Here is a 71,397-nt window from a genome sequence, read left to right as displayed (position 1 = left end):
TTAATGATTTTAAGAATTAACCAAAGTAAGAGCCCTTGGCTGGCTCAGTTGGTAGAGCATGCAACTCTTGATCTTGGGGTTATGAGTTTAAGCCTCATGTTGGGCATGGAGCTTACTTAAAAAATAAAAATTAAAAAAAAGTATTAACTGAAATAAAAACTGACAGAAACCACTGTTGCACAAGATGCACTGCATAATTTGATAGTTTGGTGTCTATTTTTACGGCAAGGCAAATACATAGATATAAATTTAGGTACTTATTCTTCAGAAGCCCTTTAATGCCATTTTACGTCTGTAGGTTGAATGATTTGACAATAAGTTGCTTGGAACTAGCAACTCAGAAACCAAGGGTCTGCATCTTCAGCCAAAATTGCTGCTGAAATAACCTACAGATCTCTGGAGAGCACTAAGGTCCCTGCTGAGGAGGTGACTAGTTCCAGGATGGGTGTCTTCATTGGTGAAAGAGCAATGAACAAAAACAAAGAAACAAAAACAACAACAAAAAATTTCTCAGGCTTATCCAGCTTAGCTAGACAAAATCATTTTGGTGTGTGTGAATGGTTTCAACTATGATCAACAAGCAATTGTCTCCTACAGGTTCCAGCTAGGAAATTATCTTTTGTCTCTTACTTGTCTCCTCAGAATTCCCCAGGGTGACTTATGAGACCAGTAAAGGTTCTCTGTAGTGACATTTGAACATAAGACTCTGACATTTCCTAATGCAACCTGGAATGAGAGTCAAAGACATTAGCAGGCTATAAGGAGATAGGAACCCCACACCAGGACTCCAGGTAAGTTGTAGAATTTGGTTGACTCTAGTGTTTTTCTATAGATCAAATTACTCAAAGAGTATATGGTAGGTCAATTCTGAGCTTCTGTGTTCCTTGGTCAGATGCTATGTGGGTCCCCCAGAGTTTCTCACAATCAACTGAAACCTAAGATTTCTGATTCCCAGACTTCTGCGGAAACTAATTTCAGATCTAGAACACACATCCTCTAGAAAGTTCTTGATTAGAACTCCCATCCCCATCTAAAGCTCAAATATGCCCCGGTTCAGTTTTGCCGCATACTCATTTCAGTTATACTAATGGAATTAATAATGTGTTAGAGTAATATTTGTTTTATGATGAAAAACAACTGAGATATGAATGCTTTAACAAATCCCTTAGCTCAGGTTTTCCAATTCCAGTTCAGGGCTGTCACAAATGTTTTCTCCTTTTAAGAGTTACCAAGAAATTCATCAAACACTTTTCCATAACTGGTTCATTCATTTTTTTGGACCTGTCTCCATTTGCATTTCACTGGATCTACTGAGGAAAACTAAAACTATATTGTAATTAAACCATGATTTTTTAAAAAAAAGAATATGAGGGCTCAAGTGTGTTGAGGATGATCTGCCAGTGTCTACTGGAGATCCCTGACCTGGGAGAACCATATCAAGGAGACCATAAAGTTAAAACAGAAACATGTACTGAAAACTTTCTTTATTCTGGCATTGAGAGTCAGTGAGAAAATAACAAACATGACATTCCAGTGTTCACGGAGTGAGGCGAGTTTTATATTTAGTGCCACACTTAGGGTGAGCACTAAAGGGCCTATGGAATCATGTAAAGGTGAGCATAGTGAGTCAGGGAATGATGCACAGGAAGAAGCAATATCAAAGCTAAAACTTAAAGAATGATTAGGGGTTAGCCATTGAGAGGGGGAGAAGCATATTCCAGAAAGAAGGGATAATGTATCAGTGAGGGTCCAATCAGGAGAGAAACCATTTAGTAATTTGAACAGGGAAAGTTTAATATAAAAAATTATTGGGATGCCTGGGGGCTCAGTTGTTTAAGCGTCTGCCTTGGGCTCAAGTCATGATCCCAGGGTCCTGGGATCGAGTCACTCGTCAGGCTCCTTGCTCAGTGGGGAGCCCGCATCTCCCTCTGCCCACCTCTCTGCCTCTCTCTCTGACAAATAAATAAATCAATCTTTTAAAAATTTTCTTAACTATAACAGTAGATCAAATATAAATGTGAAAATGATAAGGAAAATCTGTGTCCTAAGATGGCTGACTGAGCCAGCAAGAGAGTCCCAGTCCTTGCCCTGGGGCTCTTCCAGGTTCCTCTCTCTGCTCTGCTTCCCACTCGCACCAATCCAGGTTCTTCTCCCTGCCCCGCTTCACACATGCACCAAAAGTGCCAAGTATGCGGAAGCAGAAGTGTATATATTGCCCCCTTTGTTTTGCTCGGGGCTCAGACCATTGGAGATCACTCTCCTCTGAGCCTTCCAGCGTTAAATAAACTTACCCTCCAAGATCTCTGAGTGCCGCTTGGTTCTTCCGTCGGGCGATCCAGTCCAGGTTTCGTAACATTTGGTTCCCTGACTGGGAACCCAATGGCACTGGCCCATTATTGCCACCGGTTTGGGGGCAACGGCGGGGCAGTGATGGAATGAGGGATCATAATGGAGAAGGTGCACCCTGCCTAATTTTTGGCAGTCTCCCGCCCCGGTCACCTCGGGCTGGCCCTGCTCCGCTGTTCCCGCTGGACTCGAGGAGACTTGGCAGGTGAGGACCTGGTCCCAACATCAGATTCTGGTAAGGCCTGGGGCCCCAGGACCCAGACAGGCCAACCCCCATTGGGGTGGAAGGGGAGCCTGATCACCTCCCAGAGACCTCTTAGAGGTCTCACAGGTAGGGATTCCCAGGGAGGGAATGTAATAACTTCTGGACTGTGAATGTGTGAGTGAATGTGCAGTCCAATCTGGCTTGCTCAAGTGGACTGATTCTTTGACTCCCCAGGCAGGCACCCTTAAAGTCCCCAGAAGCCTATGGAGTCTGAGTGGGCCTATCTGCAATTCCGTGGTGAATGGCATATGGTCTATGGCGGCATCAGAATAGTTTCAGATCATAAGTCACAATGCTGAGACTGCTACGGCTAAGCCTCACCTAAGCTCCTTTGGGACACGGCCAGATGGGCATCTGATTGGTCGCCTCATCTCAGGAGGCACCCCCCCCCTTGTCTGTCTCTGTGCCACCGCACATAGGGACATCACCAGGGGGTCAAGGCAGAGTAAACCTACAGTTCTAAAGACCATGATCAAAAATTTCAGGAAGGGGTTTTTGGGAGACTATGGAGTCAGGATGAACCCCAGCAAGTTGAGAACCCTTTGTGAATTGGAATGGCCCACCTTTGATGTCGGGTGTCCTTCAGAAGGGACATTGGATGTCCCAACGATTCTTCGAGTATGACGACTCATAACAGGAGAACCAGGACATCCTGACCAGTTTCCGTACATTGACTCCTGGCTGGGAATTGCTCAGACCCTTCCCCCCAGATGTGATTTGCTTGCGATAGGCAGGGACAGGCTAGGGTCTTACCTGCCTCATCCAAATGACCTAAAGAAAATCAGCAAAAGCCCCAGTCTCCACAAATCCTAGCTGGAGATCCCGAGGACGAACTGACCCTGCCCCCACTGTACGTACCCTCAAGACCGCCTACACCTGGCCCTTCAGCTCCAGACACTCTTCCGCCATCGGTTTCACTGGCGCCCCCAGGCCCAGAGGATCCACTGGCACCCCCAGGCCCAAAAGATCCACTTTCTCCAGGACCAGCAGCCAGGCTCTGCCCCAGGCCTGGTGCAAGCTTCCTCCAAATGCCGGTATGAGAGACGTGGGAACCCGGGAGGCATGATGAAGACAGGAAGGTCCAACTTGGCCATTCCATGGTGTATTATCAGCCTTTCTCCACCACCGACCTCCTCAACTGGAAACATAACACCCCATCCTACTCTGAGAAACCACAGGCTATGGTAGACCTCATAGAATCCCTCTTCCAGACTCATTGGCCAACCTGGGAAGACTTCCAACAGTTACTCCACACCCTGTTTAACACAGAGGAAAGGAGGAGAATAATGAAAGGAGCGTGGCAGTACCTGGAAGAGCACGCACCAGTGGGAGTCGTCAACCCTGCTGCCTGGGCTAATATGGCTGCACCCAAAGAGCTCCCAGCATGGGACTTCACCACAACCGGGGGACAGGTCCACATCTGCTGGTACCAGGAGGCCCTCCTCTGGGGAATCTGGGCAGGAGCTAAGAAACCCATGAACATGACTAAGGTATCCTCAGTCACTCAACAACCAGGGGAGTCCCCCAGGGATTACTATGAAAGACTATGTGAAGCCTACAGGATATACACTCCATTTGACCCCAAAGAACGGAAAGCCAACAGATGGTAAACACCTCCTTCATGGCTCAGACCACCCCAGCCATCAGAAAAAAACTTCAGAAACTAGAGGGTTTTTCTGGGACAAACATCACCCAACTAGTAGAGATTGCCAGTAAGGTCTACATGAACAGGGAGGTCCCTCATGAATGCACGGGGACACCGCTTCCTTTCCAGCTCTCGGGTAGCACAATACCAAGGGCTCCTCTGCAAAACCCGTGGGTCACCCTTAACACAGTAAGGACATTAAATCCATCAACCTTTCTTCCCAGGGGGAATCAGACCATGACTGCTCTGAGGAGACCGATGAAGTCTATGTGAACCATCCAGATCTGCAGGATCAAGCCATAAAGAATCCAGAGCTCACGCTGTTCAGCGATGGTAGCAGTTACCTACAAGAGGGTGCCTGGAAACTGGGTTATGCAGTAACCACAACCACTGAAGTCCTAGAAGCTAAGGCATTACCAGCTGGATGGTCAGCTCAACGGGCTGAATTATATGCTTTAGTCTGAGCCCTTACCCTTGGTGACGGCAAGCGAGTCAACATCTATTACTGACTCTCGGTACACCTTTGCTACTGTACATATACATGGAGGCATCTACAAGGAAAGGGGCCTCCTAAATGCAGCAGGAAAAGCTATCAAGAACAAAGAAGAGGGGCACCTGGGTGGCTCAGTCATTAAGCATCTGCCTTGGGCTCAGGTCATGGTCCCAGGGTCCTGGGATCGAGCCCCACATCAGGCTCCCTGCTCAGCAGGAAGCCTGCTTCTCCCTCTCCCACTCCCCCTGCTTGTGTTTCCTCTCTCGCTGTGTCTCTCTCTGTCAAATAAATAAAATCTTAAAAAAGAAGAAGAAGAAGAACAAAGAAGAGATACTGAGAGTCCTCGAACCTGTCTGGCTTCCAAAGGAAGTAGCAATCCTGCACTGTAAGGGGCACCAGAAAGGAGACAACCCCACAGTGCGGGGAAATCATCTGGCAGATGAGGCAGCCAAGACCGCAGCCGGTGAGGACATGGACAGAACCCCTTCCCTCACCATGGCCCTAACACACCCAGAAGAGGTCCCTCTACCCAGTTACACTAAAAAGGAAAAGGAATGGGCCATGGCTGAGGGAGCCACCCTGACTGAAAAGGAATGGTGGATGATGCCAGAAGGGCGCATCTTTGTTCCAACAGCAACTGGAGGGCATCTAGTCAAGGAATACCACCAACTCACTCATCTGGGAAAAACTGCATTAGAGGCCCTTCTCTCTCTCTCTCTTTTTTTTAATATTTTATTTATTTATTTGTCAGAGAGAGAGAGACAGAGAGAGAGACAGAGAGCACAAGCAGTGGGAGCAGCAGAGGGAGAAGCAAGACTCCCCGCCGAGCAGGGAGCCCGATGTGGGACTCAATCCCAGGCCCCTGGGATCATGACCTGAGCTGAAGGCAGACGCTCGACCGACTGAGCCACCCAGGCATCCCCTAGAGGCCCTTCTCAAGAAGCAGTACTACATCAGTCAGCTGCCAGCACTATGCTGAGGACCGAGTGAACGATGCATAACATGTGCTAAAAATAATGTTCGATCGGCACCACGGCCCCCACCAGGTGTCCAGAGGATGGGAGCAACCCGCTTCGAAGATGTAGAGGTAGACTTCATAGATGTGCAGCCGAGCAGTGGGTTCAGATATCTCCTAGTGATAGTATGCACATACTCTGGGTGGGTCGAAGCCTTCCCAACCAGGACGGAGCAAGGCCGGGAAGTAGCTAAACTCCTCTTGTGGGAGATCGTGCCCCAGTTCGGCCTGCCATTAACAATCCATAGTGACAATGGACCCACATTTGTGGCAGACATTGTATAGGTCTTGACCAAATCTCTCAACATCACCTGGAGACTCCACACCACTTACTTGCCCCAAAGTTCAGGGAAAGTAGAGCAAATGAATAGCACCCTCAAGGGAACCTTAGCAAAGTTTTGTCAGGAGATTAACCTCCCATGGCCAGATCTGCTACCCCTAGCTCTCCTGCATGCTCGCTGCATGCTCAGGACATCAGGTTTCTCCCCATTCGAATTAATATATGGATGTCCTCCCCCATGCTTGAGAAGCCTTCCAGGAAACTTGCATCAGGTTGGAGATAAAGGGATACAGGAGCAGCTTCAGGCCCTGGGGGGACACCCTGAATAAATTACAATAGTACACCATTGAGAGGGCCCCAATCTCCTTAGGGTCTCAGGTACACTCCTTCCAGACAGGGGACTCAGTTTGGGTCAAAGATTGGAAGAAAGACCCCTTCAAACTGCAGTGGACAGGGCCCCACACTGTTGTTCCTAAGCGCCCCTACTGCTCTCAAGGTCTCAGGTGTCACTCCGTGGGTCCACCACTCCAGAGTGAAGAAAGCTCATCATTCAGACGAGGAGCTGCGCCAGTGGGGAGTCCAGCCCCCAGACTTCACGAACTGACTCCGGCTTCAGCTTCGACAAGACCCCACTGACTGATGGATACCTGCTCACCGTGGTCCCTGGCTCTCATCAGCATAATTTCCCTCATCTTGGGAGTCAGACTCTACACTGTTGCCCCTCCTGACTGGACTTTCCCCCAGAGGCTTACTATTGTCATTGCTTATTGGGTGTCCCTAGGGTGTATTACTGCACTTACTTGTCCACGGGTTTCAACTGCTGACGGGTTAGCCACAATGGCTCCCTCTACCTAAGGTCATAGATCCCAATTTTACTGGCCCTCTGCTGTCTGTCTACTCCTGAGTGCATTTCACCATTTTTTTCCTGGCCCCAGTCAGTCCTGGTCTTCCGCTACCTGGTGTGCTGTTCCTCCGCACTGCCTCTAGCTTGCCCAGCCCGGCAAGGGGGCAAACTCTCATATCACCGTTACTGGCAAATGGACTTTCCAGCTTATCCCCCTCAATCCCCCACCAGTGCCCCCACTGACTTCTTCCACCTGGGATGGGCACACACCAAAGGTTAACCTCCATTTTGATGGATGCCAGCTTTTTGACACCTTCTGGGAACCTCATAGGTGGCGTTCCTACCATGGCCCTCACTCAGGTTACCGGCTGGTAGATATCTACATCTGTGGGGGCCCTATGCCTCAACAGCCAAACCCTTGCCCTCAGTTCTGCTCACAAGCCTGGGGATGTGAGTCATGGGTGGCGACTTGGCTGGGAATGGAACGATGGTCCACCAGGTGGTGGCACCTCAAACAGCGCAGTGACATCCGGATTTCCTTGGCACGCAACGCCACCCCATCCTCTTGCTCTAACAATCACTGTATACTGCTCACCGTCTCAGTCTTAGAACCCAATGCCACATCATGGGTACAGGAATCATTCTCCTGTTGGGCCAATATCACCCTATGGGGACCGACCCCATGGCCAAATTTATGATTAAGTCCATGTTCACTCCAAGCCTTACAGTCAACCCCCAGAGTCAGACAGAAAATAACTCGCCCTGGCGCATCCCTGGGTCCCCCATCCACACGCAGCAAGCATCTATAGCACAACTGTTAGGTATGATTACGCCTCCCACCAAGCGCTTAACCACTCAAATCCACCCCTAGCGTCTGACTGCTGGATCTGTATAAAGCCCGGTCCTGTCCAATACCTAAGTGTCATCCTCAACCAATCTACAGTGTCACCTCCCACCTCAGTACCGGGGACCTCAGATTATCCCTTTCTGGCTCTGGTACCGCTGTATGGCAACTCTTCCTCTCCCATCACAGGCCACAGTCGGGTCTGTGCGCCTAACAACACTATTCTGGCTTGTGATCAAGGTGTATACATCTGCATCACCCCACACAATCAATCATGCACACTTGTCAGTCTCTTACCCGATCTTTCAGTCCTCCCCAGGAGTGATGCCCCACTCATATGGAGACCTCCTAGCCGCCCTCGATGCTCCCCCGCGGCCATCCGTCTTATTGTAAGCCTGCCGGCCGCATCAGGTGTTGCCCTCAGCGCCACTGGCATCCAATTACTCCTTCTCACTATCACCCCTTAGAAGATGAAGATGATGTCCTCTAAACTAGGTGTTTAAAGGGGCATCAAAGTGGGGAATGATAAGGAAAATCTGTGTCCTAAGACGGCCGACGGAGCCAGTGAGAGAGTCCCAGTCCGTGCCCCGGGGCTCTTCCGGGTTCTTCTCCCTGCTCTGCTTCCTGTGCACACTCATCCGGGTTCTTCTCCCTGCCCCACTTTGCACACGCACCAAAAGTGCGAAGTATGTGGAAGTAGAAGTGTATAAATTGCCCCCTTGGTGCTTGGGGCTCAGACCTTTAGAGATCACTCTCTTCTGAGCCCACCAATGTTAAATAAACCTCCTATCCTCCAAGATCTCCGAGTGCCACTTGGTTCTTCCATCGGGTGACCCAGTCCAGGTTCCATAACAAAAAGAGAAATCCAAATACCCTAGGGTGCAAGATTACCCAAAAAAGATCACCCAAAAGGGTGACTCCCAAGGCTGGGATTCAGACCCATTGAAAGAGGTGTGGTTGCAGTTCACTGAATTGCCCAGGCCAAAGCTGGTCCATGCTAGTCATCATGCAAGCAGGAAATGTCCTTTGGGAGTGCAGGGAGCCCCATCTGACAAATGGATGTATAGAGAGTGTCAGGGCACAACGAGCCCACCTACCAGCAGACCGGTGCTAGGCCTCCAGTGTATCATATCAATGTGCAGAAAGATGCAACAGGGCACCTGGGTGGCTCAGTCAGTTAAGCATCTGCCTTGGGCTCAGGTCATGGTCCCAGGGTCCTGGGATCAAGTTCCACGTTGGGCTTCCTGCTCCGTGGGGAGCCTGCTTCTCCCTCTCCCACTCCCCCTGCCTGTGTTCCCTCTCTCGCTGTGTCTCTCTCTGTCAAATAAATAAATAAAAATCTTTATGTATGTACAGCTTTTGACATGTCAAAAAAAAAAAATGTCTCCAGACATTGCCAAACGTACCCTGAGGAGCAGAATTGTTTTCTCACCCCCCAACTCATTGAGAATTAGTGGTGTAAAATATACTATATTTATGCCAAAGGGACCTACCAGTTTCTGTGTTTCCTTCTTTGTGAAAAGGTATTCAAAATGCAGCAATTTTTCTTTCACTCCCGAGCGAATATCCTGACATGCCCCTGACCATTAGATTCCCCCCCAAAACTTCACTGAAATGACAATTCATGTGGTCTTACCAAGCCCAAAGCATTATAGCCACTTACTGCTCATCGTGTCAGATTAGCATGGTGTCAATATGATAGGCCAATGAGATATTCTGGGGGTGTTCAAGTGATCTAGATAAATGAGTTATTATAACCCTGAGGCAAATGAAATGAATGAACACTATGTATGTATATACCATATAAATACGAACTACTTCTGATTCACTTTCAGTAGTGGAATAGAAAAGGATGCATTTGCTAAATCAGTGGTGACATACCATGTACCTGCGGTCTTGTTAATCTGTTCTGGAAGCAATATGAGGTCCACAGTAACAACTGTGACTGGAACTACTATTTGATTAAGTTTACAGTAGTCTTCAGATATTTGCCACAATCTCTCTAGTTTCTGAATGGGACAGGCTAATGAATCAAACAGAAATAAGATAGAGCTCACCATCCTTGGATCCTTTAGATCCTGAGTGCTAGCACTATATCTCTGCATCTCTCCTAGGATGTAATATTGGTTTTGGTTTACTCTCTTAAATGAGGGGTTGGAGACAGTTTCAGAGGTTTCTGCTTGGATTTTTATACTACGAAAGCTCTTACTCCACAGGCCAAGTACGTAATGTGGGGGTTACTCCTATTGCCACGTATGTTAATTCCAATCATACACTCAGAGACTTGGGAAATGACCACTGGTAAGTGTGCAGACCTTGTGAGCCAGATTTTATTTTATTTTATTTTTTTAATATTTTATTTATTTATTTGAGAGAGAGAATGAGCTAGAGCATGAGAGGGGGGAGGGTCAGAAGGAGAAGCAGACTCCCTGCTCAGCAGGGAGCCCGATGCGGGACTCGATCCCGGGACTCCAGGATCATGACCTGAGCCGAAGCCAGTCGCTTAACCAACTGAGCTACCCAGGCACCTGTGAGCCAGATTTTAAATGTATTACCTGATGCCCTAAACTCCTACTATAATGGTCTAGCTATGATAATGTTTTGGGGGCCCAGTTATCAATGTCAACTCAGACCCTATGTTTATTTTTTTTATTTTATATTTTTTAAGATTTTATTTATTCATCTGAGACTCAGAGATACAGAGAGAGAGAGAGAGAGCATGAGCAGGGAGAGAGGCAGAGGGAGAGGGAGAAGCAGGCTCCTCGCTGAGCCAGGAGCCCGATGTGGGGCTCAATCCCGGAACCCCGGGATCATGACCTGAGCCGAAGGCAGATGCTTAACCGACTGAGCCACCCTGGTGCCCCCAGACCCTATGTTTAATAGTCCTTGAATAACATACAGGAATTCCACTTTCCCCAGTGTAGAATCATCCAAGTAATGACATCAGGTCCATTGGAGAAATATGGGACAATATTGTAGTATATATTTCCATGGCATTGCAGGGCTCTTCCACCTCTTTAGTAATTGGCTCCGGATCTGAAAATTATCAAGGGATCATCAGTTTTTATTGGGGCAATTGCCATCATCCTCCTACTCCCTTATTCTTGCCTTTTTCTGGTTGTAGATATTAAGCAGCACCCCTGTTGTTCACCTGACAAATTTTCCTCAAGGGACACCATGCTCTTTTAACCATCTCCACTTCTAACAATTTAACCTTGTTATGCTTGTGTTGGTCTTAATGTAATCCTCCACTGGGTCTTCTGGCCCCACATAAAATACCCATTCCCGCATGCATACTTCCCTTGGTCTCCTTTTTCCTTCACCTGTCACCTGTCAGGGTATGGTATAAAAAATATATTTTGTATTCGTCCCCAGTTCCGGGCACAGAACTCCTAAAACCCTTAGAATTTCCTGAGTTAGGAATGTCTGTTTTCATGAACCCCGTTAACCGTAACTGAGTCTATGCTAATGAGGTGACTCATTGTGGGAAGAGGGCTTAGAAAGCTTCAGGAAGAGAACTAGTCACTGGAGGAACCAACCACATGATTAGAAGGTTGGAACTCCAGCCCTGCCTCCTTTGCCCTCAACAGCTACGCTGGAGGAGGGGATACTGGAGACTGATTTCAGTCACATGGTCAATGATTTAATCAACCACGCTCATATAATGAGACCCCATACAAAAACTCCAAAAGGAGGCTCAGGGAGCTTCCTGATTGGTGAATGTATCGATGGTGCTGAGAGGGTAGCATACTTGAAGAGGGCACGCAAACCTTGCCCTGACCTCGCCAGACCTTGCTGCACTATGTATCTCTTCATCTGGTTGTTCACTTGTATCCTTTATAATAAACCAGTAATCATCCATATAACACTTTCCTGAGTCATTCTAGTGAATTCTCAAACCTGAAAAAGGGTCATGGGAATCCTCAAATTTGTAACCAAGTCAGACTGAAGTATAGGTAGCCTGGGTACCCCAGGGGTTGTGGCTGGTATCTGAAGTGGGGGGCAGTATGTGGGACTGAGGCCCTTAACCGGTGGGGTCTACGCTAACTTTGGGAAGTTACTTACTATTAAATTGAATTGTAGAACAGTTGATATTGCAAGTGCATGCAGCTCAGACATTTCTGCTTCACTCAGCATTGGTTATTGCTTTCTCTGGAGTTCTAATATAGAATCTAACAGCAAATTTCCTCTATCCCCTGGGGCTCTTGCCTGTTAAATCCCATTTCCCTCCAAATGCCCCCACATCAGTTATTGCTTATCCAGTCTTACACTCAACGCACTTGATCAAGCCCCTTAAAATCCAGTCCCAGAGGTACTCACCCTCGCTTGTGCCTGTACATACTACTTTTTACAGCTGGTTTGATGTATAATCTCTTCATCCCTTATGAAGCCTAGCATATCATCATCCTGATTATATTGGGATTCAACCCAAATTAGCCTGGCAGCCAAGAGAGGAGGTGGGTGCTACTCCTGAGGGGACACCTGTTGCCTTGTCTGGGAGAAGCCTCTGCAGTCTTTCAGCATGTGGTAAGTGCTAGCACTTATGAGGGAATGCTGGGCTTAGAGAGCTAAATCCATGAGGATCTAGTGGGGTCTGCAGAACTGACATCCTTATGGGCAGACATCCTGATGTCACTATCTTATCTTAGAGTCTAGATATTCTCAGTGGCCCTGAACTTGGTATAGTGTGCTTGTCCTTGCCTTGCCCTGAACTTGGTATAGTGTCCTTGCCTTGGCCCATCCCTGGACCTCTGCAACTCTATCAGATCTTCAGTTTGTTCTTTCAGTTTCTGCTCTTCCACTGCAGATTAGGGCCGTTATATGAACTTCCAAAGAGGTCCTGTAGCTCTGTGTCAGTTTCTCATTATCCCAATCCAGGATGAAGATACAACTTTGCAATACTCAGATATCTTTTTAAAACAGTTTTATTGAGATATAATTCATTATACAAGTCACCCGTTTAAAGTGTTCAGTTCAATGGTTTTAGAATATTCAGAGAATTGTGCAACTATCACAATTTTAAGACATTTCATCACCTCAAAAAGGAACCCCCACACACACATTAGCAGTCAATTTCCACTTCTTTCCAACCCTTTGGCCCTAGGCAACCACAAACCTGTTTTGTCTGGATAGACTTGCCTAGACATTTCACATAAATGGAATATTAAATATAATCATATAAGGTCTTTTGTGACTGGCTTCTTTCACTTGGCATAATGTGTTCAGTTTTATCCATTACATCAGTTTCCTAGGGCTGCTGCAACTAATTACCATAAATAACACAAAATTGGTGGCTTCAAAGAACAGAAATTGATTCTTGCAGTTCTGGAGGCCAGTATTCCAAAATCATGGTGTCTGCAAGGCCATACTTCCTCCAAAGCATCTAGTATGGAATCCTTCCTTGCCTCTTCCAGCTTCTGGTGGCTCCAGGCATGCACTGGCTTGTGGGGCATCAGTCCAACCTCTGCCTGTCTTCCCATCGTTTCCTCTTTTCCCTGCCTTTCCTCTGTGTCTCTTGTAAGGACACATCATTGCATTTAGAGCCAGCCAGATAATGTAGGGTGATCTCATCTCAAGATCCTCAAGTAATCTGCAAACACCCTTTTTCCAAAGAAAGTCACATTCACAGTTTCCGGGAGTGAGGATATGGACTTACTTTTGGCAGGGGGATGGGGTAGGTGGGGTGGGGGGCAACTTTCAACCCATTATATCCATGTTGCAGCACTTATCATTACTTCATTCCATTTTATGGCCAAATCATAGTCCATTTTATGAATAGGCCACATGTTGTTTATCCATTTTTCAGTTGAACATTTAGACTGTTTCCACTTTTTTTGCTATTATGAACAATGTTGCTATGAACATTTATGTGGATGTGTTTTCATTTCTCTCCGGCATATATACTTAGAGGAGTGGATCTACCATCTTTATAGACATGTTCCTTCCATATCTTTCAAAGTTCCTGCACCTGGAATTTTTTTTCAAGGTCACAACCACTTTATGCCAGGGAATACTCATGCCCTATCTGCCACTCACAATGGTGTTCTCTTTAGCTGTAAGACAGTCTCAAAACCTGTCTCCTCAGACCACTCTTGGCACCACTTGTGTTAGTTGACTCCTCAAATAAGCAGATGATTAGGTAGAGTGCAGGAGATTTACTAGGGAAATGCATATGAAGGAAAAAGTGGAGGGTGGTTATAAGTAGAGTAATAGTCCTCAAATATGCCCATATCCTAATCATTGGAGCCTATAAATGTTACCATGGCACACAAGGTATTAAGTTTGCAAATGGAATTAAGTTTGCTAATCAGAAGTTGCTAAAATGAACAGATAACCCTGGATTATCCATGTAGGTCCAGTGTAATCCCAAGGGCCCTTTAAATGAGGAAGAGGGAGGTAGCAGTATCAGAGTGGTGTGAGAAAGACTGGATAGACCATTGCTGGCTTTGAAGATGGAAGGGGCCATGAGCGAAGGATTCCTCTAGAAGTTGAAAAAGACAAGAAAATGGATTCTTCTCTAGAACCTCCAGAAAGGAATGCAGCCTTGCCAACACCCTGACTTTAGTGAGATTTTCAGACCTCTGACCTCTAGAACTCAAGTAGATTCCCCAATGTGCTCAGGACTGGGGGATTCTTGGGACACCAAACAGTTAGTGCTAAGACCAAGTCAGTGCCAGGGTATGCCCAACATATCCCTCATCTCTTTGACCCCCTCTTAGGGTAATTGCTGCTTATTATGGCAGTTCATAGCTGGATAATTTTTTTTTGAACATCTCTGCAGCCCCTCTTCCCATATTTCCCACCTATCCAGAGAAGACACCACCTGTGACTCTGAATTTCCTTAGTCAGAGTGAGACATTTGTAACTCTTCTTTGTAACTTTCAAACATTAAAACTCAGATTAGGAATGCAAGTTAAAATTTCAGCTTGGTCCTCCGTTTTACTTCCACACTTCTCTGCTACAGAATCTAAGCCAACTCCTGCGTGCCTGCCCCCTACATTGTGAGGGACAGAGTATTGTGCCTGCTCAAACCCTTCCCACTCGAGTTTTTTGTTTCCTATAATGGAAGAGGGCATACCGCTACTACAGTTATTTTCTCAAGACTATAGCCAGTCAGTCAATGAACTTCCTATTTCCAACAGAAAAATGAGTAGGCTTCTGTACTTCATTAAATTTTAAGGTCTTTTTTAAAATTTGTCCTAGAATCTGTGCCAAACATAGGACCTCTAAATTTCATAGGGAGTTGGTGCCCAGAGAGTTGTTATAGGCATCCTCTTTGTTGCCAGACTTTTTCAACATAAGCATATTAAGTAGCTCGGTCTCCAACCTGGGACTCAAGTGGGTTCTAAGAAGCCCTCAGATGGGAAGGAGGTAGGCAAAAACTTAGCATCACCCCTCAGATCCTTCATGTAGGGGACCCAGTGTTAGGAGAATGAGGCATACCTGCATCCATCTGACTGCCAGGGATTACTACTACTATATAATTATTTTCTTATTTATATTGTCTTAACTTTTCCACATTAAATTATATGTGTTGCTTTTGCATATAGTAATGTTTCCAGTTAAAATAATAAAATAGCCTTAAATGTGTTTAAAGATTGGGGCACCTGGATGGCTCAGCAGTTAAGCGTCTGCCTTCAGCTCAGGTCATGATCCCAGGGTCCTGGGATTGAGCCCCATGGCAGGCTCCCTGCTCAGTGGAGAGCCTGCTTCTCCCTCTCCCTCTGTCCCTCCCCCACCGGACCCCCCCACTCATACTCTCTCTCTCGCTCTCACTCTATCTCAAATAAAAATCTTAAAAAAATAATGTGTTTAAAGATTAACAAATGAAATATTCTGCATTAGATAATAAAGCATAAAATACATAATAAATATAAAAATATAATTATTAAATACTACGTTGTCTACAAAAGAATAATCAATGGAAAATAAAAAAGGTCTGGGAAAAAAAATCAGTTAGTGAGTAGAACTTACCTACACATCTCAACACATACACCAAAATAAACTCTATTAGTAAAAGTGTTTACTCTTAATGAAACCATTAAACCATTAAATATTTCAGAAGAAAACATATGAGTGGTATTACTGATGAGTGATAGATTTTTCAAACAGAAGTTATAAAAGTATAAATACATGTAGCCACATAAAATTTGTGACCAAATAAACTTAGTATAAATGCAAATATAGAAAAAAAGGATTAACATGAATAAAACATTTTTGTTTCTAATAAAGGAACTAAAAAATTTTTGTAAATGATCAAAGGATATGTATGTGCTGCCAAAGCGAGCACGATGATCAAAGGATATAATCAGTTCACAAATTAACCATGAGTACCAGCTTTCTACTCTTACCTGATCGGGACAGTAGGTTCAACTTTATCATCTTACCTCAAGACATTTGCTCTTCAGTTCTGTCATAATTTCATCCACTGGAATCTTGATGTACTCACCACCTTACAGATCATCATGCTTACTCATTATATGGATTACTTCATGCAAATATTATTAGGTACATAGGAAATAATCTTTAAAGTCTTTGTGAAAAAATTTTCCCCATTGTTACAATTTATGTAAATCTTTTTTTTTAAAAAGATTTTATTTATTCATTTGACAGAGACACAGCGAGAGAAGGAACACAAGCAGGGGGAGTGGGAGAGGGAGAAGGCTCCCCACTGAGCAGGGAGCCCGATGCGGGGCTCGATCCCAGGACCCCGGGATCCTTACCTGAGCTGAAGGCAGAGGCTTAACGACTGAGCCACCCAGGCGCCCCAATTTATGTAAATCTTTTTAAAAAACAAATCAGTGTTATCCATTCAGATTTAAAGAAATACTTCCCCCAAATTAAGCACAAATTCAAGATACCACTTTGGTATTATATGTAATTGATAAAACATAATGTTAATAATATAATCAGTTCTAACAGAGACCAAAAGCTTTGGTGGATAAAACTAAATTGGGGACTTGGGATAGTCACATAGTAATATCTCACTTTTAGAAATAGTGTATTTTTATAAAGCCTAACCAAGAGACATTCTTTTTACCTTCAATTTATTCCTCTAACAACTCTTGACATTTTATGTAAGAAGATCTGAAGATCTTTTATAACACCAAGAAGCACTAAACTTAAGGATCTTAAAATCTAACAAAAATTAAAAAGTATACAAAAGGCATCAGCTTATGTGGAGAGAGGGTACAGGCAAACACATGTCTGCCTAATATCCCAAACAGAAAAAAAAATCAGTTATATAATAATCAAAGTATATGATATCAGCTGCATAAATTCTGAAGTCTTTTTTTCTGCTATAACAGCATGAAACATGATTTATCATCAAAACTTAAAGTTTAAAAAAACTGAACCTGTGTCATAGCAGAACTAATATTGGCAACTTGCCATTCTAACTGGTAGGTGCTGTGTTCGCCCATCCATGAAAATTTTACACCAGACTTCACATTGCTTGAACCACAAATTTCTTATCATCGCTCAGTCATTTCATATTTTTTTACTACAACTGATTATGGCTTCTTTTCAGATAACTGTGATTATTTCAAAATAATACAAAAACAAGAGTCTCTCTTTTGTTCTTCCTGAAAATCCTTTGGCAACCAACTTCTGCAAATACCTTTATATTTTGTCTCATTTCCTTACGTCTTCTGACACCTCTGCCTTTGTCATCACCTAGTTCATAATTTCTAGGAGTTACATAGACATAACATGTCAGGTTTAAGAACAGCTGGTCTTTAACATACTTTAAGGGCTGTGAAGAGTGGCAAAATTTGAGGTGAGAGCCTAAAATCATTTCTGCAGAACAGAAAGGATGAAACATTAAAGATAAGCACACTTACGTGAAATGTATCCAATTCAACATAGTAAGATGGCAGCTACAGAGAGGCTCTCACTATACATCGATTTCCTTCAGAGTTCATGTGACACATACTTTTTTTTTTTAAGATTTTATTTATTCATTTGCCAGAGAGAGCGCGAGAGCACAAGCTGGGGGGAGCGGCAGGCAGGGAGGGAGCCCAATTTGGGACTTGATCCCAGGATCCCGGGATTGTGACCTGAGCCGAAGGCAGATGCTTAACTGACTGAGCCACCCAGGCACCCCACACATACTTTTTATTTTTTAATTGTAACCACATCTATTTATACCCAGGACCTATGGAAGAGATGCCCATCTATTCACAAAAACATCCTGATTTATCTGATCACTTGGTAAGTTCACAGGACAATGTAAGATAAACAAGGGATCTGGAAAACGGGAAAGAAGAGATTTTTCACTTCTTTGTAACATCAAAATAACCTATTTCATTATTTTTAAATCCAAAAAAGCCTGCATCTGATTACTAATGGTACAATTCAACTTAAAAACTCCATTAGAGGTGTGCAGTAAACAAAACTCAGCTTTAATACGTTCTTCCTAAGGGAAAGCAAGAACACAGTCACCCAGTTTACATGGTCCTAACACATAATTAATGGAACCTGTGGCTTTTACTTGTGCAAGCATGGTGAGTAAAGAATTTGGCATGGATGTGATTAATGACTAGAGGGAGTCTTTTTTTTTTAATAGGAAAAGATATTTAATTTCCTTCCATATTAATTAATGAAAATGCAAATTGAAGCTCCATTGTAATACAACTTTTAAAAATCTGACATAAAAAGATCAACGTTTTAAAGACTATGGTTTTGCGGTATGGAGGTTCTTCAAGATGTTAAAAATAGCTACCCTACAACTCAGCAATAGCACTACTAGGTATTTACCCCAAAGACACGGATGTAGTGAAAAGGGGCACATGCACCCCAATGTTCATAGCAGCAATGTCCACAATAACCAAACTGTGGAAGGAGCCAAAATGCCCTTCAATAGACGAACGGATAAAGAAGATGTGGTCCATATACACAACGGAATATTACTCAGCAATCAGAAAGGATGAATACCCACCATTTGCATCCACACAGATGGAACTGGAGGGGATTATGCTAAGTGAAGTAAGTCAAGCAGAGAAAGGCAATTATCATGATTTCACTCATATGTGGAACATAAGAACAGCACGGATGACCATAGAAGGAAGGTAAAAGTGAAGGGGGAGAACCATGAGAGACTATGGGCTCCGGGAAACAAACTGAGGGTTTCTGAGGGGAGGGGGGGTGAGGGATGGGGTAACCGGCTGATGGGTATTAAGGAGGGCACGAGTTGTGATGAGCACTGGGTGTTATATGCAACTAATGAATCACTGAACACTACATCAAAAACTAATGATGTACTATACAGTGGCTAACTGAACATAATAAAAAAATAAAAATAAAAATAAAGACTATGGTTTTGGTAGGCATATACACCGGTATATTCCCTATGAAGAGCAATTTGTAAATATTTATCTACATGAAATGGAATAGGCTCTAAAATAATGATTATTAATCCTTTTTGCTACATAATGATCTCAGGAAATGGCAGGTCACTCTAGATGTCACTCAAGGGATGAAGTGTAATCTCACATTGTAAAGAGGAAGTCCTTATTTATTTTTACTTTATTTTATTTATTTGAGAGAGAGAGATAACAAGCAGGGAGGAGGGGCAAAAGGAGAGGGAGAAGCAGGCTCCCTGCTGAGCAGGGAGTCCGATGTGGGACTTGACCCCAGGACCCCAGGATCATGACCTGAGCCAAAGTTAGACGGGTAACCCACTGAGCCACCCAGACGCCCCAAGAGGAAGTCTTTTTTTTAAAAATAATTTTTATTGTTATGTTAATCACCATACATCATTAGTTTTTAATAGTGTTCTATGATTCATTGTTCGTGCATAACACCCAGTGCTCCACGCAGAATGTGCCCTCTTTAATACTATTCACCAGGCTAACCCATCCCCCCACCCAGAGGAAGTCTTTAAATATGAGTTTGATTCGCCTGCTCCTCCCTCTGCCCTACTCATAAGTCCATCCCCTCTAGTTTTAAAATTAAGTCTGATATCTCCCAGCACTACAAACAGATATATGAAAGATACAGGAGACTGTCTCCTGGGGTTGAATTTTAAGAGACTTTCATTAATAATAAATTTATGTAAAACACTTAATTTAGAACATGAATGGCAGCAACTGGTTGATCAAAGATAAAGCATATCTTATATGAAATCAATCCAGAATACCTTAGAGAATTTCATATGCTAGACGTCTTAATCTCTTTGGCAGGTCCTTCTATGTGTCAGATACTTTATAAACCTGGCACACAATCCGACCTTGCATTTTTTATCTTCTAAAAAAGAAGTCATGTTCCTCTACAAGAAGACATTCCAGTCACATAAAGGGTATCTCCTGTTACTGTTCTACTCACTGGGATATTTTCAGGAATGAAAAGGTCATATAATAGTCTCTATAGCATTATTTAACTTTCTATGGAGAATCTGAACCATCTATTCCAGTGCTCTGCCTGAGGGTGAGCGAAATTAAAATAATTAACCTACTGAATGCCTATTATTGTTTCATTCACTGAAAATGTTATTAGCTGACTGCCTATAAAGCACTTCAATCAGTCCTAGAGGTACAAATATGTTGAAGATTGCTTCCTAGAACTCACCATCAGGTGGCAGGAAGTCGACTTAGAATAAATTAGAGAATAGCTTACTGTTGAAGTACACATGTTGTGCTCTGGAGAAACAGAACAGATGGACATACAGCCTTAACAGAAGGGCTGGAGAGAAAGACCAAGAAATCAAAAGCATACAGATGACAGAGGAAAAGGGAGAGAAGCTAAAAGAACCAATGAAATAACCTCAGAGTTTACCAGTATTGAAGAGCAAAGGACACCACAAGATAATTCCCGAATTTTAACATAATCATAAGAATGTTATCAACAGAATGAAGGGGGAGATAAGAGCTGTGACCAACTAAAAGCAGTCATCAGAAAGGGATTTCTCCTGCCTTATTAATTTAGCAATAATATAGATAATTCTACTAAATTCCTGGATTAGCTCTTTCAGTATTAACAGTATTAATTCTGATAACAATTATGGAAAAATAACCACGAAATCTCATAGCAATTTTATTTTTTTATTTTTTTTAAATATTTTATTTATTTATTTGACATAGAGAGAGAGAGAGAGAGACAGAGTGAGCACAAGCAGGGGGAATGGCAGGCAGAGGCAGAGGGAGAAGCAGGCTCCCCACAGAGAAGGGGGAGTCCGATGCGGGACTCGATCCCGGGACTCCGGGATCATGACCTGAGCCGAAGGCAGTGGCTTAACCAACTGAGCCACCCAGGCGCCCGTCTCATAGCAATTTTAAAAGGAAAGAATAGTAAGCTGTAATATAGTACAATAAAAAATCATATAGAAATACCAAGACAATAGTTTTGTTTAAAAAGTTAACAGTGACATATAGTCACATATATATTCCATACACAATTGCAACAGAACTAGTTCAGATTTTGAAAAATCATATGAATGGGATTATATCACCAAAACAAAACGCTCAAACATCTTTTTTTTAGTTTATTTTTTCTTAGTAATCTCCACACCCAATGTGGGGCTCGAACTCACCCCAAGATCAGGAGTCACACTCTTCCGACTGAGCCAGGCAGGCACCCCCAAAAATCTTAATATATGAAACCACTGTTTTTGACTCATGGGATATAATGACACAGCAAAATCATCTCCCACTAGTCTCTTAAGTATTCAGATATTTTTCTACCAACCCAGATTGAAAAACTTTAATAAATCCAGAGTTGTTTTAACTTGTAATACGACACTAAAACAGAATGTCCAGCCCCATATAATAATAAGACACCAAAAGTCAAGCGTTAATCAGCCAGGTCAGGCTACAGGTTAACCACCTGCAGTAGGGTTACAAGGCTGGCATGGTCCTTTTTTTCTTTCCTGCTTAATTCCATCCCTCCTCTCTCAGCTGGCTGGCTGTGTATGGTTTCACCTTGCCAGAGTCAAAACCGTAGGGGGTGGCTGAGTTCTTACCTGGCTGATACTACTGAAGATGGTTTTGAACAGGCTGCATTTGGCAATCAGTTTATTTATTATTTTAGGTTTTTGTTTTGTTTTAAAGCCCCAAAATGGGGCTTAAAGTCATGATCCCAAGATGAAGAGTCACATGCCCTACTGACAGAGCCAGCCAGGTGCCCAGCAGTTATTATTTTTTAATTAAAAATATTTTTATTTGAGAGAGACAGAATGAGAGAGAGAGAGCACATGAGAGGGGGGAGGGTCAGAGGGAAATGCAGACTCCCCGCTGAGCAGGGATCCTGATGCAGGACTCGATCATGGAACTCCAGGATCATGACTTGAGCCGAAGGCAGTCACTTAACCAACCGAGCCAGCCAGGCGCCCGCCGGCAGTTATTTTAAAGCTGACCTTCTCTCAGGGGCACTTCTGTACCCACGGCTGTTCTCACCTGCAACTCCCTTGACCTGAGTGAATGCAATCCATTCTGTTGGTCTTTCTTTCTTCTTAGCTCTTAAGGAATCCAGAGATCCACTTTGGATTGTCTTCTTGTGAGGCCTCTTTGCACCTCTAAGCAACCCTTTTGTACGGTATCTAAAATGGAGCCTCCCACAAGGGCTCACTCTCCATACTTGACAAACATCTGGTCCTTCATTAGCACTCAAGCAGTTTCTGTCAAACCAAATGCTGAGAGTACAGAACAGCTTCAACTAACATTAGACTCCTTCATTAGCCAAAGCACCTTACCAGTCCTCTCAGGTTCCAGGTTTCCTGAATATAAGCCAAACATTTATACTTCCAGAACTGCAAGTGATTCATACCAAGCTCTCCAAACTAGGTTTTATGAGAAATAAGTACCTTCTCACCCTCCCACTTTGGCAGCTTTGTAATTAGCTTTCTTCCCCATTAAATGCATTCTCAAATTCGTAACAGATTACCTACCTATTATATTACCCATATGATGCAAGACTGAAGACAACATACCATTTATATATGACTAAATTAAGTCCATGGTCTAAATGGGGTGGGGGATCCACATTCTTGCCTCAAAGAATGGGGATTCACCTCTGACACAATGGGGGTAGAAGAGGATTTGCATAGAAATAAAGTCCTCAGTTCAAATATATCAACTCTCCCAATTCTTATGTCCATGACTAGGTGTTATTTTTTTCAATCCAAAGATCAAATCTACATTCCAACATATTTTATTAAAATACTACCTACTTACATTAAGAAATATACTCATAACCAGCTGGATTGAAGTAACTCAGTATTTACTTTAAAATGAATACAAATAAACATAAAGAATATCTAAAAAAACATGTATCCATTACCAAAAGTAATCAACTTATAGATAAAGGTTACATGTCAAACCCTGGCGTTCTGGGAGCTTTGAATGGATAGCTCTGAAAGGTTTACCAGTCCTCTCTAGGTCTATTCTTATTAAACTGCTTTGGTTGGAGTAGGATTCAAAATAAGTGAGGGAGATTAGCTTTCAGTACGATGAGGTGAGGAGGCTGACAAATCATCCCCACTTTTAAAAAAGCAACTATAAAGTTGGATAAAATTATTTTAAAAACTCTGGAAATCAACTGAAGACCTACAACAAACTAATAAGTGTTTATTCATGAAAATCACTGAAGCAAATTTGGTAAGAGCTGTGTGAGTCTGTGGTGCTGTGCTCTCACTTCCCATGCCAGAACTTGTTGTCACTGCCAGAAGGGACTTGCCTGACCTGATGCAGAGGAAGTCAGAGTGGCTCTATGCTAAGCACAGAGTTCTCTAGCCTGAGGTCGCAATCCTGTTTGCTGCAAACAAGGTAAGAGTAGCAAGGCATTTAACATTAAGTTCTGAGAGGTAAGATAGCCATCTGGATTCGATAAGCACTCCATGGACTCCAGATTTACCAGAGGTATGCAGAGTAGAAACTGAAGCTGGTACAAGCCACCCACGTACCCATGGTTGCCAAGGTGTGCACATACACACAAAGGAGAAGCAAAAAGCCTGTTAGAAAGCAAAAACCAGGGCAGCCTTGAAAATGACTCATATGTTAAATGGACCTGAAGCCCACACAGATCCATCAGCAGAGTAGAAAGCATGAATGATGGGGTTTAAACACAAAGTCCATCCAATCTTTGGCTAAATATTAAAGTATGCAGGCACAGCAGCAACCTTTAGGAAGCAAGATTAGAAAAATTTTTTAAATTAACAGAGACATCAATGGCTGCACATTGTAATAGAGATGGACTTCATAAATTTACTGGAGGCAAGTTACTAAACAAGACAATCCCTGGGGAAGAAATCAGAATCCATCATTGCTACATTATCTGAAATTCAACAAGATTACAAAGCAAAGAAACAAGAAAGTGTGACCCTTACTAAGGAAGAAAAGCATTAAGGAGAAACTATTTCCAAATGGTAGATTCAGCAAAGATTTAAAAGCAGCTATATGGACATGGTCAAAGAACTAATGGAAGTCGTGTTTAAAGAATTAATGAAAACTGTGATGAAAATGATACAATGCATGAAGAATCTCAAAAAAAAAAAAAAGATACACAGTAAATGAAAGAATTGAATGGAAACTTAGAGCTGAAAAATACAGCACCTGAAATGGAAAATTCAATTGATTTGAGATGACAGAAGAATCCATGAACTTGAAGAATCAACAGAAATTATTCAATCTCAAGCACAGAGGGAGAAAAAACAATGAAGAAAATGAACAAAGCCTCAGAAAGTAGATCAACGTTAAGTGTACCAACACATATGTGAAGAGATTCCCAGAAGGAAGAGACAGAAAAGGACAGATATTTGAAGAAATAATTGCCAAAAATTGCTTAAATTTGATGAAAAACTAATCTACAGATCTATGAAGCCCAGTAAATCCCAACTAGGAAAAACACAAGAACAACCACACCTAAACACATCATCATGGTCAAACTGGTAAAAGACAAGGATAAGCAAACAAAAACAAAACCCTGAAATCAGCAAGAGAAAAAAACAACCTATCACAAAAGGAGACCAAAATTATGACTAACAGCTGACTTCTTACAAAAAATAATGGAAGCCAAAAGCCTATGGGATAATATCATCAAAACGGGGGTGCCTGGGTGGCTGGTCAAATGTAGGGTCATGATCCCAGGGTCCTGGGATCGAGCCCCGCATCGGGCTCCCTGCTCGGCGGGAAGCCTGCTTCTCCCTCTCCCACTCCCCCTGCTTGTGTCCCCTCTCTCGCTGTGTCTCTCTCTGTCAAAAAAAATAAATAAAATCTGGACCAAAAAAAACCCAAAATGATTAAAGAAAAAAAAATCAACTATGTATTCTATATCCAGCAAAATGATTCTTAAAAAAAAAAAAGGCAAAATAAAAGATATTCCCAGAGAAAGACTGAGGAAATAAGATTATACAAAGCACGAGTTATGCCACTGTATTGTTGAGTTGCTGTAACATGCACAGATCTAACATATGACACTAAGAGCACAGAGAAGAAAATGAGATATATTGAAACAAAGTTCCTACATTTGACCAGAAGTAAAGTAGACTGATAGGATGCAGAAGGTCATACCTCGATTAACCACTAAGATGTAACTCAAAAAAGGAGGAACAGAAGGATCTCTTTAGATATGACCAAAAAAAAAAAAAAAAAAAAAGAAAAGGAAACAAAAAGCAAAATGAGAGGTGTAGAAACAAGTATATCAATACTAAATTTGAATTAACTAAACACTCCACTCAACAGAGATTGCTGGACTGGATAAAAGACTGGATTAAAAAAAAAGATTGATAAAGGACTTGTATTCAGAATAAATGATCTCTTACAACACATAATAAGACAAATAACCCAAAAGTGACAGGGAGGGTGGTCTGAATGGACACTTCTCCAAAGAAAATATACAAATGGCCAATAAAACAGGAGAGGATATCACTAGTGTAGATAAATATATGTTAATCCATGAGATATTATTTCATTCACACTAGAATGACTTTATCAAAAAGATAGACTATAAGAATATACTGTAGAAGATGTAGAGAATGATGCAGCTCATCAGGTTCTTTAAAAGGTAAACAGAAAATTATTACATGACCCAGGAATTTCAATCCTAGAAGTCTATCCAAGAAAAATAAAAACATGCATACACACAAAGACATATATACATACAGGGAGAAGTAAGGAAGGGGAGAGGGAGAGGGAAGGAGAAGAGAAAGGTGAAAGGGAGGTGGGCAATTAAAAAATGGGATGATGAATGTGGACCAAAGGTATATGGGAGTTCCTTGTATTATTCCAGTAACATTTCTGTAAGTTTGAAATTAGATCAAAATTTAAAATTACAAAAAAAAAAAAAAAGAGGCAAGGATATTGTATAGCAAACTCCCTCTATTAACTTCTTCAATGAAGACCATATACAGCTTAAAAGTTATTAGAAAACTGTAGGTAATTTTAATAAAATCACTTCAAGAATATAATTTGGTTGTAAAACCAATACAATGAGCTCTAAAATAATTTTTCTATTGAGTTAAATAAAGTCATCTGTAAATCCAGTAACAACATATTCATATTCACTAAATCCAAATGAAAAGCAAACACGACTTTACATTTCTAACATAGGGTAATTCAAAGTTCACTTTGAAGGGACTGAGATTTTGGGTTAATTTTTCTTTTAATACCAAGCATAATTATAGTTATTTAGATTTTGAAGTGACTCACTTTTTATTTAACAAAATACTTGCAGCTCTGAAATAAATTTCATTAGTAAGAATGATAATGATGTTTAAAAGAAAAAAAAAGACCATGAAAATGCAAGCTGCATTTCTAAAAGGTTATAATCATTTAAATTCTGATTATATCTGTACATTTACAATTCTCTACTCTTAGACAAAAACAAAAAGAACTATTTTATATACGGACAATCTGGAGCATAATTAAGTGCATCTTAATGAAGTTTCCACTGACCTATATAGAAATATGGTTCACCGACAGCCAAATGGCAGCATATCTTTATCAAAGATAAAAGGTACTATCTAAAAACAAAGACAATCCTTCAACAATTTTACTTTGCCAAGTAAAAATACTTCCCAAGAGCTAAAGGCACACTTTTTATTCACATCTAATAGAGGAACCAACCATAAAATCACTACTTATTTTCAAATGAATAACTTATTGACATTTCTCAAACAAGCTGTTTCCAATCCTAATAGTTCTTTATTTTCTTTAACATATTTACTATGGGTTGATAATTTGCAATAGGTGTCATCAGGAGAATAACCAAAATTAGATTAAACATGACAAAAGAGAGACAAAGTGTTTCACACCCTTGAGTGACACCAAGGCAAGAATGGGAGAAAAGCATTGCAAAAAGAGACTACTGAAATGCTACTTATATATTCTTGCAGTAAAACCAGCAATGCATCCATTTTAAGAGTTATCATCTCACTTCCAATTTCTTTCCCTCAAGAACAATTTGAATCTCTTTGGCATCCAAAGTCTCATAGGTTAGTAAAGCTTCTGCTAGATTCTTATGCTCTTTTGCATGAGTCTTCAAGATATGTTTCGCTCGTTCATATGAGTCCTGAAATGAAAAAAGCAGGTATCTAAGAGGCAGAAAACTTAGGAGAAGCAAAAACAATAAGAAAAAAAAATGTATATGCCTTAAAAAATATGAAATATATTCATTTCTACTTATAAAAGATAAAAGCATTGGGCTCCATGCTGGGTATGGAGCCTACTTGACAGATAGACAGATAGATAGATGATAGATAGATAGATAGATAGATAGATAGATAGATAGATAGATAGATAGAGATAGATAGATAGGGCAAGCTTGGTTCTCAAAGATAAGTTTCGTATTTGCAAAGGTTCTATTTTTAACCTCAAAATCTATCACATTGATAAATGAGGATTACTTAGGGAGCTACTTAAAGATATAAAAGTATGTATTATACTCATCTGCATTTTAAATTGTGAACAAAGAAATCTGTTTCTCTATTCAATACACATGTTAAAAAGGAAAGGGAGGTTTGCTCCTTTTGCCTTGTGAGATTTCAGCAATTTATTCACAGAAAAGATCTACTTTTCTATTGTCTTATTTGGTAACAACTCTGTCAGTCTGTGACAACTATACCACTGTAAAATGAGTTTACCAACATCAAGAAGCATAAGTCATATAAACATGACACAATTATTAAAAAATAAACATCATTAGACATTCTGAACAAAACCGTTATGGTCAAGTGAAATCATCAAATTAAAAAAAAACATAAAATATTATAAATATGTCATGGAATATTGAAACTAATATCCAAGGATGAATTAGTATTAACTTTAAAAACTTCACTGGAATGAAACCCTTACATTGTAACATGAAAGACTACGATAAGGTTTTCATATTTTTAAGTTTCATAAACATTTGAACCTAAAATGTGTACTAGCTAGTCATCATTTCCCTTAATAACAATGTAAGTGTGCCATCTAGCAGAAAGAGTACCTACTGCCTTCCCAATCTTAACATTTAAGAAAAGTACTAGAGAAAAGAAAGTATTTCCAATGCCCTAAGAATACTAGAGTATAGATAATTTACTCAACATAAATAGTAAAGGAAAGAGAATGAAGATTCAGGGAAGGCAGAGAGAATTCCTCTTCTGAAACACCTTCTAAACCTTTCCATTATACAGACTTTTCATATACTTAATGACTTTAAACCATTTTCTACCCCCTTAAGTTAATCAAAACCTCGCCCTCCCTGGGGGAGATTCCTAAGCCCTCAAGTGGCAGCTAATGATTCACTCTTATCCCAGACATTTCAGGGTAAAGAGGTGAGCTCTTTGTTCCCCTCACCACTGACAGACCATTACTATGCTACCCTCTTCCATAAACCATGATTCCTTTGAAGTTTACACCATCTGACTGTAGCCCTATTCAACATCCTTGATTTTGCAATCTACTACCCTAACTACAGTTTTCATTCACTAGACTTTTTGGAATTTAGCTCAGTCATTTCCATTCCAAGACCTGCCTCCATGCACATCCAAATGGAATGCACATATCGAACCTCTGCACTAAGCACCAGGTCCACGTAGCTCCCTCAACTTGAAATCTTCACTAGGACACCTCAAATTCAGGAGCACCTGGGTGGCTCGGTTAAGCGTCTGCCCTTCAGCTCAGGTCATGATCCCGGAGTCCAGAGATCAAACCCCACGTCAGAATCCCTGCTCAGCAGGCAGTCTGCTTCTCCCTCTGCCCCTCACCCACTCCACTCATGCTCGCTCTCTCGTTCTCTCTCTCAAATAAACAAAATTAAAAAAAAAAAAGACACCTCAAATTCAATATGTATAAAACTCAGTTCATTATCTACATACTTCCCCACCTTAGGCCATCATCAGTGTTTTCTCAGTAAAAGACACACACAACTATACAGCTGCATGAGGCAGAAACAGCTTTGTATTTAATTTAGCTGCTCTCTCACCCAAACATCAAAAAGGCATTTTGATTCCACTGTATCAGTATCTCTTGAACGCATTCATTTTCTCAATTTCTACACTCACTGCCCTAATCCAAGCATCTGCTGTACAATGAGGAGACTACAGTACCTACTGATCTCACTGAGTCTATGCTCACATATTCTGTACTGCACACTGCAATCAAAAAGACTTGTTTTCAAAGAACTTTGTGCTTCATTCTCAGCACACGCATGCAGCTAGGCACAAAGCAAATAATATTTGTTGAATAAAATATATGTCAGAGTGAAAAACCAATAAAGACTCAAAATAATCAATACCCCTATTCTAACAACTCTATGGTTTTACAGCTGAAGTAGAATATTTATAATTACTGATATTAACTGTTCCTAGCCTATAGCCAGAATAAAATAAAGATTCAGTCTATGACCAGAGGCTCCCAAACAACATATTGAAATCATAGTTTCAATGGTGCACTTATTCTCTTTATTATACGTAGTGACATTTCTAAACAGGGGGATAACCATTATCTTCTGGTAGTACCTAACTATTAAGGCACATTATGACTAGACAAATAAGCACAGAAAAATATGATCATTACCCTTAGAAGGATTCTAATTTCTTGTTCAATAGCAGATTGAGTTTCTGGACTCAGTTTCCCAGTATCACTGTAGGTCATAACTCCAAGCTGAAACAAACAAAAAGAAATTGAACAGAAAAACCCTAAACCACTAATAAATGTAACAGAGGAAGTACTATCCTATACTTAAGGAAACATCATGGGGACAAGGAAGAAATTCAATATAAAAACACCCTTGAGGGCAAAGAAATTTCATCATTCTTCTGAAAGTATAAGACTAAAATTAAAAATACAAGAGAAAAAATGTAGTAAGTATGGTTCTGAGTACCTTCTTAGAAAACCTTTGCAGCTATTCCAAATCCAGAAATCCACAATGTAGTGTATTAGAAATGATTCATGAAGCCACAGTGATAATGCAGGAGAGTGAAATATGTGGAAAGGGTAAAGCAAGCTCAGCAAATAGGTGTTTTGTCATAAGAATAGAAAATAGAATATCTTAACATTTGCTTAACTCATGAAATACTGTTATTGTCCAAGCGGCTAGAATGGAAAGTGAATACTATGTTATTACTCAAAAAACAAAAAGTTTAGTTTAGAATAAGCTGTGACAAATCTACTTGAAATGAGACGGGTGGAAAGTAAATGTTAACAATTTATAATGAGAACCCTCTCTCACAGGGCGCCTGGGTGGCTCAGTTGGTTAAAGCAACTGCCTTCGGCTCAGGTCATGGTCCCGGAGTCCTGGGACTCAAGTCCTGCATCAGGTTCCCTGCTCCCTCTGACCCTCCCCCATCTTGTGCTTTCTCTCTGTCTCACTCGCTCTCTCTCAAATAAAACTTAAAAAAAAAACAAAAAACAACCCTCTCTCATAAACAGACACTTGGCAAATCATCATTTGATACATGAGGAAGGGTTAAAATTAACTATTACCTTTTCACTCATTCCAAATTTGGTAACCATCCGTTTTGCTATTTTAGTTGCATTATCAAAATCACTGGAAGCACCTAAAATTAAAAAATATACATAGAACTCAATTTTTTAAAGTATTTTTAAATCAGCAAGCACAATTTGAACTAAAGCCATTCTTTACAGCTAACCTGTTGTGATATGGTCAGTTCCAAATATAAGCTCCTCAGCTACTCTTCCTCCCATACTAACATCCATCTGTGCAAGCAACTGAGCTCTAGTTTCATTCCATCTGTCATTCTCAGGCAACAGGGACACCTAGACAATTGAAAACAAAGAAAAACTTCAGACACAGTTTGAAATACCTATATTAATAATCAGAATAATCACTTGGCTCTTGCTATAGTACTTAATATCATGATGCTGACAGTTCAAAAACATTTAGTAGAGATGGTCTCAGGCAACTAATGACAAAACTGGCAATATACAAAATAAGAAAAATTCTTTATAAAGCAAAAATTCATTTTATATGTAATAGGTATATGATACTGCAAGAGGATGGACTTATACCCAGGTGCACAAAAATGCTTAAAATGTCTATCATTAGAAAGGTATGAAAATGAAACTTGTACTCAATAAGAAAAATCTTAGAATAACTATGGAACCAGTGACATAGTTTCTTTGTGGAGGGAAAAGAGCAATTACATATTTAAGAATGATACTTTGTTGTCATTCCAGATTTAAATTTCATAATATAAATATATAATATTTGAAATATTAGCATTCTTTATTAGCAGATGTTTCACCAGTATCTCTGATTTCACAATGGTTCAGAATGTTAAAGAAGAAAGTTCTCCACAAACTTAGGAATTAGTTGAATTTTCTTTTTAATTATTTTCATCAATAATTTCCTACATACGTTTTTGGAGAGTGTTACTTGAAAGAAAAGAAAAAAAACTATAAGATACTTACATGTCCAAGTGTTGGCCCTCGTGGCATGATTGTAGCTTTGTTGATAGGCATTGCATCTTTAGTGTAATATGCAATAATAGCATGACCAGATTCATGATATGCTGTGATGGTTTTGTTTTTGTTATCAATTTCCACGCTTCTGCGTTCAGGTCCTAAGGATAAAAATTTAACTGAATAAAATTATTCCGTAAGGAAAGTATATTTAGATGAATGAAACCCACTTGCCTTTAAGTAATTCTTAGAGTGACATGACTTAATATCATTAACAAATATTTTAAACCACAATAACTTGACAAATGACAACCAAAATCATAAGAGCTGTCATCTTACTCCCTATCAACAAGTTTAATTCTATTTACAGAAAATAAATTTAAAGAAGAAATGTCATAACTAACCTGTTCTGAAGCCAATTCAAGATTTAAAATCAAATACTGAAAATTAGTAAAATTATTCTTTTATCAGCAATATCAGACAAGAGGAAACACATGGGCACCCCCTGCCCCCAAAGAGTATAATCATATAAACTCTATTTTGTTCTGTAAGAGGCCCAATTGTGTGGCTATTTTTGAGTATGTATTTTCTTGCTCTTGTACCTTTCTTTTTTATAAACTTTTTCTCAAAAAGAATTTATTCTCTAACATAATGAACAGTGTAAGGGAAAAAGAAAAAAGGGGAGAGAAAACCTACCCATTAGAATTTTATCTTTGGAAAACTCTAGTTCCTTCATGGTAACCATTTCTTTTCCATCAACAGCTGCCTTTAATGCAGCCTGGTTCACAAGATTCTCCAACTCTGCTCCAGAAAAGCCAACAGTACCTCGAGCTATAATTTCTGGATCAACAGCTACATAGACAAATACAATATTAAAATTCCAAAACAACTCTTCACAAACAACTCGCATTCCAAAAGAAAAAAGAAAACAGCTATCCTGAACTAGAACTTAAAATATTTATTTCACTGTAACTACAAAATAAACTTACTTTTCTAAAGGAAAAAGCCAAAATTGCCATTAAATATATCATTAAAACTACCACTGGGACAAATCACAGTAGTTCTTAAAAGAACTTTGTGGAAAACAAACAAACAAACAAAAAACCAAAGAAATTCAGAGTTGCCAGACTTGATTTATAAACCTTCAAATTATAACCTAAATTGTTACTAGCCTAAGCACAAACTGAAAATGTATACTCAGACAACAGTTTATTGTGGCACCTGGGTGGCTCAGTTAAGTGTCTGCCTTTGGCTCAGGTCATGATCCCAGGGTCCTGGGATTGAGCCCCGCATCGGATTCCCTCCTCGGCGGGAGGCCTGCTTCTCCCTTTCCCACTACCCCTGCTTGTGTTCCTGCTCTTGCTATCTCTGTCCAACAAATAAATAAAATCTTTTTAAAAAAAAAAGACATTTTGTTTTCTGAATTTCATCTTGAAATACTTTATACATAAGTAGTATTATATGTACATTTATAAAATGTACATTTACAAAATGCTGAGCAGAAAATCCTATTCAGGGCTCAATCCCAGAACCCTGGGATTACAACCTGAGCCAAAGGCAGCTGCTTAACAGACTGAGCCACCCAGGTACCCCAAGATAGAAACTTTTTAAAAAGGACATATAAGGGGCGCCTGGGTGGCTCAGTTGTTAAGCATCTGCCTTCAGCTCAGGTCATGATGCCAGGATCCTGAGACTAAGCCCCACATCCAGCTCCCTGCTCTGTGGGAAGCTTGCTTCTCCCTCTCCCACTCCTCCTGCTTGTGTTCCCTCTCTCGCTGTGTCTGTCAAATAAATAAAATCTTTAAAAAAAAAAAAAAAAGGACATATAAAAAACTGGTCTTTTGAGACATTTGTCAAGTAAGAACCACAAACGGCAGAATGAAATATTACCATTTTATAGAGATAATAATAAAGTTTATTATTGGAATCAGACTTACACTGATCAAACTTTATTTTACTGAGATACCATTTCAAAATTTCTGTTCGACCTTTTACATCTGGTCTTGGAACTGTAACCTGCATGTCAAAACGACCAGGACGTATTAAGGCACTAAAGGGAGAATATAAGAAGAAAATATAAATTAATAATCTGAGTATGCTGAAGGTCAAATTAAATAGGACTGACACTCTTAAAGTCAAGATGGAAGGATAATGGCAACCAGAGGTTAGACTGGAGTTTTGGGTTTTATTTTAATTCCAGGACAGCTAATATACAGTGCTATATTAGTTTCAGGTATACATTATAGTAATTCAACAATTCCACACATCACCCAGTGCTCATCACGACAGGTGCACTCCCTAATCCCCATCACCTATTTCCACTCTAGACTGGAGTTTTGAACATAAATATTCAGATAACTCCTTGTAAAACATGACTTAAGTAACAGTTTCAATAACCAGAAGGCAGAACAAAGGCTGATAGAGAGAGGTAATACACAACCCTCATAAACAAAAACATGCAAGCCAGTCACTCAAGAAAAAATAATTCTAGAGCAGTCCATTATGAGAGCTACACTGTGATAGCTTCCTATCACAACTGCTCTAAGTATAGAATGTTAAACTACAGACTTAGGCAAAGATAAAACTATTAGATCAAATTAAAATATGAGTAACTTCTATGATAAAATCAAAAATTTTAAAAACTATAATAAATTTTATTTTAAAAATGCTCTCCACCATCCCCAAATTCTGTGATATAAAGTTGTCAGAAGTTTCTTTTAACGACTTTACTGAAATTTAAATCACATATCACAGAATCTCAAGTAGATAATCCAGTGGTTTTTAATATATTCAGAGTTGTGCAATTATCAACAATCTAACTCAAGAATATTTTTATTCCCCCACCCCAAAAGAAACCCCACAGCCACCAACAGTCACGCACCACCAACTCTCCATTCTTCCCACCCTCTGGCAACCACTAATCTACTTTCTGTTGCCACCGATTTGCTTATTCTGGACATTGCATATGAAAAGAATCATATGTGATATTTTGTGATGAGCTTCTTTCTCTTTTAAAGTTCATCCATGGTTCAGTATGCATCAGTACTTGTCAAAAGTCTTTTAATACGTACTTATCTAATGCCTCTGGGAAGTTTGTGGCTCCTATTATGATAACTCCTTCATTGGGTTTAAAACTATTAAAAAAGAAAAAAAGTAACATTTCACTGAAAATTAAAAAAGTACACATATAGAAATGCTCTACACAAAACTGTTTATCATTAAACTTAGTAACAGCAAAGAAGAGGGACTGATCTTTTTTATACCTAAAGTGATAAGACATCTCTATTATTTTTTAAAAGGAACAAATGTTATTAGGCCAGTACACTTCAATAAAACTGCTAATAATAAATCACAAAGTCATCTCTGATTATATGCCTTCACAGTATTTGTTCTACTTAGGAAGACATGACCTGACAGAAAAGACTTGGGTACCTGACTCATTTGTGAAAAATTATTCTCAAGTTTACCAATTCAAATTATTTGCTCCTAGACTTCCTGTTTGGTTCCAAAATGTCTTATATGGTTTTAAGAAGTTTTTCCTTCTTTCAAAGCAACCCCACATCTTGCTCTTTATATTACAAAAACTGATGCAAACTTTTAATCTACTACAACACTAATACCTAGTCACAAATTGTGTAGGAACCAGCATACACTCTTTACATCTCCAAACAGACTAGTATTCTCAACTGGAATCATCACTTTCCTGTCATCATACAATTAATGAAAAAAGGTATAGAGATCACCAATTAAGAAGAGCTGATATGTCAATCACCCCATTAGTAATGGAAAGAACACAATACAGAGAATGCAGCTTGTCTTGACTTCTTCCACAGGGACTACTCTGTTGCCTACATTTTTTTCTATTTCTTTCTTTCTAGAAATCTCTATACCCCATGTGGGGCTCAAACACCCAACTATGAGATCAAGAGCTGCATGCTCCGCTGACTGAGCCAGCCAGACACCCCGCTATTTCTCGAATGTTACCAAATATATCACCATATCCCAAAGACAGAGGAAGATTCAATTACCCATCCATTTCAGCAAGAAGTTGATTTATAGTCTGCCTTGAATATGGGTGCATTGGAGACTCAATTCGCTTCCCACCAACAGAATCTAATTCATCAATAAATATAACACAGGGAGCATTTGCTTTTGCTTCCCCTAGGAAAAGAGAAAAGATTCAAATAAGTTTAATGAAATCAATGCTTTTTGAACAAAATCATGTAAGTATTAAAAACCTGTAAGACTGTCAAAAGCCAACAGAAGACATTCATTAAGGAGAAAATACACAAAAGGAGATCTTTTTTTCCTTTAGAACTGATACAAGAACAGTAGCCTTGGGAAAAAAAACTGTACCATAGAAAATGATATATAATAAAAACAACTGAGTATTCATTCTTCCACTGTACAAACCATATACAATCAGATTGGAGGCTAATTATTCTTTAATTACATACTATCGAATTGATGAATAAGATAAAAAGGACAACAACAACAAAAACCCAGCTTTTCAACAAGCCCCAACCTCATCTAACACTTCTACCTCTTCTATTTGGGGAAAAAGTACAGTTCTGTTTTAGCTCACACATTAAATTACCTAAAACCAAAACCCCACAATGGCTAGGTCAGCTATCAAATAATCAAGTAGCAAATAAAGGGTAAGAAGCCCTCTTTCCCTTAAATTAACAAAATTTCGTTATTATATGAAAGATACATTAAAACATACTAAATAGATTTCTGATACGGCTGGCTCCCACACCCACAAACATTTCATCAAATTCTGATCCAGAAGCATAATAAAAAGGAACATCAGCTTCTCCAGCCACAGCTCGAGCAAGAAGTGTCTTCCCTGTCCCTGGTGGTCCAACTAAAAGTATTCCTAAAAGAAAAAATAAATAGAATGACTCAAATTAAAAAATAAAAATAAACCTGATGTGAACCTATAAAACAAAGTTATTAATTAATGTATATACAGTTTTGAGGTTGAAGGCACATGACCAATATTTTGAAACAAAACATACGTCTCTAGTAATGATTCACTTCAGGATCTTCAAAACTAATTTTTCTCTACCATTTCTATCTTGAGAGAATGGAATAAACTTATTTATCACTAAATAAGATAAATAAATTTATGTGAATAAACACAGATTAAGAGATTAAACAACCAAATGTGACACATGAACCCTTGACTTGATGCTCTTCCATAAAAAACATTTTAAGAAATTCTAGGGACATCTGATGAAAATTTGAAAAAATACTGGAGTACAAGATATTAAGGAAATAGTATTTAGTTTTATTTGGTAGAATAAATTATTCTCTTTAGGATAATGTCCTTAGTCTCAGGTGATACACAGCAAAGTAAATTAGATGTATAAAGTAATGTCTACAGTTTTGTAACTATTCCATATATTTGAAAATTTTTGTAACAGCAGTATGTTTTTCATAAGTGGGAATAACAGAATTCTCTGGTTTCCACTTTTCATTTTTTCATTTAAAAAGGTAAAAAAAAACCCCATATTAATGCTATATTTTAACATAAAATTCTTTTTAAAGGAAAGTTGCTGGAAAATACCCTTAAGACTATCCTCTTGTATTACCATGTTATTGTTATTCTTAGCTGGTTTAAATCATCATATCAATTTCTGTAGGATCTATTTTGGTACCTGAGAAGTTTCCCACAATTTTATAAAATACCCCTTGTGATTAGAAAAAGTGTACTACTTTATGACATTAAACGTCCTCTTTATGATGTTATAGTATTGACTTTAATAAATGAATCCTAAATTAGCAGAGATTCATGCAAATATTTTTTTTAAAAGATTGTTCTTTTCCCATTGAATTATCTTTTTTTTTTTTTAAAGATTTTATTTATTTATTTATTTGACAGAGACACAGTGAGTGACGGAACACAGCAGGGGGAGTGGTAGAGGGAGAAGCAGGCTTCCCTCGGAGCAGGGAGCCTGATGCAGGGCTTGATCCCAGGACTCTGGGACCATGACTTGAGCTGAAGGCAGACGCTTAACCACTGAGCCACCCAGGCACCCCCTCATGCAAACATTTTTATATACTGCTGAACATTGTCAGTAGAGATAGCGGGCAGTATAAAAACAAACCTTAAATATGAGTCCCCCCTTCAACTCACCAATTCCATTTCTAGAATTGGAATCTAGAATAATAATAAATAAATAAGTAAATCTAGAATTCATTCTAAGGAGATAATTAAGCATGTGGGCAAAGCCTTGAGATATTAAGATGATCATCAGAGTGCTGATTTTATTATTTTAATTAAAAACTGTTTGAATATAGTTGATACACAGTTACATTAATTTCAGATGTACAACACAGTGATTTGACAAGTTTATACATTATGCTGTGCTCACCTCAAGTGTAGCTACCATCTGTCACCATACACTATTACAGTATCACTGACTATATTTCCTATGCCTTTTATTCCTCTGACTTATCTATTCAACAACTGGAAGCATGTTTCTCCCTTTCCCCTTCACACATTTTGCCCAGCCCTCACACTGCTAATTTTTAAGAGCAAAACATTGGAAACCATAAAAGTTTAATATAAGTGATTAAAGTATAGTACAATCATATACTACAAGGACACCACAAAGTCATTACAATCTTGTACCCAGTTCCAGCATATGGTTTTCCCTCACACCAACAAACAATTCTCCAACACCAGTTGGGCATCTTAATATTCAACTCAATTCTGACGCTACCTACCTGGAGATAGCATCAAATACTGTAAGTTAAGGACTTGGTCCCAAAAGACTGCCTCTATCCCCACCCCTCCCCATGTCATCTGCAAGACCAGGTTGTTACCTGTGCTTCTGACTGACAGATCATAGATAGGAGGTCCCAGTGACCCCTTCCTTGGATTTGATTAATTTGCTAGAATAGCTCAAAGAACTCAGAGAAACATTCTACTTACTAGATTACTGGTTTATTATAGAAGGGTACAACTCAGGAACAGTCAGTTAGATGGAAGAGATGCATAGGGCAAGGAAAGGGAAAAGTACTGCTGAGCTGCTATGCCCTCTCTAGATATGCCGCTCTTCCCACATCTCTACATGTTCACCAACCTAGAAGCTCTGTGAATCCTATCCTTTTGGGTTTTAATGGAGGCCTCATTACATAGACATGACTGACTCAGCCTCCAGCCAGGAGGGTAAGACTGAAAGTTCCAGCCCTCTAATCACATGGTTGATTCTCCTGGCAACCAGCTCCTAACCTTAAGTGTGTTCTAAAAGTCGCCTCATCAACACAACAGAAGACAAATCTATTGCTGTCATCACTATGAAACTACAAGAATGGGACTAAGACTAAATATGTATTTCTTATTATAAATCACAACAGTCATTAAAAATCATATTAACTGTGAGAAAACATGAGACAAAGACAAACTGAGGAACATTCCACAAATTAGTATGTATTCTGCACAACTTTTAAGGTCATGAAAGACCCACACACACTCCCATAAGAAAAGGCTGAGGAGGGGGGCCTGGGTGGCTCAGTCAGTTAAACATCTGACTTCGGCTCAGATCACGATAGGGTCGTTAAGATTGAGCCCCACATGGGGCTCCACACTCAGTGTCTGATTTAGATTCTCTCTCCTCTGCCCTCCCCCAGACCAACTCCTGTGCTTGCATGTGTGCCTACTCTCTCACATAAATAAATAAATAGATAGATAGATTGGCAGGCTGAGGAATTTTTTCAGGTTAAAGAAAAATCTAAGGGTGCCTGGGTGGCTCAGTAGGTTAGGCAGCCAACCCTTGGGTTCTGGCTCAGGTCATGCTCTCAGGCTCCTGGGATTGAGCCCCATGGCTGCTCTGCACTCAGCAGGGAGTCTGCTTGAGAATTCTCTCTCTCTCCCTTTGCCCCTCCCCCCACCTGCTCTACCTCTCTCCCTCTTTCTCTAAAAGAAATTGATTTAAAAAAAAGGTTAAAGAAAAATCTAAATGTGTAAACCTGGATTGAGTCTAAACCTAGGGTTGGGGTGGGGGATGGGAGGTCCCCACTACAAAAGATATTATTAAGAGAAATGCAGAAATTTGAATATAACTGAATTTTATCATAGTTCTGAAACCATGTTAAATTTCCTCATTTTAATAACTATATTGGAAAGGCGCCTGGGTGGCTCAGTTGTTAAGCGTCTGCCTTCAGCTCAGGTCATGATCCCAGGGTCCTGGGATCGAGTCCCGCATTGGGCTCCCTGCTCCGCAGGAAGCCTGCTTCTCCCTCTCCCACTCCCTCTGCTTGTGTTCCCTCTCTCGCTGTGTCTCTCTCTGTGAAATAAATAAATAAAATCTTTAAAAAAAATAACTATATTGGAGTTAAGTAACAGAATATTCTTATTTATAGGAAATACATAAAGAGGTATTTGGGGTTAAAGGAGCATGGTATCTACAATTTACTCTTAAACAGTTTAAAAATACATTTATGTAGCGGCGCCTGGGTGGCTCAGTCGTTAGGCATCTACCTTCAGCTCAGGTCATGATCCCAGGGTCCTGGGATTGAGCCCCACATTGGGCTCCCTGCTCCGCGGGAAGCCTGCTTCTCCCTCTCCCACTCCCCCTGCTTGTGTTCCCTCTCTTGCTGTGTCTCTCTGTGTCAAATAAATAAATAAGATCTTTAAAAAAAATACATTTCTGTAAAGAAAGTGAGCAAATGGGACAAAGTGCTAAAAAACTGTTGAGTTTGGTTAAGAGTACAGAGAGTTCTCTGCACTATTCTCACAACTGAAATTGTAACAAAACTCAAAATCCCCCTCCCCTCAAAAAAGGTTATTCAAAGTTATGTTCAGAATGAAGACTTATTTGTAAAATAGCAATTAAGAACTAAACTTTAAGCTTTTAAATCCGGTAAAGATTAAATTAGTAATGGATTACAGTATTTTTTTGATGCCAAGTCATGGTAAAGGGAAGATATCTTACCTTTTGGAAGTTTACCTCCAAGCACAGTAAATTTTTGTGGATTTTTCAAGAATTCAACAACCTCCTGTAGTTCTTGTTTAGCCTCCTCCACCTAAAGTGATATAATTTATCAAACAATTCTAAGTAATGATTAGATTATCAAGGCCTCCTCTTTGAAAATAGTAAATTTAACTGGAAATTAACTTGAAGGCTCCCTTATAAATGCACACACAAAAGGGATTTCACCCGACTCTTTCTGCCAATTATGCGGTCTCCTTACATATTTCAACAAAAAAATTCTTAACTTCTTACTTTTTTTTTTTAAGATTTTATTCATTTATTTGACAGAGAGAGACACAGCGAGAGAGGGAACACAAGCAGGGGGAGTGGGAGAGGGAGAAGCAGGCCTCCCGCAGAGCGGGGAGCCCGATGCGGGGCTAGATCCCAGAACCCTGGGATCATGACCTGAGCCAAAGGCAGAGGCTTAACAACTGAGCCACCCAGGCGCCCCAACTTCTTACATTTTCAAGTAGTGCTTCCCTCAGTTAACAAGGACTTACATTCACAATTCTAGTTAAATGTGTCAGTGGCATTTGGTATAAAACAGAAAGACTAACCTACCAAATTTCAAATCCAGAACTTTTGACCTGGTTTATAAGCTTCAAGGGCAAATTATGTGAGCTTAATATATATCAATGAAAAGGGAGTCTGTGTTTAAGTTATAACATTAATTTATGATTAATTATTAGATTATTTTCATTATAAGGAATTACCACTAGATTATAAATGACTTAGTTCCTTACAAATGCCAAAGGGTGGAGACTAAAATTAAGCCAAAGTGCACTGATATTGCTTTGTAAATGGTTCTGGCAAAAAAAGTTCAAAAGATTTAATCCCCCAATACAAAAACCATGTAGAATTAAGGTCTCTCGCAAAAATAAAGCCCAATCTGGTCAACAAAGATGGCATGTAGAATATTAACTCAACTTTAAAAACTCTGATATAAGATTAAGAAAGCTGCCTATCAGAGGCGCCTGGCTGGCTCAGTTGGTTAAGCGTCTGCTTTCGGCTCAGGTCATGATCTCAGGGTCCCTGGATCCAGTCCTACACCAGGTTCTCCACTCAGCGGCAGATCTGCTTCTCTCTCTCCCTCTATGTCTCTCTCTCTCTCAAATAAATAAATAAATCTTAAAAAAAAAAAAAAAGCTGCCTATCAGAAATTAGTTAGCATACAACCAGAAGTAACAAATACAAGTACCTAGAGCCAGAATGATATCAAAGACGACTGCAGAAGACCAGATATAAAATAATAGTGGTGGCAGTATGCTGAATTGGAAAGCAAAGACCCTTAGAGAGGACAAACCACCAAGACTTGGCTCTACCACAGAATATAGACCTAGTGTTCTAGACTTCAATTTTTCAAGAAAAAAAAAAAGACATCATTAAAAATGTTAGCTATCAATTAAAATTAAAAGCACATTTATGTGTGTACTTTCATGTATTTATTTTGAATTACACTGGCCTAATAATACATTTGCAGCCAATATGCAACCCTACGTTAGACAACTTTAAATAGTTCTCAGTGGGAAAAAAAGAACTCAAGTACATTGGTCAGGGTTAAAAAGAAACTACCTGACAAGAGGTGTGCTAAAACATGAAACATCTCTGGGCTGAAGGGCATTATGAAAATCTAGAATTAAACTCATGACTCTCTTAGATTCCTAGATAATTTTCTAGGACTATTTCTAGGAAGTATACAATCATTAAAGAGTAAACAGTTTTTTAAATTAGGCTTAGAATAGTGTTTGAAAGTTATTGATTACATTATTAAAACTTAATAAAATGTAAAGTTAAACTTTAAGGAGAAATGCATACATATGTTCACCAAGAAACGTAAAAAACGTAAAAAAAATTCACAATAGCACTCTTTAGGCCAACACTAGAAACAACCCAATGTCTACCTAATGTGGAATATACAATATTGTGATATTCATAGAATACTATGCAATGGGAATGAATGAAGTACAACTTCATGTAAAAACACGGATGGATCTCACAAATGTCATGTTGAGTGAAAGAAGCCATATACACTATGTAAAATTCAAAAGCAAGCCAAATTAATGTGCGTTATGAGACAGAACAACGATTATGCTTCCAGTGGGAAAAAGGGACACTAGGAAGTTTCTGGTAATATTTTATTTCCTGAGCTGGGTGCAAATAATATATTGAGTTCACTGTGTAAAAATTTATTAAGATATAGATCTGTGATTTGTGCAGTTTTGTGTGAACACTAAGCTTCAATAAAATTTATGTTTATAAAGAGATTTGGGGGGCACCTGGGTGGCTCCTGGGATCGAGCCCCACATTGGGCTCCCTGCTCAGCGGGATTCAGCTTCTCCTTCTCCCTCTGCTCCGCCCCCCACTTGTGCTTGCTCTCTCTCTCTCAAATAAATAAAAATGTTAAAAAATATATATATATACACATAAAAGAGATTTGGCTCTTTATCTATTAAAATAAGCTTTTTAAACATTCGAAGATATCCATATACTAAAAGAAAGCCAAAGTACATTTGGTCAAGGTAACAGATAACTTTAAATTGAAGGAGAAGGAAAATAAATTAGCTGTCACCTACTACTCAAACTACATTTTCTCTGCCCAAACTCTGTGTCAGGAAAATTCCCAACTGAGGTATATAAAATCTATACAGGAAAATAGTTTAGGGAACAAGGCAATGAATAAAGTTATAAAAGCCCTTATTAGTATTTTTATGGCAGCTATATATAAAATTATTCCTACATAACCAGAAATTCTAGGCAAGGAAATGACATTCCTATACTAGCTCTTTAAGATTTGGTAAAACTGATCACATGTACCACCTACTGGCATACCTATTTTGGTAAATGTTATAAATTACTTTGGTCTACATAAATTTAGATTTTATAGCAATAAGAGCAATATAAAATTGTAACAGTAATTATATTTGTTTAGATTAGCATAGGAAACTGTGACAATCTAAAAACTTTGTGATGTCCCCATTTCTAGTATTATCAGCATGTCTTCTTTAGCTTAGTAATCAGAATTGGACTCATTCCAAAAGAAGTGTAGTATACTGAGTAATGAAGTCTATACATTGCAGGGAGAAAGTAAGAATGCCTTGCTGACCATAATCTCAGCACAGGTTCAACGTAGAGCAGGCTGACTGCACATCTTAAACAAAACGGGAAGAGCCCTCTGCACTAATGAGTCAAGTTTTCAAATACTCACTGCACCAAACTCTTCCTCAATTATTTTCTTTCTGCAACTCCAAAAGGGTTCACAGCTGTTTAAATTGCAAAGGGAAGGGAAGGAATACTTGGTATAAAACTATCATAGTGATCCCTGATACTTAATTCCCTAATAGTCAAGGTTGTGAAAAATGTTTATGCATAGTTAGGGAACAGAGTGTGGAAAGAGGAAGAGCTCTCATTCTATTCCATATTAAAGTGGCCTTTTTATTGGTCAGCAAACAAGTCAGGCACATTAATTCTTCAGGATCTTTTTCTCTTTCTCTGGCTATAAGTGTTCTTTGCTCAAATACATGCATGGTTTAGGCACACCTGGCTGGCTCAGTCAGTAAAGCATGTGATTCCTGATCTCAGGGTTGTAAGTTCGAGCCCCACACTGGGTGTACAGATTACTTAAAAATAAAATCTTATGGGGCGCCTGGGTGGCTCAGTCGTTAAGCGCCTGCCTTCGGCTCAGGTCATGATCCCCGGGTCCTGGGATCGAGCCCCACATCGGGCACCCCATGCTTCTCGCTCTCGCACTCCCCCTGCTTGTGTTCCCTCTCTCACTGTGTCTCTCTCTGTCAAATAAATAAAAAAATCTTAAAATAAATAATAAATAAAATAAAAAATAAAATCTTATAAAAAAATACATGCATGCTTTAGTCTATCATCTTCAAATCTTCACTCAAATATCACCTTCTCAGTCAATCATACACTGAATATCCCCATTTAAAATTGTGACCTTTCTCTCAAACTCCCAATCCTCTTTATGCCACTCCATATTTCTCCCATAATCCCACTTCATCACTTTTGAACACACTCTAGTGTTTGCTTATATGCAGAGATTTATTTATTCTATCCCAGTATCTAAAAGGGGTCTGGAGAATATGCAGTGAAGCTAAAACGTCCAAAGTTCTAATCATGACTTGGTCTGTTCTAGTGTCCAGCCCCAATTCAGGAGTCCACCCAGAGTGGCCTCAGTACAAAAGATAGTGCAATCACCCAGGAAATTCCTAGGGACGTAGAAGCCCTGTGTTAGACATCGGGATCAAAGACCAAACTGTAGAACCAAAGATGAACCTAATGCTCTTGTCACTTAGGGAATTACAAGAGTTTTAGTGCCTGGAACTGGAAGTAGAGACAAATATGTATTTATTTTCTATTTTACACCTTTAAAATCAAATACCGGCCTTACATAATTAGACAATAGAGAGTAGGGTAAATTTTTTTAACTTACTCCTTTAACATGTTCAAAGGTGACATTTTTCATCTGGACAGGATCTACTGCAGAATCAAGCCCCGTTGTTGTCCGGAAGCGGACTAAAGAAGAAAAAAAAAGAAATGTTTATATATTTCATAGATTCATAAAATTCCAACCACGTTATTATTCAGATATAAGAAAGTAGAGAAAAATACATTTAAGTATTACATACATAAATTCATAGTGAAGTAATAGAAACTACATCTTCTGGATTTCTAGACCATGTTCAAGGAATAAATGACTCACATTAAAATGACATCTTTATACCTTCCAATTAAAATGAAAAATTATTTCCCTCTTCTATAATATCTAACAAGAGAAATTTACACCAATCATTCTCAAACTCCACCGTGCCTAAAAATCACTTGAGAAATGTAGTAATGCAAGTTCCCAGGCCATGGTCCAGAACTTCTGGTTTTCATATTTAGGAAAAGGCCCAGGAGTTTGCAGTTTTGTTTTTTTTTTTTAAAGATTTTATTTTATTTCTTTATTTGACAGAGAGATTGAAAGTACAAGCAGGGGGAGTGGCAGGCAGAGAGAGGGAGAAACAGACTCCCTGCTGAGCAGGGAGCCTCATGCAGGGCTCGATCCTAGGACCCCGGGATCATGACCTGAGCTGAAGGCAGACGCTTAACCAACTGAGCCACCCAGGTGCCCCAGGAGTTTCCATTTTTAACAATTACCCTAAATTATCCTGATAAAACTGGTCAGGGATGCACACCATGAAATACATTGCCTTAAACCTAGCATAAGAACTGGCACTGCCTTTTTTTTTTTTTTAAAAAGGGTAAACCTTAAAAGGGATTATTTGACTTTTCATGTAGCCTCCTCCTCTAGCAACTGTTATTACTTGTCCTCAGATGATATATATCAGTAATGACATCATTAAGAAAGTGAAAGTTTGGAAGGAGAGTAAAATACTTAGAATGAACTACAGAGAACTATTACTAAGCTTTCTTAAAATCTCTCCCCTTTGGTTAAACTTCCCTACTGAAAAGATATTGAGTAAATAGAGCAATTTCTACTTTCCTCAGAAGACAAAAAATATTGTCTTTAAGACAGAAATTTAGATGCAAAAAGAATCAATAGGCAAAAATATAGAGTTTTGTTGAAAACATTTAGCGTATCAGAATACACAAGTTAAGGGGGCACCTGGGTGGCTCAGTCGTTAAGTGTCTGCTTTCGGCTAAGGTCATGATCCCAGGGTCCTGGGATCAAGCCCCGCATCAGGCTCCCTGCTCCGCGGGAAGCCTGCTTCTCCCTCTCCCACTCCCCCTGCTGTGTTCCCTCTCTCGCTGTGTCTCTGTCAAATAAATAAATAAAATCTTAAAAAAAAAAAAAGAATATACAAGTTAGGGGCGCCTGGGTAGCTCAGTTGTTAAGCGTCTGCCTTCGGCTCGCGTCATGATCCCAGGGTCCTGGGATTGAGACCCACATCGGGCTCCCTGCTTGGCGGGAAGCCTGCTTCTCCCTCTCCCACTCCCCCTGCTTGTGTTCCCTCTCTCCTCGTGTCTCTCTCTGTCAAATAAATAAATAAAATCTTAAAAAAAAATACAAGTTGGAAGAGCAAATGTAATACAGTAATTCTACAATGGATACTAATACTTTTAGCCCACTAAATCGTTTATTCAAGGATCTACACAGATGGGCTTAATAAATAATGCAAATTAAATTTGTAGCCAAACCACTTGAAACTTATCAGAAATTATAAGGTAATACACTTATTTTGATATGTATTTTGCTTAATGTAAGAAATTAAGAAACATAAAATAATTACCACAGCTAATCCCACCCTTCCAATATCATACAGTGTCCCTACACTGGTTCTGTTTTGAAAATAAGGAGACAAAAGATGACTCTAGCTATAAAAAGAATATTCTGGGGCACCTGGGTGGCTCAGTCAGTTAAGCGTCTGCCTTTGGCTCAGGTCAAGATCTCAGGGTCCTGGGATCAAGTCCCGAGATCGAGTCCCACATCGGGAGCCTGCTTCTCCCTACCTGCTGCTCCCCCTGCTTGTGCTCTCTCTGTCAAATAAATAAAATCTCTAAAAAAAAAATAAAATAAAAAATAGTATTCCTGGATGCTAAAATCTTATCTCAGATTTTATTCCACAAAAAACTTAAAATACTGGGGTTACATGCAAGTTCTGAGATAAAGTCCTGATTCAGATCAACTGATATTCTTTAATTGTATATCAGTTTTTTTCTCTCAAAGTAATCAATCATAAAGACCATAGAGAACCCAGGGTAAAAACTGAAGAGCTGAGAAAGCAACAGGAACCACCATTATTCATTTTAGACTGGCAAACTGAGAAAATATGAGACTCATTTAAGGCAATTTTTAATTCTATACTAAATTTGTATATATATATTTTTAAGATTTTATTTATTTATTTGAGAAGGGGAGAGAGAAAGCACACAAGTGGGAGGAGGGGCAAGGCAGAGGCAGAAGCAAACTCCCCACTGAGCAGGGATCCCAATGTAGGGCTCGAACCCAGCATCCTGGGATCACGACCTGAGCCGAAGACAGATGCTTAACTCACTGAACCACCCAGGCATCCCAAATTTTTATATATTTATATATTACACATAAATTTTCACAAATTTATTAGTGTGTCTTTGAAATAGGGGACTATTTCACTTTGTATTGCTATTATAAAATTCTGTATGTTTTTTAAATTTTATAATTGGACAGGTATAACTTTCTAAAAGTCTAGAAAACGAACCACTAATAGAAGCTAATCTAACATTTTTGCTATAACATAATCATTGGAACTTTATCAAAATATTAATTATTGTCTCAAAAATAAAACTTGAAACATGTACAGTGTCTGAAGGAACTTTCCCTGTAATCCACAAAGCAATGTAAATATAATGAGCCCTGAGAATGCAGATGGCATATAACCATAACAGATTAAAACTTTTCTACTTTAATGCAAAAAAGCAATGTCAAATTGACCCAATCTGTGAAGTGTTGACTTGGGAAAGAAAGGCCTAGACACCAGAACGGTAAATGCTTCCTCTCTCCTAAGTCTAAGGCAGACTAACTATGAAAAAAAAATTGAGTATTTAAAAGATTAAAAAAAAAAGTCAGATAAAAGAGCCTTTACCAGATAAAAATGGGTTTTTTAAGAGTCCATAAATGCCAAATAGCAGCAGAACGAAGAGAATCAGACGAGTTCGTCTCAGAGAATCTGGAGGAGAAAAAAAAAACAACCTTAAATCAAATGACAACAATGACAAATGACAGCTTGATGAAAAGTAAGCATTAGGTTATTGATGGTAATCATATTATATCACATGCAGTTTTGGAACCTGGCATTCCTTTGTATAATTGCCATGATTTCCTTTCAGCACCCTGTGACCAAAAACCTCATCAAGGCACTCATGCTTCTGTCCTTGATGTTGCTTCTCATTTGAGAAAAGGGAGAGTGCCAACAGATTTTCCATTTTGATACAGCTTAAGTTACAAATATAATGGAATATAACCAATGAAAAGGTGCATACTTGTTAGAAAAAATATTTGTAATCACTTAAAGGTAGGACTATGACTTCCTTTTAGATATTCTTCCCAAATATGGATGGTGTCGAATCAACTTACCATTGGTTTTTTGCGTTAGTGCTTGAGCTTTCAGAAAACCCTCTGCAAAACCAGTTTTAAATGCATCTTGGTGAGCTTCAGGTATATTTTTGGTTTTCATGAGTTTGTCCAAACTCTCAACATCTGATCCTCTGTCCCGCAAAAGGAACCCCTAAATACACAAACAATGCATCAGTAGTGACTATATAGATAACACTGCCCAATAATATAATGATCACTCACAAAAAAATTCATTCAAAAACTCTAGAATTTCTAATTTTTATTGTCTATCAGAAGAATTACACTAAGACTCAACAATAAATTACTTAATCAATGGCTAAGAAACTAACTTTGGACCTTACACTTGCATCAATCAATTAATATAAAGAAACTCTCTGTAAGAATACTATACTGAAAACAATAGGTCACCTGTGGACTTAGGGTTCTAATGGTTTGATGTTCACACTCCTTTATCTCTACTAGAGGAAAAACCTCATTAAGTTATTAAATGTTTACTGAGTAACTTATATACTTGGCCTTGTATAAATTCTGAAAATGTAAAGATAAATAACCAGTGATCTGAATGTTCTCAGTCTACTAGGGAGAGATACACAAATAACTAATTTTTTGAAATCATTTTGATATTACGTTAGAAGTTCTAGGTCTGGGGACGCCTGGGTGGCTCAGTTGGTTAAGCATCTGACTCTTGCTTTCGGCTCAGGTCATGATCTGAGTCATGGAATCAAGCCCAACATTGGGCTCTGAACTCAGCAAGGAGTCTGCTGAAGATTTTTTCCCCTTTCTTTCCCTCCCCCACCCTGCTCCTCTCCCGCTCGCATGCATTCTCTCTCTCAAATCAATCAATAAATAAAATCTTAAAAAAAAAAAAGAGGTTCTAGGTCTGGTGGTAAAATAAATGCTACCTCAGGAAGCCAGGAAAGGCATTACAGAGAAATAGGATGTCTAAACCAAAGGAAATGCACAGCATAAACAATTTGACACAGCCATTAAATAACAGGCTTTAGCACTCAGGAACTGCAAGCAATCTTTTATGACACGACTTTAAAATGCCAAGAGACAAGTAGAGTAGAGGTTCAGAAGGGGTGCCATATTAAAGATAACAGAAAAATGAGGCAGAGGCCAAATGGATACTACAGCAGGAATCTGACAATAAATCAGAGGAATATATTACATTAAAACATTTTAGACAGATGGTGGGTTGGTGGCAGTCTGGAAGCTGGACTGAAGGTAACAAAACTAAAGGCAAGGAGACTAAGGGGCGCCTGGGTGGCTCAGTAAGTTAAGCATCCAACTCGACTTCCACTCAGGTCATGATCTCAGGGTCGTGAGATCAAGCCTCATGTTGGGCTCCACGCTCAGTACAGAGTCTGCCTGAGATTCTCTCTCTCCCTCTCCCTGCCCCTCCCCCCAACATCCTTCCCTGTGCACTCTCCCTAATAAATTCTTTAAAAAAAATAAAGGCAAGGAGACTAAATGAATGTTTACTAGAGTCCTTTAGGCAAGAAATTGTTATACTCCATCTATGCAGTGGAACTGGGAATGAAAAGAGACAGTTCTAAGAAATATTTAAGAGGCTGGATCAATAGGACTTTAGTGATTAATGGATGTGATGATTAATGGATGTGACAGGAGAGAAAAGATGAACAAATCAAAGTTGATCAACAGGTTTCTAGCTTGGGCGGATGCTATTCTAGAGAACACACAGGTAGATGTGTAGGATAAAAACAAAAGGAGATGTCTAACAGGCCAAAGGAGAGACATGACTGGGGCACTCAGAAGAGTTGTAGGTGTAATGATTACACAGGTAATTAATCATTTAGAAAATCAACTCACCAATAAAAGAAACCAGATATTGAATGTTCTCATTTTAATAATTTGAAAATTACTGCTTTTTCAAACAACAAAATATGTCTAATTACCTTTACAAATGATGGTGTTATATGCTGCGTCTCTGTCAATCTTTCAGAGGTGGACTGTAAACGTCGAGTTCTTGATTTCAAAGTTTTAAAACCCCGAGACTGTATGAAAACTGAATGGAACAGTATCATATTTACTTTTTGTTGTACATTTTTATAAGAAAAATGACTAGGATTCAAAACTGACACCAAGCCCATACATCCTAAGTTTATTATCTTATTTTTTAACACAGTCCTTTGCCTGACATTTCACTACCCTGGTAATTAAGGTCATTAAAATGGATTGAATCTATAAAATAGCTGTATAGTCTCTTGGTAATTTTAAAATGTGAAAAAAAAAAAACAAACCCAGTGATGAGTATCAGATAAAAGTGTCTAATTCCTCAAATCCCAATCCCACTTCCCCAGAAGTGACCACTGTTAGCAATTTCATGACTGGGATGCGTGGGTGGCTCAGTCAGTTAAGTGTCCAACCCTTGATTTCAGCTCAAGTCTTGTTTTCAGGGTTGTGAGTGCAAGCCCGCAATGGGCTCCACACTGGGCATGGAGCCTACTTAAAAAAATGTTTTTAAATGAAAGAATAAAAGTTTTGAAGAATGCCTGGGTGGCTCAGTCAGTTAAACGTCTGCCTTTGGTTCAGGTCATGATCCTAGGGTCCTGGGATCAAGTCCCATACCAGGCTCCCTGCTAGCAGGGAGTCTGCTTCTCCCTCTGCCTGCAGCTTCCCGTTTGTACCCTCTCTGTCTCTGACAAATAAATAAAATCTTAAAAAAAAAAAAAGCTTTAAAGAATAAAAGCTAAGGGATGCCTGGATAGCTCAGTTAAGCGTCTGCCTTCGGCTCAGGTCATGATCCCAGGGTCTTGGGATCGAGTCCTGCATCGGGCTCCTTGTTCAGTGGGGAGCCTGCTTCTCCCTCTGCCTGCCATTCCCCCTGCTTGTACTCTCTCTCTCTCTGACAAATAAATAAATAAAATCTTGAAAAAAAATAAAAATAAAGAATAAAAGCTTTGAAAAACAATTCCGTGACTATACTTCTATGTATTTAAACACATGCTCTTTCTATAAAAATAGTATATAATTTTTTGCAATTATCTTCTTGCACTTAACAAGAAATATATCATGGATATTTCAGAACAGGTCAGACAGTACATTCAATTTAATGGCTGTTAATATTTTTCCAATTTATCAGTGTATGGCAATTTGAATATTCAACCACTTTTCTACTATGGACATTAGTTGTTTCCTGTTTTCTTATCGCTAAAAATCGTTCAATTAAAATTCTTTCAGCATGTGTAGACTAATCTTAAAAGTGAAACCATGAGGTTTGAATTCTTTAACACTAAGAAACTGCCCTCTAAAAGGCTGTTATTGATTTATACACCCACCGATGAATAGGACTATCCTTTACTCCACATCCTTTGCAACACAGATTAATATAATTTTTATTTATTTTTTAATTTTTTATGGATTTTATTTATTTGTCAGAGAGAGCACAAGCAGCGGGAGCAACAGGCAGAGGGAGACGCAGGCTCCCCGTTGAACAGGGAGTGCGATGTGGGACTCGATCCCAGAACCCTGGGATCATGACTTGAGCTGAAGGCAGCTGCTTAACTGACTGAGCCACCCAGGCGTCCCTATAAACTTTTTAATTTGTACAGATCTGATAGGCAAAAAGCAGTGTCTTGTTTTAATTTGCATTTCAGATTAGAAATGAGGGAAAATTTTGAAAAACTTTTACTTTCCTTGAATATTTTCTTTAGTAAATTGTTAATCTCTCATAACCTTTCCCATTTTCATGAATAAAAGGATGCATGCTATGTATACTAACTTTTAATGTCTTTGTATGCAGCAATTTATAAAGTTAATATAGTTTTATCTTTTAATCTTTAGCATTTTCTGCATTGTGTTTTGATTAGAGAGTCTCACCCCCAAACTGTGATTTTAAGAGTCTACTGGGGCACCTGGGTGGCTGTCAGTCAAGTGTCCAACTCTTGGTTTCGGCTCAGGTTCTAGTCTCGGGGTCATGGGATTGAGCCCTGCATCAAGCTCCACATTGGGCACGTCAGACTCCACACTGGGCATGGAATCAGCTTGGGATTCTATCTCTCCCTTTCCCTCTGCCTCTCCTCTCCAAATAAGTAAATCTTAAAAAAAAAAAAAAAAAAAGGAGTCTACTGACTTTCAACTTTGTTCAGATCTTTACCTATTTGCAACTTTTTTAAGATTAAAAAAAGAATCTGATTCTCGTTAGGCCCAAGTTTATTTTTTTATTTTATTTTTTTATTTTTAAGTAATCTCTATACCTGACTTGGGGCTTGAACTCACAACCCCAGATCAAGAATTGGATGTTCTACTGACTAAGCCTGCCAGGTGCCCCATTTTACGCCCAAGTTTAAAATCAACTTCTTGGTTTTCATAGCAAGTGTTTAGGGTTTTGAACAGGGTTGCAGGGAATTAATAAATCTGGACGTAAATTAAAACTGTTATAGTACCGAGTCCTTTTAAAGAGGATTATGGCATTCTCTCATTTTATTTCACTCAGCTCTTGTATTTCCTTCAGTGAAGTTTCACAGGCATATGTGTGTGTGTGTGTTTCTTGTCAGGATAAAAGATTAAATGGGTTTGCAAGAAACTATAAATATAATCTGTTGCTAGAATATAAGAAAGATACTGATTTTTATGCATTTATCTTATATGATACCAGAGTGGCCTTACAGTTGATTTTCTTAAGTTTTCTGGTAAGCAAACATATTACCTGGTAAGCAAAAACAATTATAATTTTGCCCCTTCCATAAACTTCTATAACTCCTTTTTTTAAAAGATTTTATTTTACACAGAGAGAGCACAAGCAGAGGGAGCGGGAGAAGCAGGCTCCCGCTGAACAGGGAGTCTGATGCAGGACTCGATCCAGGACCCTGGGATCGTGACCTGAGCCAAACGCAGACACCTAACCAACTGAACCACCAAGGCGCCCTCTATAACTCCTTTTAAAGCACACTGTTTAAAACTTCCAAATTATCAACAAAAACAGGCTATACATATCTTATTTCCCATATTAATAAGATCTAACAGATTTCCTTAATAAATTTTAAAACTTCCTAGTTTTCTACAACTTTGTAGGAAATGTGACAATTAAAATCTATCACATGCCTTTTTCATACACTTGAAATAATACTGTTCTTTTCTAATCTATTAACATAAATTAACATATTTCCTAATATTAAATCACTCATATTCCTTAATCATTTTTTTATTTTTTTATATATTTTTTAAAGATTTTATTTATTTGAGAGAGAGAATGAGAGAGAGAAAGCACATGAGGGGGGGGAGGATCAGAGGGAGAAGAAGACTCCCTGCTGAGCAGGGAGCCCGATGCGGGACTCGATCCAGGGACTCCAGGATCATGACCTGAGCTGAAGGCAGTCGCTTAACCAACTGAGCCACCCAGGCACCCTCCTTAATCATATTTTTAAGCACATTTCTGTACTTCCTTTTTCAGATTTTATTTAGGGTTTCTGTATTTATATTATTACGTGAAATTGCGATCTATTATATTTTTTATGCTAATATTTTAGTATCAGTAATCTCGTGGAATAAACAGGAAAGCCTATTCTACCTCTTTATTTTGGTCCTGGAAAACAGAACACATAAACCATAAAACCATCTGAGCCTAAGTGCCTCTGGGGCAACAGGGTTATATTTGAAAAATATTATCTTTCAAATTTTATAGTTATCGTCTTATCTCTCTTCTTGAGTAAATTTGTTAATTTATAACTTAGATAACTATTTCAACATATTTTTATTTATACATACTCTTAAAAGTTTTAAATCTTCATTATCTGTGGCTGTTATCACTTTTCACTTCTAACATTTTTTCAATGTTTTTAATCAGACAGTTCTATTTTCTTGTTTTCTCAAATTAAATCTGTTCATTTAAGTATAACTCTCTTTCTTGGTGTTGTATTCATTTAATGTTTTATACATATTAATTTCTCACTTTCATTTAAAGAATTCTCAAAATGAATGTTTAATCATTTTCTTTTCTTTCTTATTTCCTAATAAATTAATACAATGCCCTCAAAGCATCAGTTGGCCCTCAACTCAAAGATTTTGATGTTGATTTTCACTGTGGTTCATTACTAATTGTCTGTAATTTCAGTTTCTCTTTCCCTCAGCCACAAGACACTCAGAAAAGTATCTTTAAATTTCCATAGAGTTAGGAATTTTTTAAGCTACCTTTTCTGTTATTTGACTTCAATATTATATGATCAGAGAACCTGATCCCTGGGTTATAACTTTCTGAAAATTAAGATATTCCTTATACCCTAATACATGCTCAGTTTTTATAAGTCTTCCATGAAGACTTCCATTTGTAAATATATCATCCTTCTTGAAGAATTCTTCTGTCTTCTGCATTAACCATTTTTTTTCAGGGCATTACTGGTCTCTGTGCCCTACTTGGCACCTCTCTTTCACGTTACAAGTTTTCCTCAACATGTGAAGATTCTTGCTGATCCAGTTGTAATTGTAAAGAGAATACAGTAATCAGTACTGACTGTAGACAGGTTTCCTCAAAACTACCAAGGTGGTAAATACATTTATACTACAAAGCATGGACTTATAATGAGTGAGCAGGGTACATTTAGTGTATGATTCAAATCCATTATTTTTCTCCTTGGCCTCAATGCTCATACACAGTCTTCAGAGACAGACTTCTCCACACACACACACACAGACACACACACACATTTATTACCAATGTGTCTTTTGCCAATTGTAGCATAAAAGTTATAAGCCCTATCTACTCTGGGACTGGCCCACTTCTGGCAATCTTTCAGTTCAACTGTTCATGAACCATCCCAGAGCCCACTATTATTGACTTGGAAATGGGGTTTTTTCCTAACTTCTACTGGAAATAAAAGCACACACCTCTTTCATGTCACTCCACTCTAAGTTCCACGAAGGTGGGTAACGTATGTCTTTCTCATTTATAATTATCACTGTTACCTAACAGCTATGAGTAGTGTCTGGTATTAAATAAATATAAATGTATGCATATTTGATTTTGCTATCAATGTGATATCATCTATTTCTTAACCTTATGGAAAGTCCTCAAAATTTCTGGTCCACTGATGAAACCCCTCTGCTGCTGCCCTGACTTTTTCTGCATTTAAAATTGTTTTCTGTCCCTACAGTTGATTGGAACAATTTTGAAAATGAAATTTTAAAGATATAGGGAAGTAAACAAATGTGCTTAATTATGTTGAAGGTGTAGATAAGTTCCCTGAAGTTTGATTTACTGTGGCACTTAACACTCACATTCAAAATTCAGCTACTATATATTTTCCACATTAAACAATAAACATACCCAAACTAACTGACTCCAAATACTCTATCAGTTCTACCATGAGCTACAAATGACTGTTTATAACATTAATATGATTAAGAAAGATAAATCAGAATCTGTTAAATAAATCATTTTTTTCAAAATAAATACAGTTGTTGTTTCATACCTGGCCAGCACTGAAGATCTGAACAAATACTTTTAAGAGTTCTTGAATGTTGTCTGTACAAGCAAGAGGAACGTAAAGTACTAAACATATCTAAGTAACCTGGAGGAAAATTGAAAAAAGTGAGTTTTTTATTTACCAAGCTACAAAAAAGTCATAAAACATAATAATTTTACCAAATATTATAAAAACAAAAGTATGAGTTTAGCCTTTTATTTGTTCATGTGGCTCTGCTTTTAGAAATTTTTAAAAACACTGTAAATCTAATATAGTTCTTCATCTCTTTACTATCAGTTATCCATTATATTATCTTTTTCATCTGATATATGACAATAGCTGCCAATGAAATTAAATTCAAACCAAAAGGTAAAAGATACATATATTTACCTAAAGTAACTTTTTGTTAAGAGTAAGAAGAGATAAAGAACTGCTACCTCCAAGGGACAATTTCAAAAACTCAAACAAATAATGTGATTAAACACTGTAAACCAGAAGCACAGTTATCTTTCTCTCTCAAAGCTTCCAGTCACTGGGTTGGAAAACAGTTCCTTTCATAGCTGGAAGCCATCAACTTTGGTGATCCTTTGAATTCCCATTGATGGGCCCCATGCTACTTTACATCCATGATCCTCGGGAAAAAATAAACAGGAGCAACAGAAACTGGTTCCCAACATCCCAGTCAGAATTCAGGGATTTTCCTAGGAATCAACAAACCCCTTCCTAATACCTCTGCCTGCTTAAGCCAAGAAAAGAGGTATCAAGGAACCTTAAAAGGAAATGTAAATATGCAGACCAGAAGAGCAATACTACTACTACTACACAACAATGATACTAACAAATATTTTACTCTACTGAACACTTACTATGAGCCAAGTAACATAGTATGGGCTAAGTAAACTATTTAGATTATTTCATTTGATCCTGCAAAGTGAGATAAGGAGTTTTTCCTCATGCTTCATATGAGAAAACAGCAGTTTACTCGAGGAATAAAGTAAATGCCACAGCCACTCAGTGGCAGGATTGAGTCTGATCCTCGTCTGCTCCTCACCCTTAAAAACTGAGCCTCAGGATTTCTCTCAGGAAGGAGGTAATATAACATAAAAAATAATAGAAGCAGATTTTTAATCCAAGCCCCCAAGCTCAAAAACTTCATTTTTCTCACTCTTGAATTCTTTACTTATCCTACAACCCATTTTTGAAATAAAGGCAATAGAATGATTAGTAAACGAATTAAGTTTGTACAAAGTATGGCTTTAATCAAACCTTTATCACAAAACTAATTCAACTTGCACTTTTGTTCCTGGGCTGTTATAGCTTGTACTGATTTTTAAAATCTGTTCTTCCATCAATAAAAAAACAAGTATTTTGATAAGTTCTAACATTCATTGTTTAAGTATCATCCAAAAAGAAATTCATGAAGCTGAAACCCCTTCTACAAACTACCCACTTATTGTTAACACCTGATTGTTACAAGACTTAAATAAGAAAATATAGACATTCTTTAAGAAAAAAAAGGACTATGACTATTTCTTCAATGTATTTTCAGAAACTAGTAGGGTTCTTGGATCTAATGTTTGTAACGTAAAATTAAAACAATACTCCGCTATTCCACAATCTGTGTAGTATGCTACGGTAGATCCTGGGACAAATAAAAAACCCAAGTGGAAAAACTAGTAACTTAGGAAGATTAAATTTCATTTGGTAAAGTCTAAATACAGTCTATACTTTAAATGTATTGTAGCAATGTTAATTTCTTACTTTTGACAAACACACCATATTTAAGCAGGCAGTTAACATTAGAGGAAGCCAGGTGAAGGAAAAATGGGAACTCAGTACTATCTTTGCAACTTTTCTGTAAATCTGAAATTATTCCAATATGAAAAGTTATCAAGGAAAGGAAAGGAAAAGAAAGGAAAGGAAAGGAGAAAGGAAAGAAGAAAGGAAAAGAATGGAACGGAACTCAGGAAAGAACCTGACACACAGTAAATGTTAATAAATGCTATCTGTTAAATTATTAGTAACTATGACAGCTTACTTAAATTGTAACAAAAAACACACCAACCTACCATATTTATTTTCAAAGAAGGACTGTGCAGAGACATGAGATGTATGCCAATGGGAAGAAATGCTCTTGCCTTTACAAAATCCAGGAAGTAAACTGTCTACCAGTTGATCAATCTGTCCAATTTTTAATTCAGATAATCCAAGGTCTCTTAAATTAAGTACAGGCTGTAAAAGATTGAGTCAACAAAGTTAGCATTATTATCAAGATATTTAACTTAAAGAGTTCCTGTTAGTTGAAAAATTATGGATTAAAAAAAACTAACAAAGGTATTAATCTTCTTTTCTAATATTTAAAAACTAAATTGGAAAAAAATAAATAAACTGGTGCAGATATTTTTTTTTAAGATTTTATTTATTTATTTGTCAGAGAAGAGAGAGAGAGCACAAGCAGGGGGAGCGGCAGGCAAAGGGAGAAGCAGGCTCCCCGCTGAGCAAGAAGCCAGAAGTGGGACTCCATCCCAGGATCCTGGGATCATGACCTGAGCCAAAGGCAAACACTTAACCCACTGAGCCACCCAGGTGTCCCTGGTGCAAATATTTTTATAGTTCTAGTTTTATGGAGGTCAGTCATGTGGGGTTTGACAAAGATTAAAAATATTTTCCAAATAGTGTCTCTAAGTTATGGACATTTAAAGCTTCCTTCAGTTTCTAATGTCCATAAACAAAAGCCCATTTGAGTAAAAAAAAAAAAAAAAAAAAAAGGACAGAGGACATCTCACTCCTCTGGTCTCAGTGCTGAGATCCTTTTTTGTACTGAGAGGTTCTATATTACCCACATCTAACTTCTAATAAGGAGGAAAATTGAACAAAGTAAAAAATATGTGAAAACCAGGCAAGCAAATACACTCACATTAAAACAGTTCTAAACTAACTACAAATAGGATAGAAGCTGAGTTATTTTCTTGTCCATAGGAGCTGTCAGGAAGACATGAAAGACAAATAAAAATAAGCCCCAGACAGCTAAAAGTTCAAGGAAGGGTAGTAAAAATAAACAGAACAAGTAAAGTATCAGCTTCTGAAGACTGAAGTGAAGTTAGATCCATAAAATTTCACGCACAAAAAAATGAAGTTAGATCCATGGATTATATAGCTTTGGATTGATGTCCAGGGGTTTCTCACTTACTAGCTCTTTGACAAATCATTCATATTCTCAGAATCAATTTCCTCATTAGTAAAATGCCTACGAAACATGCCCTGCTACTTCACAACAAGATGGTATGGATCAATGGAAAAGATCATGCCAAGCTCATCTGACATCCTAACACAAAGACAAGGATAGTTAAAGGCATGATGAAATAAAATATTTAAAAGTGCTCTTTATTAAAAACTACACAATGTAAAGCATATTATTAAAATGAAACCAGCAGGACTAGAATACTCAAAAGCTACTTTTCAAAAGTTTTTTTTTTTTTTTTTAAGATTTTGACAGAGAGAGACACAGAGAGAGAGAGGAGACACAGAGAGAGAGAGAGGGAACACAAGCAGGGGGAGTGGGAGAGGGAGAAGCAGGCTTCCGCTGAGCAGGGAGCCCAATGTGGGGCTCGATCCCAGGACCCTGGGACCATGACCTGAGCCGAAGGCAGATGCTTAATGACTGAGCCACCCAGGCGCCCTCAAAAGCTATCTTTTATTATTTTTTTGAGTAGGCTCCACGCCCAGCATGGAGTCCAACATGGAGCCCAATGCAGGGCTTGAACTCGTGACCCTAAGATCAAGACCTGATTCAGCTCTGATCAAGAGTCAGACACTTAACCGAAGGGGCCGCCCAGGCGCCCCTCAAGAGCTATCTTTTAAAATGGGAAGCCAAAACGTCTATTTACAATACAAAGACTTCAAAAGGGAAATGCAGATTAACTTAAAATTATTTCCCTTTCTTATTGGCTGTCAGGTCCTTGGAATGTAAAGAGAAATAAGGTACATGTAAGCACAGTAATTATCATACAACATAGTAACTGCTATTACAAAGATATTTAAAACAAAAGTGGTGGGGTGCCTGGGTGGCTCAGTCGTTGGGCGTCTGCCTTTGGCTCAGGTCAACCCAGGGTCCTGGGATCGAACCCCGCATTGGGCTCCCTGCTCCGCGGGAAGCCTGCCTTTCCCTCTCCCTCTCCTGCTCCCCCTGCCTGTGTTCCCCCTCTCGCTGTCTCTCTTTGTCAGATAAATAAAATCTTAAAAACAAAAACAAAAAAACAAAAGTGGTAAGAGAACAGAACAACTAATTTCCTAAGTCAGATACAGCTTCACTGAGGTAATACCTACTTTGCAAAATGATGGGAAGCCTTGGGATAAGGGACAAACAAAATATCATCAAAGCACCTGGAATGTTTCAGATGTCCAAAGATGGAAGAATGAACTAGATGGGCAATGGTCAAATTGTAAAGAGGCTTGGGCGCCTGGGTGGCTCAGTTGGTTAAGCGACTGCCTTCGGCTCAGGTCATGATCCTGGAGTCCCGGGATCGAGTCCCACATCGGGCTTGCTGCTCAGCAGGGAGTCTGCTTCTCCCTCTGACCCTCTTCCCTCTCGTGCTCTCTATCTCTCATTCTCTCTCTCAAATAAATAAATAAAAAATCTTAAAAAAAAATTGTAAAGAGGCTTGTCTGAATTTAATTCTATAGCTAATATGATTAGTTTTGTTTTATTGCCAGAAAATAGAAGATAAAGATAATAAACTGGATAAAAAATGGCTGATGGAACAAGAGAAAATTGGTATCAGCCTGAACCAAGCCCTACCTAAAAATAACAAATTACAGACAATAGACATATGAAAAAACCAATAGAGGATTGACAGGAAGAAGGGTTCTGAATCTAGTTAATCAATTTATTGTCTCCTAGCTCCTTTCTTTGCCAGCTGGGACAATGTTAAGCTTTGTCAGTAAAGAGCCCTGGAGACTCTGTAAGAGCAAAGTGTTTTTGTTCCTGGCTCTGGTGTGCTCATTCAGCAGGCTCCTATCTGGAGCACCCATGGTTTCTCTAGCATCTGGCTGCCACTTGTGTAGCTTCTCCAAAACTTGGCCCCTACAGTCAACAGCGGCTAGCACTAGCAGCTTTTCAGTAAGAGACATTCCCAGGAACAGCTTTCCCTGCTACCAGGGATGGCAGATTTCCAGCAAGTGCAGCAAGCGTGACACCGGTGACTTAGCCACTCGGGGAGCCAAGGCCATGCCCTCTTCCAATAAGGTCAGGACCTCAGCCCGCGGGTGAAGAACTCTTCCTGCCATGCTCCATCTCGGTTCTAAGAGCATAAGCTACTCCTTAAATCTTCTAGTACTGTGTATTTCATTTATTTTTTTTCAAGATTTTATTTATTTATTTGAGAGAGAGAATGAGAGATAGAGAGCACGAGAGGGAAAAGGGTCAGAGGGAGAAGCAGACTCCCTGCCGAGCAGGGAGCCCGATGTGGGACTCGATCCCAGGACTCCAGGATCATGACCTGAGCCGAAGGCAGTTGCTTAACCAACTGAGCCACCCAGGCGCCCAGTACTGTGTATTTTAGAGTTTACTTATTACTAGCCAATCCCCAGTTATTCCAATTCCCTAAACAAGTAGGGTTTTAAAAATATTAAACTAAAAAATTACACTAATTTTTAGCATTAAACTTTCACTGTTCAAATAATTATGTGGTTTCTCTCTCCTGGTTGGAGCCAGACTGATAAAGAGGGGCTAAATCCACTGTAAGTTCAAATAACTGGAAATGTGAGAATAGCCAAGTTTGGACATCTTAATTTTGAGGTCCCTGAAATTCTCTCCAGAGGGGTATTTTAACAAGACACTAAATAAATGACTTCAAAGATTTAAAGTGAATTTAGGGTTGGAGATATATTTGGGAGTTATCAGCATATATATACCCACACATATGTATGTGTGAAAATGGGTAACATGACTTGGGAGAATGTACGTAACAAAAATTAGATCAAGGATAAATGCACAGCACACCAAATATTTAAGGGGCTGGCAACAAAAAAAACAAGCCAGCAAAACAGAAAGAGAAAAACCATCATCAATGTAACATCACTCAATACATGGGAGTATTTTGAAAATAGTGAATGTTCAGCAAGACCAGATGCTAAGGAAATGTTTAAAAAGATGTGGCTTTTTAAAAAGGCCTGAATTTATTTTTTTTAAAGATTTTATTTATTTATTTGAGAGAGAGAATGAGATAGAGAGAGAGAGAGCATGAGAGCGGGGAGGGTCAGAGGGAGAAGCAGACTCCCCGCTGAGCAGGGAGCCTGATGCCGGACTGGATCCCGGGACTCCAGGATCATGACCTGAGCCGAAGGCAGTCGCTTAACCAACTGAGCCACCCAGGCGCCCTAAAAAGGCCTGAATTTAGCATGAAGGAATCAACAACTTTAGCAAAATAAAGTCTGTAAAATGGTACAAAGTAATAGCCAAACTATGTACTTAAGCAAGTACAGTTACAAGTTCAGACTACTATTTCAAGAAGTCTGAAAACAAAAGGAAAATGAGTCAGTAGCTTTTGAAGGAAGTTGAAGGGAAGGTTTTTAAAATTACATTGTGGAGTCGATGTTTGGATAAGTAAGACTTGAAAGCAAAGCCACCACACAGCAAAGGAGGTGAGAGTAGAGATGAGGTAGGATACTTAAGGAGAGGGGCGCCTGGGTGGCTCAGTTGGTTAAGCATCTGCCTTTGGATTGGGTCATGATCCCAGGCTTCTGGAATCAAGCCCCACATCGGGCTCCCTGCTCAGCAGGAAGTCTGCTTCTCCCTCTCCCCTACTTGTGCTCTCTCACTTGCCCTGCTCTCTCTCTAATAAATAAATAAAATCTTAAAAAAAAAAAAAAAAAAGATGCTTGAGGTGCCTGGGTGGCTCAGTCATTAAGTGTCTGCCTTCGGCTCAGGTCGTGATCCCAGGGTCCTGGGATTGAGCCCTGCATCGGGCTCCCAGCTCAGTGGGGAGTCTGCTTCTCCCTTCCCCTGCTCGTGTGCTCTCTCTCTCTCAAAAATAAATGAAATCTTTAAAAAATATATATATAGAAAATGTATGGCATAACAAGTCCATAAAAACTATTAAATGAACAAAGCAGAATTTAAATCAGTATATACAGAATAATCCAATTATAAAATTAAAAAGTACAGGAACGCCAGAGTGGCTCAGTTGGTTAAGCGTCCCAACTCTTGATCTTGGCTCTGGTCTTGATCTCATGGGCTCCATGTTGGGCCCATATGAAGTCTACATAAAAAAAAAGTGTAAGAGAAAAAGAGACTTGACACGTAAATACAAAATGTTAATAGCATTATCTCTGGGGAGCAGGATCACAGGAGACTTTTATTTCTTCCACCTATATAGTATTTTCCAAGATTTCTAAAAGGAACACAATATTGCTATATGTAGCAATTTTGATACATGTATTTTCATCAGTCAGGCTCTCTTGGACTATAATTTGGGACAGGGTTATCACCACAGGAGAAAGACAATGGACTGCCTATAGAAAGAAGCAATAGGAATTGGGTAAATGTTACAAAAGGAAAGTTTAAAGACGTTGAAGAACAAACTTTTCATCTAACTAAAATTTTATCCCAAGGCTGACTCCAACCCTTCTAAGAAGTGAATAGTTTTTCAACTCCTCCTCTACTATTCTTTGCCATAGCCCCTGATACCAGGACTAAGAACATAAGTTACTTATGGATTAAAGAGGTTTTTAGGAAATTTAACTAGCAATGATAATGTTTTCTATGAAAAATGTATTCTGAGCTACATGCAGCTATCTTACTAATAAACCCTGTAAACACAAAGGTTCCTAGGCTGTGAATTCCCTGTATCCTAGGAAACACTGATTTTATAATCCTCTGAATACTGAAAATAGTTTCATAGTGTATGTATTTCACCTTCAGGTACCTATATTCTAACTGCTCAGTTACACTGAACACGCCCATAAGGCAGCAGATGGTAACTTCTTACTAATCCACCTTCCTTGAGACTTGGGAGGTAATTATGGTTAGTTAATTGTGGGTTCACTGCTACTGCTGGAGCAATACAAAATATCTAAATGGTATCACACAACTAGTAATCTAGGAAGTGAATACCAAATACACTTCCACATGAATTTTTTTTTTTTAAGGTAGGGTCCATGCCCAACATAGGGCTCAAACTCATGACCCTGAGGATTAAGAGTCGCCTCCTCTACCAACTGAGCCAGCCAGGCACCACTGCCAAATGAAATTTTTAATAAATGTTAAAGAATAAAACAAACTAACTTTTCTATATGTACAAAAAGTCAGAATTAGACATCTTTAATCATAAAGGAGATAAGCTGAAGACAGAAACGACCTTGTCACAAATGCCTAACCATAGAAAGACATTTCAGACATGCTTCCAACATACTAAATCAAAAACACTGTTTCTCACACAGTCAGGGTAAAAACTATTACCTCATTGCCAGTAGCCTCATGGTCAGGAACTACATCTCGATGGTGGTTTTGTGAAGCTGACACACTGACAGAAATAGATGTGTTTTTTGGTGAATGGAAGGCATTGATGAGGTGACTCAGAGGAACTGTAACCTAAAAGATAAAAGCTGAAATTCAGTAGTGTGCTTTCTAAATTAAAACAGAAAAAATCTTTTTATTGTCAGGATCTGGGACTTGTAAAATGTAAAACATACACTGTATACCAGGACTATATATTAAAAAATGAAAATACTCAGATGTATTGCTAACAGGAAAAAACAGGTAAAATCTTCCAGGACAGTATTCTGGCTATATGAATCAAAAGTATTAAAAATATATATTTTATTTCCCATTAATCTAATTTCTAGTAGTTTATTCTAAGGAAACAATCCGAAAAGTGCTTGTATATGCATAGATGACAATTTTCATTAAAACATTTAAAAAGCACTGGAAGAGCAGAAATGCTCACCATTAAAAGAGTGGGCTAAGTAAATGATACCACCACAAAATGAAGTATTTCAGACTTAAAAAAAAAAAAAAGCTAGCATATATCCAGAATTTTATTCTTCTCAACTTCCTCACCACCATCCTGTTCTCATCCTATTCTAAGTCACCATTATCTATATGCAGATTTTCACAATAGCCCTCCTAACTACTCTCCCTGAACCTGCTCTATTAAAAACAAAGTCAGGGACGCCCGGATGGCTCAGTCCTTAAGCGTCTGCCTTGGGCTCAGGTCATGATCCCAGAGTCCTGGGATCAAGCCCACATCAGGCTCCCTGCTCAGCGGGAGGCCTGCTTCTAACCCTCTCCCACTTCCCCTGCTTGTGTTCCCTCTCTCACTGTCTCTGTCAAATAAATAAATCTTTAAAAAAAAAAAGAAAAAGTCAGATCTCATCGCTCCTCTGCTCAAAACCCTCCCAATGGCTTCTCTTCCCACTCACAATAAAAGCAGAAGTCCTGAGCACTATGACACAGAAAGCCCTCTATGGTTACTACCTCTCCAAATTTATCCACCACTATGTTCTCCTTCATTCTCTTTCCTCCTGCCATATTGGCCTCCTTGCTGTTCCTGGAACACACCTAGCAAGCCCTCGCCTCAAGGACTTTGCATTGTTTTATTCCCTTTTGTATAGCTTGCTCTCCGACTTCCTTCAGTTCTTAACTCAAATGTCATCTTTTGAGTCTTTTCCCTAGCCAACCTATTTAAAATTTCAACAACCCTCCCCTAAAAAATATTCCTTATCCCTTTTCACTACTCCATTTTCTCTTCTTGACACTTTCAGTATCTAACACACTTTATACATAATCTACTTGTTTATCTATACGTTATTTCTCGTTTCTCTCTCTCAACCAATTCTGACACCAGCTGGTTGTCCAACAATCCAATTCTGAAACTAATTACCCAGTGTTACCATAGAACCCATAAGATAAAGGCTCAGCCCCACAAGTCTGTTCCCATTTCAGATACCAGTCGCAAGTCCTAAGCCATTCATACTTCTGATCTACCAGCTATAAATCAGGGTTTCCTCAACCTCCTCCCCAGGTTTGATAATTTGCTAGAACTTACAGAACTAAGGAATATACTTTACATTTACTGGTCTATTACGGAAGGAAGGAAGGAAGGAAGGAAGGAAGGAAAGGAGGGAGGGAGAAAGTGGGAGGTAGGGAATAAGGAAAGAAGGAAAAGAAAATGAGAAAGGAAAAGAGAGGAAAGGAAAGGAAGGGAAGGGAAGGAAGGAAAGGAATGGGGCGCCTGGGTGGCTCAGTCAGTTGAGTATCTGCCTCCAGCTCGGGTCGTGATCTCAGGGTCCTGGGATGAAGCCCCGCATCAGGCTCTCCACTCAGCCGAGAAGTCGGCTTCTCCCTCTCCCTCTGTGATCTCTCTTGCTTTCGTGCTCTCTCAAAAAAATAAATAAAATCTTAAAAAAAAAAAGGTAAGAAGGAAAGGCCAGATGAATAGGTACAGCCACAAGGGTGCAAAAGCACAAGATGTGGCGTGTCCTACCCTTCTGCACAGTGAATCTCTGCACTGAATCTCACTGTTGAAGAGTTTCTATAGAGATCAATCCCTAGGCCAGCCCTCCCCTCCCAAAAGCTAGGGGGTTAGGGCTGAGAGTTCCCACCTTCTAATCACTAGGTCTTTCAGGTGACCAGCTCAGCCCTGAGGCTGTCTAAAGACCCTATCCTAAGTCACCTCATAAGCATAATTCCAGATGTGAGCCAAAGAGGTGCCTTAAGACACTCTTATCACATAGGAAATTCCAAGGGTTTTAGGAGCTTCATGCCAAGAAATGGAAACGAAGACCAAATATTTATTTTTATTATATACTACAGTCTCCCACTAAAATGTAAGTCTGATGTGGCAAAGGATTTTTTTTCTACTCTATTTTACTTTATTTATACAATTATTTAATGTAAAACTGTTAACAGAAAGAGGTGGCCCTGGAAAAAGACAGACACAACTGTCTTGACATAAGGCCCCCTAGCCATCTTGTGAAAGAATGTAAGAACAGCCACTATCAGGACAGGAGTCTAATCTTATCAGGGACAATAAATCAGTGGTAAAGCTCCCAGAGTTCAAAAGTGAAGACTGACCTTCTTGAGTTATCTTTGCAGGATCTAAATCCCTTTAACCCTCAGATATTGAACCAACTGGAGCCAGAAAACTGATGATACTACCCCTTGCTGGCCCTTGTGACTCTGACCTGGACTCAGTCACTTTAAGACGACTTTTGCCCCAATTCCATGATGTGTTCCCCATTCCACAAGCCTCGTCATGAATATGTATGAACCTTTACCCTAAAACTTTCCCAATTTTGTTATTCAGGGAGACACTGTTTTGGGAAAGATGCCTAATGTTCTCCTTTACTTGCTGCAAGTAAAACCTTCCCTTTTCCCATTCTTTGGCTTGGTTGTGTCTCTTGGTTTGACATTCACCAAGAGATAAACCCAGTTTTCAGTAACAATGTTTTTACACAATACTCACATAACTTACATACTTTAGATTTTCTTTCTCTGTTTTATCCATACTGTATCCCAATGCAACAATAATGCACACACAGTGATGCCAAATAAATATTTCTTGTGTAAATGAATAAATTAAATGGGTTCTTACATACAGCCATACCTCATTTTATTGTGGTTCACTTTACTGCACTTCGCAAATACTGCATTTTTTTATAAATTGAAAGTTTGTGGTCACACTACATCAAGCAAGTCTTTTGGCACCATTTTTCTAGTAGCATTTGCCCACTTCATGTCTCTTTGTCACATTTTGGTAATTCTCACAATATTTCAAACTTTTTCATTATTATTATATTCGTTATGGTTACCTATGATTAGTGATCTTTGATGTTAATAGTGTAACTGTTCTGGTATGCCACGAACCACACCTATATAAGACATTGAGCTTCATCAGTAACTGTTTGTGTTCTGACTGCTCCACCAATGGGCCCTTCCCATCCCTCTCCCTCTCCTTGGGCTTTCCCATTCCCTGAGACACAATATTGAAATAGGGGCAATTAATAACCCTACAATAGCATTTAAGTGTTCCAGTGAAAGGAAGAGTCACACATCTCTCACTTTCAATCAAAATCCAGACATGATTAAGCCTGATAAGGAAAGCATGTTGAAAGCCAAGATAGCCTAAAAGCTAGGCCTCTTGTACTTTGCCAAGTTGTACATGCAAAAGAAAAGTTCTTGAAGGAAATTAAAAGTGCTATTCTGGTGAACACACAAATAATAAAAAAGCAAATAGCCTTCTGACTGAAAGTTTTAGTAGTCTGGATAGAAACCAACCACAACATTCCCTTAAGCCAAAGCCTAAGTCAGAGCAAGGCCCTAACTGTATTTAATTCTATGAACGCTGAGAGAGGTGAAGAAGCTGAAGAAAAGTCTGAAGCTAGCAGAGGTTGGTTCATGAAGTTTAAGAAGCCGTCGCCGTTAACATAAACGAGCAAGGTGAAGCAGCAAATACTGATATAAAAGCTACCGCAAATTATCCAGAAGATCTAGATGACACAGAGAACTAATGAATAACTACACTAAACATTTTCTTTAAGAAACTGCCTTCTGGTCTAAGATGCCATCTCATAACTAGAGAGAAGTTAATGCCTGGCTTCAAAGCTTCGAAGGACAGGCTGACTCTCTTGTTAGGGACTAATATAGCTGACTTTAAGTTGAAGCCAATGCTTATTTACCATTCTGAAAATCCTAGGCCCTTAAGAATAGTATTGAATCTATGCTGCCTCTGCTCTATAAATGGAAAAAACAAAGCCTGGTCGACAGCACATCTATTTATGATATGATTTACTGAATACTCTAAGCCCCCTGTTAAGAGACCTACTGCTCATAAAAAAATGATTCCTTTCAAAATATTACTGCTCACTGACCGTATATTTGGCTACCCAAGAGCTCCGTTAGATGTGTACAACTAGATTAATGTTGCATTCACATGTGCTAACACGACATCCATTCTGCAGCCCATGTGTCAAAAGCATTTTGACTCTCAAGTCTTATTATTTAAGAAATACATTTTGGAAAGGCTACAGCTGCCATAGTGTGTGATTCTTCTTATGGATCTGGGGAAAGTAAACTGAATACCTTCTGGAAAAGGATTCACCATTTCAGATGGCATTAAGAACTTTTTCATAGGAAGAGATCAGAATATCAACATTAACCAGGGTTAAGGTTGAGGGGGTTAAGAAACCTCACTGGAGGAAAGTAATTGTAAATGTGGTGGAAATACGAAAAGAACTAGAAGTGGACCCTGAAGATGTGAGTGAGGCACTGCAATCCCATGATCAAACTAAGAGTGATGAGCTGCTTCTTATGGATGAGCAAAGAAAGTGGTTTCGCTCTTTTTTTTTTTAAAGATTTTATTTATTTGAGGGCACCTGGGTGGCTCAGGTTAAGCCTCTGCCTTCAGCTCAGGTCATGATTTCAGGGTCCTGGGATTGAGTCCCACATGGGGTTCCCTGCTCGGTGGGGAGCCTGCTTCTCCCTCTACCCCTCCCCCTTGCTCATGATCTCTGTCTCTCTCTCTCAAATAAATAAAATCTTAAAAAAAAAATCCTTAAAAAAAAAGATTTTATTTATTTGAGAGAGAGTGAGTGAGAGAGAGAGTGCGCACGCACACAAGCTGGGAGGGGAGGCAGAAGGAGAGGGAGAATCAGACTCCCCGGCCAAGCAGCATGACCTGAACCGAAGGCAGACGCTTAGCCAACTAAGCCACCCATGTGCCCCAAGAAAGTGGTTTCTTGAGATGGAATCTACTCCTGGTGAAGATGCTGTGAAGATCGTTGAAAAGACAACAAAGAATTTAGACTATTACATAAACTGAGTTGATTAGGAAGAAGGGTTTGAGAGGATTCAGTCCAATAATGAAAGAAATTCTACTGTGGGTCAAATGCTATCAAATAGCATCACATCTTACAGAGAAATCATTCATGAAAGGAAGAGTCCATCGATACTGCAAACTTCACTGTTGTCTTATTTTAAGAAATCACCACAGCCACTCCCCACCTTCATTAGCCACTACCCTGATCAGTCATCAGCCATCAATTGTTAAGGCAAGACCCTACCAGCAAAAAGATTATGAATTGCTGAAAGCACAGACAATGGGCGAGCCTGGGTGGCTCAGTAGGTTAAGTGCCCAACTCTTGATTTCGGCTCAGGTCATGATTTCAGTGTTATGAGATGGGAGCCATACTCAGCAGGGAGGCGCTTGAGATTCTCTCCCTCTCCTTCTCCCTCTGCCCCTCCCCCCACTCACGTGTGTATGTGTTCTCTCTCTCAAAATAAATGCATCTTTCTTTTTTTTAAAAGATTTTATTTATTTATTTGACAGAGAGAGACACAGCGAGAGAGGGAACACAAGAAGGGGGAGTGGGAGAGGGAGCAGCATGCTTCCCGTGGAGCAGGGAGCCTCATGTGGGGCTGGATCCTCTGGGATCATGACCTGGGCCAAAGGCAGACGCTTAATGACTAAGCCACCCAGGCACCCCAAAATAAATGCATCTTTAAAAAAAAAAAAGCACAGGGACACCTGGGTGGCTCAGTCGTTAAAGCGTCTCCTTCAGCTCAGGTCATGATACCAGGGTCCTGGGATCGAGCCCCGCATCGGGCTCCCTGCTCCACAGGAAGCCTGCTTCTCCCTCTCCCACTCCCCCCTGTTTGTGTTCCCTCTCTCACTGTGTCTCTCTCTGTCAAATAAATAAATAAAATCTTCAAAAAATAAAATAAAATAAATTTTAAAAAAAGCACAGATGATGGTTAGCATTTTTAAGCAATAAAGTATTTTTTAAAGTATTACATTATTTTTAGACACCTAATAGATCATAGTATAGTGCAAACATAGCTTTTAGATACACTGGGAAATCAAAAATTCATTTGTCTCATGTTACTGTAATACTTCCTTTACTGTGGTAGTCTTGAACCAAACCCACAGTATCTTCAAGGCATGCTTGTCTGCCAGGTTTTGTACTATGTGCTTTATTTATATTATCTCATTTAATCCTTAAAACAAGCATAAACATTACTATTTACTTCATTCAGCAAGAATTTAGACAGGTTCAGTGGCATGTTCAAAGTCACACTCAGCAAGTTAAGTGTATGAACAAAGATTCTAACCAAGATAATCTGACTCCAGATTCCACTTAAAGTTTTCATTTCATAATTACTGATAAGAGAAATAAATTCACAATATGTTGTAAAATAAAAAAATGGTTAAATGTAAAACTACAACTTTTTTAAAAAAAGTATGCATACACAGGGCACCTGGGTGGCTTGGTTGGGCGTCTGCCTTCGGCTCAGGTCGGGGTCCCAGGGTCCTGGGATCAAGTCCCGCATTGGGCTCCTTGCTCAGCTGGGAGTTTG

The 71,397-nt window shown here is 39.2% G+C and overlaps 1 protein-coding gene across 1 annotated transcript; it reads right to left on the bottom strand.

Moving 5' to 3' along the window:
• Nucleotides 1–26,845: 26,845 nt before the first annotated feature.
• On the bottom strand, nucleotides 26,846–64,632 carry LOC112818725 (ATP-dependent zinc metalloprotease YME1L1; the record flags this gene model as incomplete). Its single annotated transcript, XM_025865849.2, has 18 exons — nucleotides 26,846–27,232; nucleotides 29,719–29,805; nucleotides 30,628–30,701; nucleotides 30,795–30,921; nucleotides 31,576–31,727; nucleotides 32,263–32,418; nucleotides 33,504–33,616; nucleotides 34,638–34,700; nucleotides 35,595–35,727; nucleotides 36,293–36,445; nucleotides 40,512–40,602; nucleotides 44,995–45,077; nucleotides 48,128–48,211; nucleotides 48,619–48,769; nucleotides 50,538–50,647; nucleotides 56,049–56,147; nucleotides 58,112–58,274; nucleotides 64,501–64,632. Coding segments are annotated over 18 exons (2,115 nt in total), but the record flags the coding sequence as incomplete, so codon positions are not given.
• Nucleotides 64,633–71,397: the final 6,765 nt, after the last annotated feature.

Source organism: Callorhinus ursinus, unplaced genomic scaffold, assembly GCF_003265705.2.
Source record: "Callorhinus ursinus isolate GAN/ISIS: 27379988/994484 unplaced genomic scaffold, GSC_fseal_2.0 scaffold202, whole genome shotgun sequence".
NCBI classification, from domain to species: domain Eukaryota; kingdom Metazoa; phylum Chordata; class Mammalia; order Carnivora; family Otariidae; genus Callorhinus; species Callorhinus ursinus.
This window is presented reverse-complemented; position numbering and strand designations above follow the sequence as displayed.